This window comes from Rhagoletis pomonella, unplaced genomic scaffold (genome assembly GCF_013731165.1).
Source record: "Rhagoletis pomonella isolate Grant_MI unplaced genomic scaffold, Rhpom_1.0 Rhpom_scaffold_00008, whole genome shotgun sequence".
NCBI classification, from domain to species: domain Eukaryota; kingdom Metazoa; phylum Arthropoda; class Insecta; order Diptera; family Tephritidae; genus Rhagoletis; species Rhagoletis pomonella.
In genome coordinates this window covers 9,477,002-9,549,090 of record NW_023458562.1, presented here as the reverse complement: position 1 = coordinate 9,549,090, position 72,089 = coordinate 9,477,002, and the positions used below count along the sequence as shown (strand labels likewise).

Genomic DNA, 72,089 nt, shown 5'->3' with positions numbered 1-72,089 from the left:
GGAAGTTACAGGAAAAATGATCGCGTGCTCCAAATTCCACCAAAAACCCTGTAAATAAGAGCGATTTTTGGAGAGTTGTGTAGAGAATGAAGTTGCAAGATTTTACCCGAACTTTTTCTTCTGGTAAAATCATGTTAAGTGTCAAGCGATCACTGGTTTTTGCTGTTTGACATTTTTACAGGATTTTACACGAAAAGTATTAGATCAGAGCTAATAAATTCAAGTAGGAAAAGTATTGGATCAGAGCTTTTATATGTATGACATTTGTGTCGGTTTCTCTCTTTGCGCCAGGAAGTAAACTTTATACCTAAGATCCTCTCAGTTGCTTCATTTGAGTGTGGTATTAAAAAAAAAAAATTAATATTTTTTCAAACAGTGAAAACGTACCACTATTTAAGGACTTCATCTTAAATTATTTTTTTCTCAACTACGCAAAAACTTTGAAAGACTAAAGGCTGATTTTCACTCTGGCAAATTCAGTGGCATTTGTCGTCAAATAAGTGAAAACACATTGTCAAATGGGATTAAAAAGCGGTTTATCGATTGATTTGGATCAGGACAGGTCTTTAGTCCTGTAGAGTACATGCGCTGCTAAATCGGCTATCTCTCTGTTTTTGGCCCATAATATCATCGGTAAAGGTACGGATAAAGGAGGTAAAGTTGTGTCAAAATATGTCACCAAATTTTGGCGTCAAAGAATGACATAGTGAAAACCAGTCTTAAGAATTCGCTAAAAAGGGTATCTAACTCGATGTCTTGTATGCAAAACCCATTTACAATGTCAGTGAATTGAGAAAAAAGAATTGTAAGTTGTAAGCAAAAGCCATTCAATTTTCCAAATTCGTTTTTATTAAACTGAAAGTTATTTTCGAGGTTGTTAACACTCGACAAAAAATTTTAGCCCTCTTTATACTTCATCATAACGACCCAGCAATATACCCATAAAACGACTGCTCTTTTTGTTGTATTAATTTACCGCGCATATCAAACATTATCCGAAACTTCATCTGAAACTTTTTACAGTGCAGGTTAAGGAAGTTCCAACGTTATGTAAAACCTTAACAAAATCCCAAAGTATTCTGTTTCTGTAAAATAATATTACACAAACAAAATAAGTACATGACGAAAAATTTCCGAACACCTACATATGTAGGTACCGAGTATCAAGCTTGGAGGAAGAACCCTATTACAAATTTATATCCTCAGAATTGAAAATTCAGTACAAATCAGTACAAATTTTGAAAAATCAGGACATTAGCGTACTGATTTAAGAAATGAAAAAAAATCAGTACGAGAGTTAAAAAATCAGTACTGTACTGATAAAATCAGTACGTCTGGCAACCATAGTAGGTAACCATCAAGTCAAGGTGGAGGAATGGTAGTTGCAGAGATAGTAGTCGAGAGTTCCAGCTTTAATTTAAGCCAGGAAGGTTCTATCACCTTTTGTTTCTTTGCTAGCTTCCAAAACGTTGTAAAAACCGCGATTTCTTGACACCTTGACCTAGTTTTTCTTTTCAAAATCTGGAGCCGATGGATTCGCTTACGGATTCGTAATCAGTACGAAAATGTCTACCAAAACAGCTTTAAATTTACCGTACCAAAATATGTTTCTATTTTTTTTGGGCTGTGTTATCCATTAAAAATGAGGGCAAATTCAGATTTCCTTTTTGTCTACAGAAATTTTTCCTTATGTGGTCCATAATACCCTTCGCTCTCCTATTATTTATAGTTACAATGAATATCAACGTACATGTACAGTGATGGGCAGAGAACGAGCACACAATGGGCTAACTTTTCTCAATATTCATGGCAATCTGGATGTTAATGTTGACTCGGTATTAAAAGAATTTTTGTCTATACCTCAGTGAATTGTATGTAACTTTTCTTTGAGTTGTGCTGATTGATATCCACATTTAAATGCAATATGCTGAATACTTTAAATAAAACAATGATATTCTTGGTTGTTACGAACGACTTTACATAAAACAATCCCCAATATGCTAAATGTCATAGCGTTTTCTTTTCTCGAAATAATTTTGCATTTATTCTGCCCTGCGCCAGGGTTGTCAAGTTTTCATGTCCTTTTCTTAGTATCTTCACATACATTTTGTGCGCTCTTTCTTTAAAATGTTGCGCTCTGATTATGTTGCCATATAAGAAGGTGACATTTTTTTCGAGAAAAGAAAACGCCATCAGTTAAAAATTAAGTGTACAAAATTACACACTAACCTTTGACTCTTCCCTGATGTTCCGGCAATCGTTCAAACCTCCTCCATGACAGCGTTGGCTTTTTCAGATGTTGGTTATTTGCGCCCATACACGTTCCACAGGTTTTGTGAGCTTTGTTGATTGTGCTTAGGTTTCTTTTCAAAGCTTTATGAGATATTTGTTTAGCTTCAACGGATGACCTTGCAAACGTTGTAGCGAAAGGCAAAATGGGAATACGCGCTAGTTGCTTGGTTTGAGCGAAAATTCGTAATTCAAACGGTATCAAATACGTTGCAATCACGATTACAATTGACATAATTACTTGATAAGGGACCATGGTGACTTAGGATAAATTTGATATCTCGTCACATACGAGTTTCGAATCCGGTATATGTAGATATACCTAAAATATATGTATGTATGTTTTGTATGTAAGTACATGCATATGGACATGAATGAAAATCTAAGGTAAGCTACTAGTAAAATTGCCACTTAACATTAACGCTAAGGGTCTATTTCAGATAAAAATTTAAATGGCACTTAAGTTTAATTTTGGATTGTTATTTAAATGCCATTTAACTTTCGTTGGATTTCCGATCACCCGTATTTAAATATGTAAAACAAGTGGCAACACTGCTTCTGGTTCCTTGAAATTGTTGTTGCATTTGTTTGTTTGCTTACATTTTGTGACGAAGAGATGATTGTTGTTTGACACAAGAGCTAATATTGACCATTTTTCAGTGCAGTTAAACATATGATCCGAAAACTAATTTAAGTTAATCGAAAATATCTTCTTAAATAGCTCATCTGACATTAGGCCTAAGACATAAACTGTCAAATGAACAGCTGATATTTGTAAACGAGGAAAGAGAAACATTCAGCTGCCACCGTGATTTAAAAATAGTCTAATTTTATAATCAGGGAATGGACTTTATGGATTTTCAGAGAAGAGATTAATATGTTTTGATAAAAAATTAGCTTACCTTGACTCCAATAATGGGCATTTGATTTACCTTTTTGATGATTTTTACCTTTTTTGCCGTCAATTAAGAGATTTCAGCCTATTTGAAAGTTTAAAAAAAATTTAATATTAAAAATTAAAGCCCATATACAAAATGGATATAAAAAATGGTGTAAGTAATATTTAAATACTTCGGAGAAGATTCGGAAGCGGCTTATAGAAGAGCAGGACCTACTGCCAAACTGGGTTGGAAAAATGAAAAGCCACTTTTGCGGCCTACGAAAGTTTGGAAACATCAAGGGCCTATAGAAATCATTGATATGAGCATAACGGTTTATTGTTTAGGAAACAACAACTACGTCAATTTTTAAGGATCAAGCTGAGCATTAATTAAAATTTATTAAAAAACAAAAATAACCCTGTAGTTCTTGATTTGCCAAAAAGTACAATATACCCTTATGCTCACCCCATTGATTTTTATCGATCCCCATATTTTTTTTAGGTTGTACTTATGCTATCAGCCCATGATTCAATAATACAAGGTTCGATAAACTGACAGTTGTCTCTCTCGCACGGCTCCCTTATGCCTAGGTTATAATGGAAGTAACGGAACGGAGTGAACTTTCACTTAATTATCTATTGTATGGGAAATGAATGCAAATGGTTATAATGCACGTAAACGTAACGTAAAACGGAACAATCTAAAATCAATAGATCCTTACGAATTCGCCGCGATTTGTTACGATTCGCCCCGTCCATTATAACCAAGGCATTAGCAGTGGCGCCGTGTTGCTTCTTTGCAAATTTACTTGGAAAAAGTGAAGCTTTGCTGTGAAATAGAAGTATGAGCTTTTGTGCAATTTGTTTATTTGTATATGCATATGAAGCACATTTAACTGATGAAAACATAAATTGTTTTTAAATTGGTTGTTTACATAATTCTCAAAGTAGTTTTATTTTAATTTTAAGTCCTTTTGCAGTTTTTATATAGCTAAATAGCACATAAATTACGTAATTCATGTAGATATATTCATATTTCGTTCAATATTTCGTTTAAATGCCAGATTTCCTGCAAATACATTAGAACTTACAAAAGGAATTTCACTCCTAATTGCCTGCTTTGCGTACTTTTCTACTCCCATTTTCGCAACAAGGGATTGCATTCTTCCCCTTCTCTGTCTTTCGTAAATGCAATCTTGTAAATTATTTAACCGTGTATTATTGAGTCATGCTATCTGCTTACGTTAAGCGCAAGTTTAGTACATTTATGGATTTTCTTCGAGACAATCGAATGGTAAGGCTGCACGAAAACATCAGGAAGCATTTTGTGGTTTAACGTTACTCAAATCTTTCATTTTATGAAACCAGTTTATCAAAATTTACAGTTTTCTTGCGAATAAAGAAAAAATGTCTCCTTTTGTCTAAAGGCATTATTTTCTCCCTATTTTTTCAAACGTTTAGTGCATTTTCCTGCCTATTTCGCAATTCTTGTTCGCATTTTTTATAGGCTTTCCGTGGTTGTAATAATTGAAATAGTGGATGAATAAAAGATAAATAAATATGATAACATACATTACATTTGAGTGGTCTAAAAACGCATATGAAAAAGTAAAGTCCGAATTTTAATGCTCTCACTCCTAGGATTGTTCTATCAGAAGAAAAGTATACCTCTCTTTTATATATATATATATATTTTTTTTAAATCAAGAAAACATTTAAAGGTCGCTCACAGCGCCCAAAGTCTTCCATGTATTGTCATACATATGTATATGGGGGAAAACCATTTTACGTCGAATTGGTATAATAATAACAACAAATTGGCGATTACGCATGTATGTTAGTGTTTGGCCGAGCTTCTCCTCCGATTTGTGGTGTGCCCCCTGCGTTTTTTATCATTTATTGGGATTTTTAGTGGTCCTATAAAAAATAGGTAATGCAAAAAATGGTTAAATAAATAACTGGGTATTATTATTGAAAGTCTCCTGAAGAAGTTTTCAGATCGAAAAATATTGATTTCTATAATTCTATACCATTTTAAGAAATTTTGTTTCCTTTTTAAAATATATGGAAAACTTTGAGCGCTTTGATCTACATCTAAATATTTTTCAATGGGGGCGAGTTTTATTTTGATCTTCAATCATAATCCCCCTATAGAAAAAGAAATCATATAAATCTCTTCGCCAACATGACAAATTGAAACAATGGATATGTAGATACAATGAATGTATAGTCCTTTTCATAACTTTACGACATTCACATATTGACAATATTTGACCATTTGTCTTATTTTAATTTTATTTTAATTATTTGTTTATAAAAATGTAGTTTATTACTTAACAAAAACCATATAAATCCGAGTTTGGGTATTTGTGCAACACTTGGAAATAATCAACAAACTTTATTGAAAATTTCGAACTTTTAATTGAGATTTTGTAGAAATATTTTGAGAGGGCAGTTCAATTTTACTATAATAAAGAGAAAGTTTAAAGTAACTGGGACTTAAGGTTAATTCTTGGAAATTTCCTTTGTTGATGGTGTCAATCATTTTCTTTCATACCACGGATTTTCGACGATTTTTTTTTTTTAAATGGGCAAATGGAACAACACCTTCAACAAAATAATTCCCAAAATTCAATGGTAATTCCGAGCTACTTTGAACTTGCCTTGTTATACTAAAATTGAATGGGCTACAAAACTGCATACTTAAAATATTTCTAAAAAATTGAACAAAAAACTCGAAATTTTTTCGAGAGTTTGTTGATTTTTATTTAAATTCAGCACCAAGATTGAAACTTGGATTTATAAGGTTTTTGTTAAAAAACAAACCATGTTATTATAAACAAATAATTAAAATTAAAAAATATTAAGATAACTGGTGAAATCTTGTCATTATGTGAGTGTCGTAGAGTTATGATAATCGCTATATGTATGTCGAATCGAACTTTCTGATAATACTTTTGTCTATTTCCGCGGTGAACGTAGAAATTTTCTCTTTCAACTGTGTAACCTGTAATTTTTATCTATAACCGTTCATTTTCATATTTCATATTCATTTTTATTACAAGAGCATATTTTATGAAAACTTTTGTATTCAACGGTTAAAATAAATTAATAAGCCCTGGTTTAATCAGTATTAACCCGATGTACTACATGATTAAACAGATGAAATATAGCAGAACGCCCACTTCTCCTAAAATGCGCACAAATTAGCCGTAAATTGTCTAATGCATTAATATACACACAATATGTATATTAGGGCGGGTCGAAAATTTAATTTTTATCAAATCCCTTGGTTATTGTGAAAATATATTGTATCATGAAGTCAACAACAAGCCTGCAAAATATTAGTGTTTTATTTTAGTTGTAAGAGCCCGCGCATCGACCGCCAAGTGACCCACAGCACCCTAGTTAAATAAGATCAATTCTTGTTAAAAATTCTGGGTTCAGCAAACAGTTTTGTTGCAACGTATTAGATAATGAATTCGTTTACCCAAAATAAAAAGTCAAATTTCATTTCTCGCAGCCCTTTAGCTAATCGTTAATCTCAAAGTTATCTGTTTTCAATAATATAAGAATTGTTCCCTTGATAACTGCACTGGCCTAGAGTCAAAAGATGTAAAGAACAGCATTAATATTGCTGGCGTGCATTTAGATCGCTGGTTCCAAATATTTTAATCTTTTTTTAATATTAGCTATAATTTGCGATTTTTTGCAAATTTAGGGACAATTTCGGTGACTCTAATAGAAAAGCCATTATTTTCCATCATCGTGGAAAAATTTTGTTTATGCAAATAAGTATGAGAAGACTACATACAATATAAAAATTGCAAATATAAGAAAACTACAAAAAATTTTGTTCAAAATTTCTTTTATTTTAAAATAATTTGTTTATAATCTGAACGATTTTAATCAAATTATTATCAAAAATCAATAACATTAAGTATCGCCTTCAATTTGGTGATTATTACGCACCGATCGAGTAGCATTTACCAAAGTTATATCGAAAAATTTAAGTGGATCTCCAGTTTTTTATAAAAAAAATTATCTTCTATTGTATAAATAACTTTTAGATGATAGAACCGGATTACAGAAAAGTGTGCCAGGGAGTGACTTTTTTCGTTCAAGCTAAATGCAAAGCAATATCGTCCAATTGGAGAGTCCTCAAAAGGATTTCCCAGGATATGTTAAAGACTATTGCATTAACCTACAGTAACTTTTTCACATAATGGAATTAACTAAAATATTTATGTATATCTAAAAACTTATTGCACATCCCCTACTTTCATATAACGGCAGATTTAGAAACCGCGAAAAATTTTCAAGACTGCATAAATGGACTTAAAACTCCTCACCCTAATGGTATTATGTTAATGTATGTAAATACTTATATGCTGGAAACTACTATTAACTTATCAAACGATTCCTAATCTTTCAAAATACATGTTTGACCTCATTCACCACGATCTTGAAAACTGACCAAATCTAAATATAAACATTCGAAAACATTACAACGTTTGAAATAAATCTCGTTTCACTTTTTTGAATTTTTCACTTGGTTGCTGAAGTAATGAAGAATTGAAAATTCATAAGGGAAATTAGAGTTTTTGTAAGTTTTATCTTAATATCTTAAAAACTTGTAAACTTATTTAAAAATGATAAATGAACGTGAGGTACTAAATTTAATAACCCTTAATTTGATATATCGTCCTGTTTAGAACAATTAACACATTCCATAGATATTACAAGCCAAAGTTTAATTTTGAAAATTCTTACACTTTAATTCAATTGCGCGGGCTAAAGATAAGTTGTAAATTAATCTTTCGTGGCCAATAACAATTGGCTTAGACCTAAGACATCATAATATTACTATTACAATACGGTTAAATGTCTTTTATTTTCCCCCATACAAAATCGACCCAGCCTAATGTATATTCATTGGACTAAAAAGTAGTAAATAATATTTCTCAGTTCCATCGAATTTGTTTTGATAACTTTTGATTTTAAAATTTTAGCAAAAGTCATTATAAACAATTTATAAAATTGAAAACGAAAAACGTGAGCGCATGCAACACAAAGCATTAGATTTAATTGACAATAGTCAAACTAAATAACATAGACCTAAAATTTCTACAGCGCAAGTACAAATTCGAGATCGATTTTAAGCGATCGATATTTATAGACCCACATACATATGTACATTAGGGCGGGTCGAAAAACTAAATTTTCTCAAATCCATTGGTAATAGTGATAATATATTGTATCATGAAGTCAACAACAAGCCTGCAAAATATTAGTCTTTTATTTTAATTGTAAGAGCCCGCGCATCGACCGCCAAGTGACCCACAGCACACTAGTTGAATAAGACCAATTCTTGTTAAAAATTCTGGGGTCAGCAAAAAGGTTTGGTGCATATTATTAGATAACGAATTCGTTAAGGCAAAGGTAAAGTCAAATATCATTTATCGCAGCCCTTTAGCTAGTCGTTAAACTCCAAGTTATCTGTTTTCACTAAAATTTTAATTGTTCTCTTCATAATTGCACTGGCCTATAGTCAAAAGATGTAAAGAACAGCATTAATATTGCTGGCGAGCATTTAGGTCACTGGTTCTAAATATTCTAATCTTTTTTTAATAAATATTAGCTATAATTTGCGAATTTTTGCAAATTTAGGAACAATTTCGGTAGCTCTAATAGAAAAGCCATTATTTTCCATCATCGCGGAAAAAATTTGTTTATGTAAATGAGTATGGAAACACCGAACAGGCACAACTTCTAGAAACACTAATAAGTTTACTTATGTTTATGCATACAATATAAAAATTGCAAATATAGGGAAATTAGAAAAAATTCTGTTCAACATTTTATTTAATTTTTTTCGAAATAATTTGTTTATAATCTGAACGGTTTTCATCATATTATTATCATAAATCAGTAACCGTAAGTCTCGCCTTCAATTTGGTAATTATTATCTACCGATCGAGTAATATTTACCAAAGTTATATCGAAAAAATTAATTGGATCCCCAGTTGTTTTCTGAAAAAATGTCTCTTCAGTTGTATAAATAACCTTTAAATGAAAGAACCGGATTACAGAAAAGTGTGCAGGGACTGACTTTTTCGTTCAAGCTGAATGCAAAGCAATATCGTCCAATTGGAGAGTCCTCAGAAGGATTTCCCAGGATATGTTAAGGACTACTGCATTTACCTACAGTCCCTTTTTCACATAATGTAATTAATCAAAATATTAATGTATATCTAAACACTTATTGCACTTCCCCTACTTTAACATATTAGGGGTATTCTCTGAGTCTTGCAAAGCCCTTGCACGGTGTACGGATTGCACGGTTTGCAAAGCTGTCCCATACGAAAACCGGTTTTTACCGTGCAATCCGTGCAATCTGTGCACCATGCAAGGGCTTTGCAAGACTCAGAGAATACCCCTAATGGCAAATTTAGAAACCGCGAAAAATGTGCTTCTTCGGTGGCTAATTAAACCATTCCGCACCAATTTTCAAGACTGCATAAATGGACTTAAATGGGTGTTTCTCACCTACTATTAACTTATCAAACGATTCCTAATCTTTGACAATACATGTTTGACTTCATTCACTTCAACATCCGGAAACGTTTGAAATAAATCGCGTCTCACTTTTTTACATTTTTCACTTGGTTGCTGAAGTACTGAAGAATTGAAAACTCATAAGGGAAAATTGTCGGTTTTGTAAGTTTTATCTTAATATCTTTCAAACTTTTAGACTTATTGAAAAATGATAAATGAACGTGAGGTACTAAATTTTTTTTTTTTGTTTTTTTTTTTTTAGATTGGCGCTTACACATATGTTAGTGTTTGGCCGAGCTTCTCCTCCGATTTGTGGGGTGCGCCTTGATGTTGTCGCACAAAGCGAAGGGACCTACAGTTTTACGCCGACTCCGAACGGCGATTGTATTTTTATTAGAAGCTGTTTTTCATGGCAGAAATACACTCGGAGGTTTGCCATTGCCTGCCGAGGGACGACCGCTGTTAAGAAAAAACCTTTTTCTATATTTTTTTCCGATGTTGCTTTGATGTTGAGCTACTAAATTTAATAGCCCTTAATTTGATATATCGTCCTGTTTGTAGCAATTAACGCATTCCATAGATATTACAAGCCAAAGTTTCATTTTCAAAATTCATACACTTTGATTCAATTGCACGGGCTAAAGATAAGTTTTAAATTAATCTTTCGTGGCGAATAACAATTGGCTTAGACCTAAGACATCATAATATTACTATTACAATACGTTAAAATGCCTTTTATTTTCCCCAATAGTCGTGTTTTCTTTGGTTATAGAACACAGTATCACTAACTTTATACTACTAGCACGAGGATATAGAAATTATAGAAACCAAAGAAATTATAGAACTCACTAAATGTGACAAAATTATATTTACGAGATAATATCTATTTAAATAATTCTACATATAAGATAAAGGCTATTTATTTGAAGCTAGTTAAAAGAAACAATGGCAGAATGTCTGTTTGTGTATGAATTCATTTGACACGGCTACCAAACTTTGCGACCAAATTATCAGTGAAGCAAAACAAACAGAACGGATAATAATTGAACCAGATCTCTATTAGGGTCACATCGTTGTTGTTGAATATGCGTGCAAAATTTTTATTTGGATCCCGATTATTGCCCAAGAAAACATAGCTAGAGTTGCGACAGAGTTGCATTGGCTTCAGTATATCAAGTTTATTCAGTGAAATCTCTGGAGAAATTTATTAGAAATGTGTAAACGAGTTTCCATACAAATTTTTACAGTTCATTTATAAGGTTTACACAACTATAAGTTTATACGGTTTACAATGCATTTATAAGGTTTGATGAATATCCTTATTATTTTCTACTTTTTTGTCCATTTATAAAAGCGTGGTATATTAAAAAGTTTTTTTTATCTTTTTTATTTTCTACTTTTTAGTCTTGTATGTATAAAATTTTGCAATAGATATTAAAATAATTCATCGCTATTAATAGACTGGTGAACACACATGCATATATATATGCATGTACATTAGGGTGATCCAAAATGCATGTGAAAAGGTAAAGTCGGAATTTTTATGCTCTCACCCCTAGGATTGTTCTATACTGAAAAAATATACCGCTATTTTTTATTTTGAAATCAAAAAATACTTAGAGGTCGCGAAATTTGGATGAAAGTTGAAGAGATTGAAGGTCTAGGTGTCATGAATATACGTGCAGCATTATACATACCTTTCTTTAAAGTGCTGTATCTTGGAAACCTTTTAACGAAACTTAATGAAAAAAATGTATTAATTCCGTCTTGTTATGTGTTTTAATTGTAAATTTTTTACATTAATGTGCAACGTATAAACAAACAAATAAAAAAGTAAACATTTTTCTTTTTGATTTTCTTTTGATTATAGCATTTTTCACAATTTTTACTTTTACATAAAAACATTATCTATAATGTCATCTTTAAGTACCCAAATGGGCGTAATGGGCTACTTAGGCGTATGGACTCTTAGATCGTCTAACGCTCGAGCAATATGATAAATAGCCATTGAAATTTTATGAAATTGTATAATTTTGAAAGAGGAAAGGTGTGCGAAAAACAAATACAATATGAATAAATCATAATAACTTTACTAAAGATTTGAAATCACGAAAATCGCTTCAAGGAAATGGCAGAATTGAACTTTGTTTGCAAGTTCACATGGGACATTTGCTTGCGACGGGATTGGAGGAAATTTTAAGAGACTAGCAGCTAGAGAAAGTTTTCAGCTCCCGACGTCACAATAAATTCTTACACCCGAGGCACTATACCCATGGGGTAAGAATAATTTCGAGAAAACCGAGGTGCTGTATGCGTCCAAGAGTGACTACAATGAAGATAGATTCGCAAAGACACAATATATTCCAGGAACGCACAAATTTCATGCCTTTATACCCGAAACATCAACAACACTCATTTAAAAAGAATATTCGACCTCAAATGATAGCTTCAAGGTTAGCCCTTTTATTAAAACAAGATAAAGGAAAGGTGTGTAAAAAATAAACCTAGTTAGTTTAAAAAAACACGCTTTTATTACAATAAGAACAAAAAGAAAAAAAATTTATTGATTCAAAGATTCGTTTAAGAAGGATATGAAGTTCCCTAACTTGATGTTATTTAACCTTTTGAACCTTAATATAGGATTAAAGTGATTGGTAGTCCCTTAGTCGAAATGAAGTCCACTGTAAAGTTAGATGCAGTTATTTTTTACAGACATCCCATTGGAAACCTTCTGTTTCTCTAAATTATTCTTACTCCATTGGTAGAGGGCTTCGGGTGTATAAATTTGTTGTAACGTCAGGAGTTGAAGACTTGGTCTAGCTGCTAGTCTCTTAAAATTTCCTCGAATCCCGTCGCAAGCAGATTTCCCATGTGAACTTGCAAAAAAGTTCAATTCTGCCATTTCCTTGAATGGATTTTCGTGATTTCAGACCCTTTAATAAGGTTAATATGATTTAATCATATTGTTTTTGTTTTTTGCACACCTTTCCTATTTTAAAAATATATGTAAGAGCCAAGCAGTTAGCATTGAACGGTCGTCGAGTAAAGACGTGACAGCGCTCCGGCATATCAGTCAATTTAATCATATACATACATACCAATACATTTATGTTCCAATACATCCCACTGGGAAAATAGGTAAGCACCTTACGAGGTAAGCCATGTTTTCTTTCAGTTTTTAGTACCAAAATTGTTATCATGGCCAATGTCATCTACTAGTAAAGCACAAAATGAATACCTCCAACGACACATTACGTTGTCAGTTGCAAAGTAACGTGCAGCCGAAGTTATCTCCAAGCGCCGAACTACTCCGAGCGACTTCTCTGCATTACACGTAACTTACTTTGTAAAGCGGCTCAGAAGTATGTCTGATACCAAATGTACATTCTAAATTCCTAATTACATAAGGCGGCCATGCCTTTGTAAAAGTAAGGGACGTTCGGCAGGGAAATGGCAATGACTGCCAGGTGAAGAGTAAGTTGCTAATAAGGTATTATTACGTGCTCCTAATTCCCACTGGGATTCGTTTCAATTAATAAACATACATACTTACACATTCATAACTCAGGCATCTTGACAGCGTCAGAAGTTGGATTCGATTCCGCGAATTTGATCACGCCACTGGGAACAAATGTAAAGACGTTTGTATGTATGTACCTTTTTACGCAGAATTAAGACCAGTGAAACAAGCGACGGCAGAAGGCGTTACGGTTTGAAAAACCACCACCATTCTCGCAGCTAATAAGAAAAGGAGTACAGCGATAAGCATAGCAACACATACGCGACGGATAAGCGATAGACGCTTACAGCAGCTCAACCAAACGATAGACGTTTGAAAAGGGAAAAGGAGAGGCGATCGAAACATCGAGAAGCAATAGATGCTGCGATTAAAGGGAAGTGACAGAAATTCGAAGAAGTAGTGCGCTGGCAGAATTTGCAACGTATTTTGCTGATTGAATTCGGGAGAAAATTATTAAAAAGAAGTTGTTCAAGCTGTTAAGACGTATTGAGAAGGCATCGCAATCATGGGATTGGAGGAAGGCCAAAATGCAATGCAGCTGGAACAAGGGAGTTCAACATCCAGGAAGGTTAAGTTCTCAGCGCTTAAAGTGGAGCAACTGAATTCGTTGCTACAGAAATGCGGTCTATCAGTGGCAGGGAATAAAAGCCACAAAATTGCGACATTGATGGAAGTGTACGAAGCAGACGAGGTGGATGCAGATGAAGTCGAGGCACGCCAGACGTCGCCATGGCAGCGACAAGTGGGTGATCTGCGAGAAATAGTCAACAACATGGCCAAAACAGTGAGTGCACTAGCAGTTATGACGCAGAGGCATATTGAGTCGACACAAGGACAGGCATCGGCGCAGAATTCAGGACAGGAAAGCAGGCAACAATCAACAGGTGAGCCGGACGCACATACAACAGCAGGAAGACCAGTGCAGGCTACAACAGTACCAGGGGCGACAGCGGCCACTCCAGTAAGGGAGGTTGTTACTCCTGTTCTCGGTCAACCAAGGCGCGATTTGATGACGGATATCCAATCAGTAGTAACGCAGACAGGTACCAGGTATTCGATGAGAGAAATTATTGGAATCCTGCCGGAGTTTGACCCATTGAAGGGGCACCGGGCAACGAGTCAATTTATCGGGAAAATAGAGCAACTGCGAGACATATACTTATGGAGTGAAGAAGAAGTGCTGTTCGCGTCTCAACAGAAGTTAAGAGGTGTGGCAAGAGATTGGGCTGACTCCCAGCCAGCTTTCAGGACCTGGTATCAATTTGTTGAGATGCTGAAAAGTGACTTTCCAAGTGCACCAAGCTCAGCAGAAATACACCGCGAGTTGGGCAAACGTAGGAAAAGACCCAATGAATCGTTGAAGGAGTACTTCTACGTAATGTTAAGTCTGGGCCGCAGCGGAAACATAGATGAAGTATCAATAAATTCATACATAATTAGTGGTCTAAATGATACAAATCTTTCCAGAACTTTACTTGCAATGAATTTGGGAACGTGTCACGAATTGCTGTTATCAATTGAGCGCTTGTCAGGAATGCCGGTGTGGCCAAGAGCAACAGCAGATGAACGCCATGGTGCAACAGAGGCTCAGAGTAGTCAAGAGGGTCGTAAGTCAGTTCGTTGTTACAACTGCAACGAGACTGGGCACATTGCAGCTAAGTGTCCACAACCGCAGCGCAAAACAAAGTGTAGTAAGTGCAGTAAATTTGGGCACGACGCTAAATCATGTGGCGTAGCGAAGCCATCAGTTGCCAAGGTGGCGGAATCGGCGGCTGCAGTGCCTCCACCGGTAACTAAAGACGTGAACGTGTTCGGACGGAACATGTCGGCATTTATTGACACAGGCAGCGACGTTTCAATGGTTAAAGAGTCACTAGTTCCAAACAGCCTACAACGTGAGTCCGCCGTAAAGAAGCTTGAAGGTTTCGGGGGCGGTGTGGTCGAAACATCACAGAAGGTTAATGTCGTCATGCAGCTAGATGGTCATGATGTCCAGGTGAGTCTGATCATAGTGGCAGATGAACTTATGCCATACCAGCTACTCATTGGCCGAGATGTGCTATGTGAAAGCAACACAAAGTTTTTCATCGACTCTGGAGTGCTAAGAGTACAAGAATCCGAGATATCGTTATCAATTGAGAATAGGGTGGACGCCGGTCACTCCAAGCAGTTGAACGCATTGTTGAAACGGTACGATGATTGCTTCGCGGAAGACTTGTCGTCATTGGGTCGTTGTAACATGACCGAGATGGAGATACACGTCACCACCGATAAGCCTGTTTTGGGAAAACGCTATCAACTTCCATTTGCACAACGGCCAGTCTTGTCATCGATCGTGAATAATTTATTGGAACACGACATTATTCGTCCAAGCACGTCGCCACATGCAGCCTCAGTGGTCCTGGTGAAGAAAGCCAACGGTGAGGATAGGATGTGCGTCGACTTCCGTGCGATGAATGCAGTCACTGTGAAGAAACCATTCCCAATGCCGATAGTTGAGGAACAGCTGGCCCGGCTGGGTAAGAACCGCTATTACACCACACTGGATATGACGGCGGGATATTATCAAATCCCAATGAAAGAGGACAGCAAAAAGTACACCGCGTTCTTAACCCCTGATGGACTATTCGAACACAATGTGATGCCGTTCGGATTGGTGAATGCACCCATGGTATTTCAGGAGGTGGTGTTGAAGATTATCCAAAAATTGAAACAGCGTGACAAAATTGTGAGCTATGTCGCCGAAGTCATCATTGCGTCGACAACTGCAGAGGAAGGGATTCAAGTATTGGATGAGTTTTTGGCAAAAATACGAGAAGCAGGCTTGACTCTGCGACCATCGAAATGTGTCTTCTTGGCTGAGACAGTAACTTTTCTTGGCCATGTTGTCAACCAAAACGGTATCCAACCAGGCGAAGGGAAGGTGCGAGGTGTTAAAGAATTCCCACGACCAACTATAGCGACACAGGTGCGTCAGTTCCAGGGGATAACCGGGTTTTTCCGTAGGTTTATTCCGAACTATAGCACAATTACCAAACCCCTTACACAACTACTCAAGAAGGACGAGATTTTTAAGTGGACAACTGCACAAGATGAAGCCTTTTTAGCGTTGAAGAACGCGCTCTCATCTGAACCGGTGCTGGCCATGTTCGATGCAACAAAGCCGCATGAAGTACATACAGACGCGAGTGCTTTGGGTATCTCAGGGATCTTGTTGCAGCGGGATGAGGAAGGTCTAAGGCCAGTTCAGTATTATAGCCGTCAGTGCAGTGCAGCTGAAAGTCGTTATGCGAGTCACGAGTTGGAGGTGCTTGCGATCGTGGAGACTTTAGAGAGGTTCCGAGTGTACTTGTTGGGTACGCATTTCGTTGTCGTTACGGACTGTAACGCAATAGCAACAACAAAGGCAACAACATTACTTCAGCCACGCGTAGCCAGATGGTGGCTTAAGCTACAAGAATTCGAGTTCGAATGCACTCATCGACCAGGTGACAGAATGACTCACGTAGACAGCCTTAGTAGAGCTCCAGTGCAACCTCCGACAACAACAACAACCGCAGCTGAGATGGTGATGAAAGTACGTGAAACGGTAACCACCAGTGAGGATTGGGTTTACGCTATGCAGATTCAAGATCCCAAGCTAAGGCGAATTGCTGATATTTTAAAAGGTAACGCGTCCCCAACCGATGCAGAAGAAAAACAAACACGCATCGACTATCGGCTTCAGCAAGGTCGATTGTATCGCAACGTTAAAGCACAACTTAAACTGATGATTCCACAAGCAGTACGGTGGCGAATAACCAAAGCCTGCCACGATGACGTGGGCCATTTTGCTGTGGAAAAGACAGTCGAGCGCATTGGGAAACGGTTCTGGTTTCCGAGAATTAGGAGGTATGTAAACTCATGCGAAGAGTGTTGTTTATTTAAGGTGAAGGGAGGATCCGAGAGTCAGCTCCATGTTCTCGAAGTGTTGCCGATACCATTTCGAACTGTTAACATCGATCACCTGGGCCCGTTTCCAAAGAGCAAGAGGGGCAACGTTTACATTTTGGTTATCGTCTGTGGCTTCAGCAAATACGTGCTACTGAAAGCGTTACGGAATGCAAAAACTGAACCAGTAAAGAAGACACTGGAAGACATGATGTCTATATTTGGCCAGCCAATCCGCCTTACATCTGACCGTGGGACAGCCTTCACATCCAAGGCTTTCCAGGACTTTATGCAGAAGCACGGAATACAGCATGTTAAGACAGCCGTTAGAACCCCTCGGGCCAATGGTCAGGCCGAGCGCGTCAACAAAACTATTTTGAGCTCTATCAAATGCAGTAATAAAACATCTAGGGATTGGGACTGTACCTTACCAAGTATTCAATGGGCCTTGAATTCACAACGAAACAGCGTCACCAAGTTTACGCCAAATGAGTTGGTGTTCCATTTCAACCCAAGGGACGTGTCAGCTAATCGACTTATCCAAGCGCTGCACGACCAAGTCGACAATAATGAGGATATCGGGAACAAACGAGACGAGGCAGCTGCTAACATATTAGCTGAACGACAAAAGTGGAAGAAGCGATACGATCAGAAGCATTTGCAGCCGCGCCAGTATGAGGTTGGTGATTTGGTATACGTTGATTATACACCAGCAGCAACGGGCGAATCACACAAGCTCGATCCGGCTTACAAGGGTCCTTATATCGTGGCTAAGGCACTCAGCTATGACAGATACCTAATCGAAGATTTACCGGATTTATCAATTACTCAGCGTCGATATAGTAACATTCTCAGTGTCGACCACATCAAACCTTGGTGTGTACTGGAGCCAGACCTGGACGCTAGCGAGAATGACGATAGCGAGTCGACCGGGTCGGTCGAGGAGTCAGGAGTGGCCGAGTTGTAAGAGCCAAGCAGTTAGCATTGAACGGTCGTCGAGTAAAGACGTGACAGCGCTCCGGCATATCAGTCAATTTAATCATATACATACATACCAATACATTTATGTTCCAATACATTCGTTTCAATTAATAAACATACATACTTACACATTCATAACTCAGGCATCTTGACATATAAAATTTCATAAAATTTCAATGTCTATTTATCATATTGCTCAAGTGTTAGCCGACCTAGAGGCCATACGGGTCCCCAACCAAAAGTTTGTATCCGCCACTGGTTATGAGTGGGTGACGGTGACTCAGTAGTCTCAAGTTTTATTATGCAGCTTGTTTTTTTATTTCTTCTAAAACGGTGAGAATCTTGAGATCCCGACGGTGTTGGATATTTGTGACATAATACGGTGAGTTGACAATCGTCCTCAGAGTTTTAGAGTGGAATCTTGGAAGTTTCAATATTAGAGATTGATACTGTTTCTCACAGCTGTATACCCTAAGTCCAATTCGGTTTTATGGTTATTGAGTAGAGTAGTAGTTTGTGAAGAGTACTAAGGGTTAACTTAGCTGAGTGTATTCTAGGCTTAAGATAGTATTCGATTACTACTTATCGATTACTTCGTATGATCTTGATGTTGAACAAGTAAGAAAGTCTAAGTTCGGGCGGAGCCGAACATTAAATACCCGGCGCAAGTATTAAATATATGTTTTCCACCTTTCCGAAAGCTGCCGCTACTGATAAGCCGGGTGTATAAATTTTAAGTAAATTAGCGTCCTTAAATTTCGAAATATTGAAATTTCAAGCATTTCTGAAATTTACCGGTTATATGAAAAACGGCCGTAATTTTAGTCCGATTTCAACAATTTTCAACGGTTTGCTTTTGTGTGGCAAGCACAATAACCGTACCGAGTTTGGTACAAATTGGTAGAACGGTTACCGAGACACATATATGTGATCATAAGTGGGCGGTGCCACGCCCATTTTCCAAAATTTTATCACAAGCATATTTCTTTGTTAAGAATTGTTGCACCCATCAATTTTGAAAAAATTTGCTTTAATATTTACTGATTTATCGAGGATTTCGTATTTTTCTAAATTACCGTTATATGGGATGTGGGCGTGGTTATTGTCCGATTTTAAAAGTTTGCGGCCATTTGGTATTTTGTACCAGGACCAACAACTGTGCCAAGTTTGGAAGAAATTGGTGCAGCGGTTACCAAGATATACGCATGTAACCATAAGTGGGCGTGGCTACGCCCATTTTCCAAAAATCTATAATATTCTTATTTTTCGTCTAAAACTCATTGTAAATATCAATTTTGAGTGAATTATCTTTAGTAGTTACTAAAATATCGCAGTTTTCGTATTTCTGAAAATTACCGTTATATGGGAGGTAGGCGTGGTTATTGTCCGATTTCGCCCATTTTCAATACCATCCGTCCTACGCCCAAAAGAAGTCCACGTACCAAGTTTCGTTAAGATATCTCAATTTTTACTCGAGTTATCGTGTGCACAGACGGACGGACGGACAGACAGTCACCGCTTAATCGATTTCTCGTTTCATTGTGATCATTTATGTATACATTTGTCTATATCTATCTCGATTTGTTTTGCCTGTTACAAACAACCGTTTTGTGAACAAAGTTATAATACCCTTGTGCACAAGTGCGCTCGGGTATAAAAATAAATAAAATAATATTTTTGTATATATAACAAGTAAGAAAGTCTAAGTTCGGGCGGAGCCGAACATTAAATACCCGGCGCAAGTATTAAATATATGTTTTCCACCTTTCCGAAAGCTACCGCTACATGATAAGCCGGGGTGTATACATTTTAAGTAAATTAGTGTCCTTAAATTTCGAAATATTGAAATTTCAAGCATATCTCAAATTTACCGTTATATGAAAAGCGGCCTCAATTTTAGTCCGATTTCAACAATTTTCAACGGTTTGCTTTTATGTGGCAAGCACAATAACCATACCGAGCTTGGTACAAATTGCTAGAACGGTTAGCGAGATACATATATGTGATCACAAGTGGGCGGTGCTACGCCCATTTTCCAAAATTTTGTCATAAACGTATTTCTTGGTAAAGAATTGTTGCAATCATCAATTTTGAATAAATTAGCTTCAATATTTACTGATTTATCGAAGATTTTGTATTTCTCGAAATTACCGTTATATGGGATGTGGGCGTGGTTATTGTCCGATTTTAGAAATTTTCGGCCAGTTGGTATGCTGTACCAGGGTCAATAACTGTGCCAAGTTTGGAAGAAATTGGTGTAGAGGTTACCAAGATATACACATGTAACCATAAGTGGGCGTGGCTACGCCCGTTTTCCAAAAATTTATAATATTCATGTTTTCCGTCTGAAACTCATTGTAAGTATCAATTTTGAGTGAATTGTCTTCAGTAGTTACTAAAATATCGCAGTTTTCGTATTTCTTAAAATTACCGTTATATGGGAGGTAGGCGTGGTTATTATCCGATTTCGCCCATTTTCAATACCATCCGTCCCACGCCCAAAAGAAGTTCACGTACCAAGTTTCGTTAAGATATCTCAATTTTTACTCGAGTTATCGTGTGCACAGACGGACGGACGGACGGACGGACGGACGGACGGACGGACGGACGGACGGACAGACAGTCACCGCTTAATCAATTTCTCTTTTCATTCTGATCATTTATGTATACATTTGTCTATATCTATCTCGATTCGTTTTGCCTGTTACAAACAACCGTTATGTGAACAAAGTTATAATACCCTTGTGCACAAGTGCGCTCGGGTATAAAAATGATGTGAATTATTAAAAAGAACGACGGCCGAAGAGATACCACGTGTTTCATTGGGCAATACATAACCGATTTTTGGCGACGAGATAAAGCGAGTGTAAAATCTGAGTGCGCTAAATAATAATTAGAGAAGGTATCAGTACTTATGTAGATAAGTGAAAAAAATATAAAATAAAGTACACTACGGAACATAACCTCGTTGACTAAACATGGCGCTAATAGGCTCCATTGAACAATTCACTTTCGGAGATGGTTTCGAAGAATATTTGGAGCGGTTGGAGCACGCACGTGAGGAAAGTCTTAAGGACTAACTATAATATGCAGCGCGGATTTTGTACTGCGCGGGTCTGCTTATTCGCCAACGCTTTCGTCGCGACCGGCTCATCTGAGGCTGTGGAGAAAAGGACATTGTTAATTGAAACAGACGTGGTTTGGAATTTCAATGCACTTTTTTTTTATTTAAATTTTAAGGTATGTGTGTGATGAGTGTGTGTGTATGTGTCGTTTTGTCTTCTTAATCTCTACGTTTATGGTTGGCAGGCTCCCGAAACACCCAGACCGTATATGGTCGCCTGGACCAGGAGACCACCCACGGTGGATGGGGGGGTCCTGCTCACCATCATCTGCGCATGCAAATCGAGGCCCAGTGTGAGGCGTATTGGTGACGCGCGAAAGAATTGCGGATCCGTCAAGCGCATGAACTAGAACGGCGCCGCGACCTTAGGGTCCACGTTCGACGGCGGATTCATACGTATGTGGTGGTCCAGCACGACCGCTTGCGTCGTAATCCGGTCGGAGCTGCCGTATGTTCCTCGCATGGCGATCGTGCAACGCTGAAGTCGTCCGGACCCATTGCGTTCCAGCTGGAGATCTCTCACTAGTTCCGAATCAACCAACGAGTTCGGTGCGCAAGGGTCAATCATTGCGCGGACCAAATGAAGGCGGCCCCTTGCTTCAATCCTCACTATTGCGGTCGGCGCCATGGGTATAAGCGCACGAATAATTGGCGTTGGTATTGCGCTTTGCGTTAGGCGCCCTGTTCGGAAGCCGGTAGGTGGAACGTGTTGTAGGGCACGATTACTATTTTTGTTCTCGTCGGAGCGGTTTTTGCGGTATGGTGTTGATTTTTGTAGTCTAGACGATCGCTTAGACGAGCGGAAAGGACGAGTTTCCGCGCCGTCGCGTCGTTGCTGCTTACGCTGCGATCGTGATGACGGGCGAAGAGGACTTGTTTCCGCGCCGTCGTGTTGTCGCCAGTTGTATTGTGGACGCGTTTGCGAGCGGAAAGAACGAGTTTCGAGTGGCATCGATCCTTGCTGCTGCACATGTCGAGGCGGTGGAACGGCGAGAGGCAGTTTGGGCAATATTTATGCAGCAGGACAGCACGCAACCTTGCTTCGACCGCTTTGCCGCGGTAAAGGGGGCATAGTCGGATGCCATGAGCTCCGCCGCATAACCGGCGCAAAACCGTAAATTTATCGGGGCGTTCTTCCGCCTGAGCGCGATTGGCCGAGAAACAAGTCATTCTGTAAATGTTACTCATCGTTATGACCGTAGGTGTAAAAAATTACGTACTATTATTTTTGGGTTGGGTGGCAAGTGGCGAATATATGTATGTCTGTATGTCTCGTGAAAGCACACTTTATATATATACGTGTGATATCCTTATGTACATATATATATACTATTTGCTTATTTATTTAATTTGTTTCGAATTGGCGAGGTACAAAACTGGGCCAAATCAGACTTTCAGTCCCCGCGTACTTGTGCGTTATTAAGTATAGACTAATGGTCTTACTCTTAAAAAATAAATAGACTTACAGAGCTCTACAAAGTGGCGTTTTTACAAAAAAGTTGCAATTTATAAAGCGGTTAAAGCCTTCTTTATCTTCAATGAATTTGAGCGCAAGGTTTCGTGTTTGGGTACAAAAGAGATCTGAGTAAGGCGACCATTGGTATAAGATTCTATTTCATTACATTTGTTACACTTTGCTTTTGCATCGAACAGGCTTTTACCAGAGAACTTAGATAGATAGAGAAGGTGCAAATTTTTGGAACGTAAAATTGTTTGGCTGAAAAATAAATCCATGGAATATCACCACAGCGCGATTAACATTTCAAGAAGAGTTAACAGAGAAAAATGTAAATTTCTGTTATGATAATGTTATATTTGTTGCAAGTGTCTGGCTATGTGTTGCTTGGTTGCAGGTGAATGCAGAAACGTATTTATGTATATTTTTTTTATAAAATTAAATAAATTAATATAGTTAAATTATATTAAATGTACTTTTATATTAGTTAGAATTGCTGATTTGCATTTCTGCATGACCATTTGTTAATTATAATTTATTTAGTAGTTAATGTTGCTAAAAACTTAAAAAGCATCTGTTCAAGTTCGCTTCTTGTACGAGTATTATATTATGTAAATAGTAAAAATGCATGTTAGTTAAAAAAATGATAAAATTGGTTTTTTCACATACTCACTTTAAAGATGGACGCATTAACAAAAAAATGTATAAAGCAATGTGTTTGTTAACTTCAAACTTGTTTTTGACTTTTACTGCAATACTCGTAGATATTATTTGTAAATAATAGTTCTGGAGTCAAATGCAAATCCATTTCCCAGGCATGCGCATATGGATACTTGTAGTACATACAGATGCGATCAACTAATTAGCAACGAAATTCAAAATGATATTGTTTGCAAATTATGTTTATTTATTTATTTTTAATAATTTCCTTTAAAACATAATTCAATCTATAACAGAAACCACAATAATAAAAGTTTAAAAGCTTGCACAAATTGCAAAATAATAAATCAAACGTCAAAAAATTGTTATAAAAATTTCAAAATTTTTAATTAGAATATTTAGAAAATTTTCGGGTATGCAGCTTTGTAGTCCATGCAATCAAGTACACTAAAGTCCAAGTTTCTAGTCGTTAAAAATTACCGTTGATTTCTTAGAATTTTTTTTTGTGGAGGGTGTTCGCATTTTCTTCCATATAACACATGAACCAATTTTTTTTTGTATGAAAAATAAACAGCAACACCCCAACAAAAAAATCTAAAAAATCAACGGTAATTTTTAACAACTTGAAACTTGCACTTTCTTATAATATAATTGAATGGACTACAATACTGCATACCCGAAAATATATTAAATATTAAAAAATTTGGATGACCATTTCTTGAAGGTTGATTCATTTTTTTTGCAATTTGTGCAAGCTTTTAAACTTTTATTATTGTGGTTTCTGTTCCAGATTGAATTATATTTTAAATGAAAATCATTAAAAATAAATAAACATAATTTGTTAATGGCAGCACAATGTATGTATGTATGTACTTACATATGTAAATATGTACCCCATACACATACTCCAAAATCATTTATTGATAACGTTCTTGCACCTGCACATAATATTACATATATGTAAGTACATACTAACTTTCTTCTTATTTGGGGCTGACAAACTTGAACTTAAGAGTCGACTTTATTTCGTCTACTAATATGCCCCAATAGTTTTGCAGTCAAATGAAAATGCATTTCCCACGCATACATATATGTATCTATATGTACTACATGCTCCATTAATTGACAACGTTTTTGCATGCATATATATGTAAGTACATCCATACATACGTGCATATTGCTGTCTAAGTACTACCACAGAATAAACAGTATACAGAAGACGCACCACATACAAATTTATTTTTCTTCGGCGGACGTAATATTACAACCCGGACCAGAGCAGAGAAGTTAACATTACGACCACTATGAATAACATGGCGACCCGGAACAGAGCAGAGGAGTTAACATCACGTCCACTATGAATAACATGAAGTTAACATCTCGCCATAAACACACATCGTGATCAGCGTTGCCGCGAGCTGGAAAAAAATGTATCAGTTGCCAAGCAGAAAAAGTATCAAAAGCAAACAAAACTGTTGTTTATTAAACTATTATTTAAAAAACAAATAATAAATAAAATTTTATAATTAAATCCATAGTTATAAAAAAAATTATATATCTTGCTTTTGTCTGCTTATTTGCATAATGAAAAACAAACTTATAGGGCCCCTAAACCACACAAAATCCTTGCGCAACCCGAGACTTGTACAAGTCAATATTGTGGAATTTACTACAGCATAAAATTGTGCAAACCTTATTTTGAAGAAACGTTGCTCAAGTAAATATGTGCAAGAAATATGAATGTGCGTTGTATATATTGATAGCTTCATCTTTAAAACGTAAAAAAAAACTAAATTCAAAAAAATATATTTTTTTCGATATTTCGTAATGTTTTTGTGTGGTTTAGGGGTCCTATAACAGTTATAAGAGTTACCCAATCAACTTATAAATATCTATATATAAATTGTGAGACTTCAAATAACAATAAAAAAATATAAGCCTTTAGACTAGTAGTACTATTCATAGTTTTCGAAAATTCATTTCTGCCAGCCGAAAGTATCAAAATACGGCATTTGGGAACAAAAAAGGATCAGATATTAAAATTTAGAAAAACAGTATTAAAAAATATACAATTGTACCAAAACGGCAACGCTGATCGTGATGGAAAACGTAGTTAACATCTTGTCGTCATAGCGACGATGGAATTAACATCGTCAGCCGAGTGAAAATACTGCTAAAGTAACAAAGGCAGCGCCGCTTGTGATACCCTTGCTTGCCTCACCGCTCGTGCCATAAATTCAAATTGGTTGGATAGTCGACATGCGTCTTCTGTATAGTGTTTATTCTGTGGTACTACGCACATATATACAAATGTACATATATGTATGTACATATATGTACAACTCACGGCAGCATACATACAGACATACATAATTACGCGCATATTCAAATACAACAATAACTATTTCATTCATAAACGCATGCGCATATTTCTCAAGGCCAAGTAAATTCATTCATAAAAACAACCGCAGCACATCTCCCCGCAAATTCGTCACCAACAAGCGCAACTTTGTCAATCCGACACAAAAATTCTAAAATCTTAAAATGAAGAAATCTCGGCCAGCCAAGTGAAAAGTAAAATAAGTTATCTCGAATCTTGGCAATTTTTGGTAATTTTTGACAAAACACTCTATTTCTCTGTTCCATACCAATATTTCAATCATTAACTAATATTTTAAAGTGTCATTTTAATAAACATTAAATAAAAGGGTACGTTTTCTGCAGGAAAATAATAATAATATCCCAACGGTTTTTACCCTCCATTCCCGCCCATCCGCACGAGGGGCGCAGTCCGCATGACGTACGGAACCAATATTTTAAATTTGTTGTGCCGAGTCACGATAGGCAGGAGTTTGATAAGTGTCGAGATCTAAAACTGTTCAGCTACAGAACTAAATTCATCAGCTGATTTTATGTATTTATGTCAATAATTCACTTATTGAGAGAGGAGAGTATCGCTTTCTTAATGCTGAAAAGCGGATCTGATATATCAAACGTGCTGGAATGAGAGTTAAAATCCTGGCATAAGCAACGGAGTGGGTCGTGCAATTCAAAATTGGTTTTACAAGCTTTCAGAAATATGGGACAAAAGTGTCTTGATACGCGTGACGGAACATTAAAGCTTACATCAGCCAGAAGAGACGGACTTGAAATTGAGCCTGTCAGTAATTTAACCATAAAAATTATACCAAGCATTTCCCTGCGACTGGCAAGTGTAGGAAGGTTAATAAGTTTTAAGCGACTCGTATAAGGTGGAAGACTATATTGAGAATCCCATCGGAAATTTCTTAAAGCAAAAAGTAGGAATTGTTTTTGAATTGATTCTATCTTGTCTGAGTAAATTTGATACCTTGGATTCCAAACCACCGAGCCGTATTCCAGAATCGGCCTAACTAATGTTGTAAACAGGGTTTTAGTGATATACGGGTCAGTAAATTCTTTTGACCATCGCTTCACAAATGCAAGTACACCTTTAGCCTTGTTGACTGTCACATTAATGTGAAGATTAAAATTAAGCTTAGGATCCATTGTGATACCAAGGTCCACAAAATTGTATACCTGTTCCAGGTTATGGTTACCTATTATATAAGAAACTGGCAGAACAGCTCTTCGCGAGAAGCACATTACTTTACATTTCTTAAGATTTAGAGGCATAAGATTTACTTTACACCAGTAAGCCATGCTGTTTAAGTCTGATTGTAGCAGAGACCTTTCTTCAATTGAAACGTACGATTTATAAAGTTTTACATCATCTGCATACATTAAAATTTTGGAGAATTTTATATCTGTAGAAATATCGTTTATAAAAAGCAAGAACAGAATCGGGCCTAGGTGGCTACCCTGAGGGACTCCTGAAGTAACATCAATGACGTCAGAGATAGTATTTTTAAACAATACCCTTTGTGATCTATCATAGAGGTACGAAGAGATCCAACGTAGAAAATTAGGTGGAAGACCAAGAAGATCAAGTTTATAGATGAGCAACGAGTGGCACACTTTGTCAAATGCTTTACTGAAATCAGTATATATAACATCAACAGTTTTGCTCTCACTAAATGCTTTTGAGATATAGGATGTTAATTCAAGTAAATTTGTAGAAGTTGATTTGCCCTTGCAAAATCCATGTTGACTGTATGAAATGCTTGAAGTGATAGAATGCGTCAACCGATTTGTTATAATTGCTTCAAATAATTTAGGAATTGCAGAAAGCTTAGCTATGCCCCGGTAGTTCTCCACTGAAGACCTGCTACCGCTTTTATGTAAGGGGGTTATGAACGATTCCTTCCATACAGTTGGAAAAACGCCCTCTTTAAGAGACAAATTAAATAAGGCTGTTAACGGCTCATAGAGATAATCAGCACAATTTCTAAGAAAACAAGTGGGGATCTGGTCAGGACCATAACTAAAAGATTGCTTTAAGGACTTCAGGTAAACTAAAACATCATCGGGAGATATTATAGGGTTATGTATTGAGTTAATTGGACTTAGTTTAAAAAGATAGTCAAAGTATGCTTGGGAGTTAGTGGAATAATTGGATTTAAAAAACTGAGCGAACATGTTAGAAATTGTTTGATTATCACCAGAGACGGTATTTTGATACTTCATGGCAGAAGGAAACCCACGTACATTTCGCTTGGAGTTTACGAAATCATAAAATGATTTGGGGTTATATATTATACGTCGTTTGACTTTACACAAGTAATCCTTATAACATTTTTGTTTAATTCAAAGAACTTGTGACGCAAAAGTGAGTATTTTACATAGTATGAGTGTAAGCCGTTTTTTTGTGTAATCTAAAATAACGTGACTTTCTGTTTTTCAAGTTTCTCAGTTCTTTAGTGAACCATAACTGTGTTTGTTCTACAGGAACACACATGCGTTTAGGCACATACTTTTCAAATAATCTATGTACAGTAAAATTAAAATGTGCAACGCTTTGCTCAACTTTTTCTTTGTATATAGGCCACGACAATTTAGACAATTCTTTATTCAGTTTTTTAAAGTTGGCTTGCGAAAAATCAAAGCGAGTATTTGGCTCGTATGTTTGGACATCGCAATTTTGACCATCGTTTATAATTTCGTAAGATATCTCAATAGCAGGGTGGTAGACATCTTCGGGCAAAACTAGTGGGTCACATTTATTTACAGCCGACTTAGATGCATCATCAACATAAACAAGATCTAATACTTTGCCAAACTTATTGCGAAGTACATTAACTTGATTCAGGCAGAGTTCAGCCATCTCCTCTAAAAATACGTTGTTGCACGCGCTAGACGAGAAAGGTACAATATCATTGTCAATGATGTTCCATGATACATTTGGTAAATTAAAGTCACCCAACACAATCAATGAATCAGAGGGTTTAATCATTGAATTAATTGATTTCAGTAAAGATACATGTTGTGAATACACTGATAAGTCAGATCGGGGAGGAATATAGCATAGAACTGAGTAAGTAAACCCCCTTCCAACCTGAACACGAATGCATTTGAATTCTGCAGATTCGATGTGTGGAAGACTAACTTCTTCAGATGGTATTGAAGAGTCTACGGCAAAGAGTACGCCACCGCCGACTCTGTCCTCCCGATCTTTTCTGTAGATATGATAATTATTTGAAAGAATCTCTGAATTAAAAGTGTGAGGTTTGAGCCAAGTTTCAGTCAAAGAAATTATATTATAATTGCATTCAAGGCCATTAAGATATAAATTCGTTAATTTAGTATTTATGCCTCTTACGTTTTGATAATAAATACTTAAAGCAGATTTAGTAATCAGTTTTTTGGTTCTGTATTCTGACGGGGAATATTTGCTAAATTATTATTTTTGTTGGGCCTATACTCAAATTCACGAACGAAAGCTCCGGAGGGTCAAAAAGAACTACTAAGCAGCATGTCAAAATTTTCTAAATTTACGTCTATTTTAAATGAAGAAATATTTCTTTCATATTTAAAATTAAATTTTCTGATACTTAAGTTGACAGTTTTAACTTTGGACGAGATGTAAAACTTTATATCGTCCTCGGAAATATCCCTCGAAAATCTAGATACAAATATAGACTTCTTTGGGGGAACCACAACCAGTCTCCTAGTATCAGACTCGATTACCGGCGGACGGGGTTGAGTAACTGAGTTACTAGTTGAGGGTAGAGTAAGCGTTGGAAGATTGGATGGCGGTGCCACAACTTCAACGGGGGACGGGGAAGATACTGCAGGGTCGTTATTATTGGAAGCAGACTTTGATATATGTTCTTTTGAGGAAGATAACTCCGTTGTCTGTGGACATGGAGAAGAAAGGTTAATTAAGTCATTCGGAAGAGTGTTCTGACGCGGAACGGTCCTTTCATTAGGCGGACTATGAAGACGCTTACGTTTTGACACACGAATGTCCTTCATAGATTGTACGGTATCTAAACATTTAAAAGATTTAAATACATTTTCGTAATGTTTAAATTTTTCGGTCAGTACCGACAACTCTCTCCCTACCTCAGAAAACCCATTTCTGGTTTGCCTAAACAACTTAAAGAGATCAACTTCGGTTGACCTGCACTTTAAGCAAGACCAGCGAAGACCTTTGCCATCATTAATAGCGTCCAGAATTCTTCCTGTCAAACCAGCACATTTTAGATGGCAAATACCATCACAGAGCCAGCACGATAAGTAGCGTTCAGATTCGCTTTTGATTTGGCAGTTATCAAGATCACACTTCATATTGAAAGATTTATAACACTTATGTTAATAAAAAGACAAGCAAAATAAGTTTAACACAACACACACAACAATTCAGGAGCTGATGTATTTAGCTTAAAAATATATGTAGCGAACAGTTTGAGTATCACTGTAATGTGACACTTAATAAACGCAGCGCAAACAGCTGTGACAAGAAATACTAAACGAAGTAAACAAAAAGAGCAAAAAGAAATGTGCAAAAATAGAAACGATCTCAGTTAACTACAAAGGAATAACAACAACAATGATAACAACAAATGACTCGGCAAGATTAGATGTAAGCTAGTGAAATTTAATTAAATTAATAAAAACCACAAAAATCACAAAACTTTCACTTAGCTTACATTAAGTTTTTTTTAATAAAATCAAAACTTCTAAAATCACAAACATATGTGGTTTTATCGGAAGTTCACAAATGTAACGTGGCAACTTAGCTCGTTTTCACATTTTTCGGTCCGAAATTGTAAAATTTTTGTCCATGACGCGCCACGATTTTTGTACAGGTGGGTCAATGTGCCTTGAACACCATTTACATATATACAAAAAAATTATTTTATTTATTTTTTAATATTAAAAATTTCTATACTTCAAAGCGTTTATAAAAGTATATTTACATATATGCACTGACGATTTTTAATATTTTTCATCCGTAAGCAAATCTTCAGTACCATAAAAGATTCAAACACATCAAAGTACAAGCAATGCAATGCAAGCTAGTGCTACTCCACTGTACATGTGTATATGAATGTATGCATGTATGCGTGTAAAAAATGTCAATTCCAGTTGGTTTTTAACCCATTTTAGCGGACATAGTTTTTTTGGTTTCAGCTGGTTCCAACTGTTAATGAAGCACAATTTTTATGGTTAGTCTTGATAAAAGTTACATATATCGTCGAGAACATGGTTACATGCAGAATTTTAAATTAATTAATATTCTTCTCCATATAAAATGTACGAGTATGGCTTTATTAAATGTAAACTTATGCGAAAACCTAAATATTTCGTCAACCAAGGGTTAATTTTGGTGGCGTCGTGGCAATTCGCAGAAATTTAATAATTTGTCTGTTGTTGGATGACGGCGAGGGGAAGACGAAAGCAGAACAATCGTACATATTTATGCACATATTTACATTTATAAATGCACACATATTTATGCGTTTGTCTTCTTGGACGAATGAAAAATTTCATATACATATGTAGTGATTTAGAGATTGCTGTTTCAGTAATGTGCCGTGGCGTGTACGCTAGAGGCGATGCAACCTTTTGGCGTCTCGCCGTTTGTCTTGGTTCAAATGGTTTTAATTGTCATAATGGAATATGGCATTTTAAATTTTACTATTAGCTTTGTTTAAAATAATATATGTAAATGGATATGTAGGTACAAACGCATGCATAATTTCACATAATCGCTCAAATTTGCCAAAAGTTACTGAAAGCTTTATTGTAAATATTTTCACTAAAATATTAGTTATTGGAATTAAAATTTTATGCGAATCCAATTTTTATTCCCATTTTTAGAAAGCGCAAGTATGTATATGTTCGGGCCACAAAAATTATTTCATAATTAGTTAATTTTAAACACAAATATGTATGTATGTACACTGGCAAAGTGAGTGCATCCTGTTTTTTGTTTAATATTTGCAATGTTTTTAAGTTAAACTTTTATGTTATTTTCGACGGGAATTGCGGTTTTGCATATAGCAAGTGCAATTTGTAAAAAATAGCGATAATTTTTTTTTATTTGTTTGCAAACGGTCATGCGCATTTTATTCTACAAGAAATTCACTTTTATTTGGTAAAAAGTGCAAAAAGCCGTCAGCAATAAATAATCATTAAAAATCAACCGGATTTTTTAGCCCCTTATAACTTGATCTTGTTCCACTAGAATTAAAAAACCGATCTATCTGCGTACTCAAAATTTTTCTAAAAACTCAGATTAAACAGGTCAAAATTTAGACGAGAATTCGTTGAATTTTTCTATGTTCTGTGTAAAGTTTGAAAGTTTGACTTGTATAGTTTTGATTAAAGCATGAACCACATTTTTATAAAAAGATAATAAAAAAAATTAATTGAAAAACATTGCAAATATTAAGCAAAAAACACCATGCACTCACTTTTGATTGCCAGTATATGTATGCATGTACATATGTGTGTAAACTTTATGCCAAACTATCATTATTTTAAATTGTATTTGCATCTTCATAAAAGGAGAACAAGATAAAAAATTTAACAAAAATTACAAATTAATGAAAATTATGTGAAGATTTACCAAATTTTCGTTTATTTGCTCGCAAAGAACATCACATTTCATGTTGCTCAACATTGTATTATGTTATCAACATTAAATTCAACAGAATTTTTACATTCCGACTTGGACTTTTCTAACGCTGTTAATTTTTCGTCCGCGAACAGTTTCCACTTTCAGTTTGCACCTTCTCTATCTATCTAAGTTCTCTGGTAGTATGTCGGTCAGCATTCGGAACTCACTGCAATAGCAGTAAATCTACTACACTTTTTAGCGAAATTGATTTTTCTACTGCGGTTTTCAACTCTTGAATTTTTTACCACAACTTGAATTATTACAATATATTTTGAGTCAGTAAAGATGTTTCTGCAACAAAGCATATAGTTATAAAATATAGATACATACGTAGAATATATTTTATGGTTGGTATAAAAATGTAAAAATCTAGAATCCACGGCAGTTAAAATTCGTTTTACTGCGTTATATTTTTAAATTCACTGCAGTTTACGAATTAAGTCCGAACAGTGATATCGGTTCGAAGTACAGAAGCGTTTCGTAATTCAATTTCACTCGCTGGTTGTACTAAAACAAATACACTTTTAACTACTAAAAGATGCATTGTCATAAGCACATACCAATGCACTAACTTTTTATAAATATTTCACATACTTTTTATGTAAAATTCAAAAGGGAATAAGACATTTTGTAATAAAAATTGAAATTAAACTTATGTATTCTGCTGCATATGAGCTACCCTGTTTTTTGGCCGAGTATCACCTACAATGGCATCCAAACCTTTTTTTGGGTGGCAGGCTAGTTGTAGGGTTGCGAGAATGGCTAAATCTCTCCAAATGTAGAGTAATACGTTTTTCGACAACTTCATGCAATGAAGTTGAACTGCTAATTACGAATATTAGTAGATCAAGTCATCAACGAAAATGATCTTTTTCTTAAGAGCACTTAATATTGGCATTGCCAAACATCATAAAGGCAATTAACACTTTTCGATGTAATAAAAATTTAACTTTGCCAATGCATTCCTGCATAATGGAAGGTATGGCACTTGTGCGATCCACCCTTCATTTTTGTGGGTCGCAAGCCGACATTAGGCCATAGTTACACGTGTTAGTTTGTGAAATACAAATAATTGAACATGATGCCATGTTCCCACTTACCAAATCTTATTTATCTAATAAAGGAAGTAACTTATGTCAAGTATTAGACAATTTCCACCCCAATTACTCGCCACCCAACAATATTTAAATAGATGGTTCACGATAGCAACGGATCGTAAAAAAAATTTACCCATTTATGTGCACATCAGACTCGCCGACCCGAATTTCTTCGAGTCATCTCCAATTCGAATCGTGCTCGGCGCGGACGTGTACGCCGATATTATTATGCCCGGTAGTCTGCCGACGTCCTTTGGACCCTTGTTGGCCCAAAGTACAATATTTGGTTGGGTACTCTCGGGCGCCTACCGCGCCTAATTAAAAAAAAAAAAATATATAAATAACTCTTCAATAACATCTTTTTTTCTTAATCTTGCTTATAATGAATTTTTGTATACGTTTATTTTAGTTTTTATTTCTAAATAAAAGTGCATTGAATTATGACCACGTCTGTACCTTTATTTCTCTCTCTCTCATCTCCCAGCAGTAGGAAGAAGAACGGACATTAACGCACTGGTCACCGGAGATATTTTGTTTTGCAGTTTTGAGCAAACAATAAAAATGACTGAAATTGTAAACGGACTCAGATGAGCCTGGTAGCTGCATCGTAACAAATCATTTTCCAGATGTTGCTTATCGCAAGGGGGCCGGTATGTTTAGGCCTTCAGCCTAAATATTACTATTTACGCACCCCCCTAATGCCAGCATATGTACGTGCATAAGTGTCTGTGTAAACATATAATATATATTATATGTTAATGTGCATACACAGATACATGCATGCGAACATGGGGTAGTATGCACGGTTAATTTTAATATCCCGCCGGATAATGAACTCTCGTCAAGTTTCCCCTTAACTCAGTTATTGTCCGGCGGTCCGATTAAAGGTCCCGTAAAGTTTTTCTTTCACTTCGGTTCAGAAGATCAACCCGAGCAGACCAGCTACCAAGCCACTCCCGTCCAAAGGTATTCAAATATTGTATTATTCGACATTTATATATATATATATCTATACTGAAATAAATCGACTCTATTGAATTCACCATTAACATCCAAATATCTTGGTTCTCTTTATTTCTTTTTATCATACTTGCACCGGAGCGTAAGTCCCAATCGCCCCCGTGTAATCAACCATTGTCCGAGTAAACATTTTTTGGACATCCTCGTCTAGCAACAAATCTTGCGAAAGCGGCTAGAAAGGACGCGGTGTTAAGGTCGCTGGTAGCTTCAAGGTGAATGGCTTTCGTCGAGAAGCAGACGAAAAGACACACGTAGCCTTTTGACATGCGACATCCTCTGCCCCGGTAAGACTTGATGTAGAACGGGCCGGCGAAATCCACCCCCGTGTTTGTGTATGCACGGGAAAAGGTTTTGCGTTCTTTGGGAAGGATTCCCATAAGTTGAGTTTGCGACTGTTTCTTGTGGATCGTGCAGACCTTGCAGTTATGTATGACGGACCGCATCAAGTTTTTCACCCTGGGAATCCAATAATGCGATCGGATGAGTCGCAGCATCAGCTGGTTTTCTCCGTGCACGGAAATTTAATGGATAAACTGGACAAAGAGACGGGACAACCTACAACCATACGGAAGAATTATAGGATGACGTTCATTGTAGGACAGATCGCAAGATGCGCTCAGACGACCACCAGCCCTCAGAATCTCATCTTTGTCGATGAACGGGTTAAGAGGCAGGATTTAACTTTTTCCGTCGATGTATTTTCCAGATTTTAACTTATATATTCTTCGCTGTAATATTGTTTTTGACAAATTGTTATTAAGCGTTGGGTCGTTGTTTTAATTTCGTTGGACGAAATTGAACGGGACTCCGCTTTAAAGGAAGATTTGGTTTTGGGATTGATTCTTTGATAGAATCTCATAATATAAGATATAACTCTTAAAACCCATGACAAATCAGAAAACCGATCGAGAATGTCGTGAGAGTCGTTTACTTTTGTTGTTGCATGAACATGTACCCTTTTTCCTTCAATGGTTGTGTCATAGTCCGATTCTTGTGCTGGCCATCTCGAATAGTCTTCTTGTAACCAAGAAGGACCCTGCCACCACCAGGAGTTGTTGACTAGATCACTCGCCGAGAGTCCTCTGCTGGCTAGATCCGCTGGGTTTGAGGCGAATCCACGTGGCGCCAATTTTTGTTTCCTACCTTATCTACTAGCTTTGTTATCCTGTGGGCAACAAATGTTGACCACGAACACGGAGGTTTTCGAATCCAAGCTAAAACTATCGTTGAATCCGTCCACAAATTCACCTTCAAATGAGCAAGGCTAAGGTTTTCAACGTCAGTTTCAATTGTTTCGGCCAGTAACACTGCACCACACAACTCCAATCGGGGCAAAGATATTGTTTTGACCGGCGCTACCCTTGTTTTTGCCATAAGTAGGTTGACGAAAACTTTATCCTCAGTCTGAACCCTTAGAAAAACTGTCGCCGCGTATGCCTTTTCCGAAGCATCGCTAAAACCATGTATTTCCACATTATCGGTTTGCGTGAAATATACCCATCTTGGTATGCGGATGTTGTTTAATTCCGCATAATCATGCGCAAATGCTTGCCAACGATCCCAGGTATTTGGAGATACGGTTTCGTCCCAACCTGTTCCTTCTAACGAAATATTCTGCATAATGATCTTGGCGACGATTATAACCGGTGCAAGCCAACCCAGTGGATCGAACAGTTTGGCGATGGCTGAAAGTATTGCCCTCTTTGTAATAATGCTACTATTTTCAATTGATTTCGCTATAAAGTAGAAGTAATCGGAATGGGCTTTCCATCTAATGCCCAAAGCCTTTACTGCACTGGTATCTTCAAACTCTAAGAAATCTTCACTAAGTAAATGACCTTTTGGTATTCCTTAAAGTATTTTGCTAGAGTTTGAAGTCCATTTTCGTAATGGAAACCCGGCTGCATTTAGCACCTGTGATATCTCTTCTCGAGCTCTTATCGCAGCTTTGACGCTATGTCCCCCGGCGAGTACGTCGTCAACATACATACATTTCCGCAAAATGTCAGATGCGATTGGATGAGAGCTCTCCACATCATCAGCAAGCTGGTGTAATATCCTTATCGCAAGGTAAGGAGCACAGTGTATGCCAAAAGTCACGGTTTTTAATTCGTACAAACTGATCGGATCTTTTGGGCAACTACGAAAAACTATTCGCTGATATTTTGTTTGATTTTGATTTATCCAAATTTGTCGATACATCTTTTCTATATCGCTGTTGAATACGTATTTGTACAGTCTCCAACGTAGTATAAGAATAGGTAAATCGGCCTGAAGTACTGGGTCTGGAAGAAGGACATCATTCAAACTCATGCCATTAGCGGTTGGGCATGATGCGTTGAATACAACCCTGACCTTTGTAGTGGTGCTTTCTTCCTTTAAAACGGCGTGGTGCGGTAAAAAATAGCAGTCCGTTGAGTCTGGTGAAATGATTTTATTACTTTTTGACATATGATGCGTTGAATACAACCCTGACCTTTGTAGTGGTGCTTTCTTCCTTTAAAACGGCGTGGTGCGGTAAAAAATAGCAGTCCGTTGAGTCTGGTGAAATGTTTTTATTAATTTTTGACATATGTGCTAGTGTCTCGTATTCAGATACTACCCGGTTGTACTCTGTTTGTAGAACAGGCTTTTTCGCTAGTCGCGTCTCGTTCCGGTAGAACTGAGAGCATTCACTTTTCAGCGTAGGTCCTAAGCACACATTTTTCGGAAAATCCCGTTTAAAAGGTAGAGACACAATGTATTTTCCATCTGTATTTCGTGTCGTAGTTGCTTTGAAGAGCTCTTCGCAGTATTTATCATCTTCGTTGATGCCTTTTTTCTTTGGGACATCCTCCAGCTCCCAAAATGCAGCTAGCTGCTTGTCCAACGTGACTTCGTTAAAATACGATACGATATTGTTGGTTGGACTGACTGAATCCGCGCGACCAGTCAGTATCCAACCGAACACGGTCTCTTGCGCGAGAAGCGTATTTAATACGTTCTTCCTCATTCCGCTTAATATTATTTGCGGGTAAATATCTCCTCCTAAGACAAGGTCAACTGGCTCATTGACGAAGAATCTTTTGTCCGCCAAGACCAAGTCTGGGAACGATTGCCGCGTCATTGCGCTGATCTGACAAGTCGGAAGATCCCCGGTTAATTGCTGTAAAACCAGCACGATTGCTTCTATATTAATTAACGGATCTGTGGGTGACCGAAGTTGAATAGCACACGCTTCTTTTACCTGCGCAGATACGGAGTTATTGATGCCCGAAACTTGGGCATGCAAGCGTTTTGATGGCAGGTTGACTCTCCGTTTGAGTCTCTCAGTAATGAACGAGCACTGAGAACCAGAATCTATAAGCGCTCTAGCGGAAAAATGTATACCATTATAGTGTATGTTTACGCGTGCTGTTCCTAACAAACAGCAGATAAACAATTCAAGCAACTGCGAATGCTCTTCACGTAATCTACTCGCTCCGTCGGCTTTAGACGCAAAAATCTGTCGCACTTTGATAGCTTGTGTGCATTGCTGTTGCACATTTTACATGTTGCTTTTGCTACACTGGCTTGAAAGGCGCCAAGCTTTTTTGCAGGCGTCTCTGTAGAAGTTCGAGAGCTTGGTGGTTTAGGTTTCGAAGCTATATCTCCCCTAAGACCTGTGACGGTTTCCAGTGTTTGAAACCGATTGGATAGGAATTTATCCATATCTACCCATTTGGAAATCTCAGTTTTATTTTCTATGGTTTGCTCCCATAGTGCCAGTGTCGTTTCTGGCAATTTTCTCGAACACAAATATGTGAATATTGCATCCCAATTAGAAACATCAATCTGATGACACTGAAGCGACGAGATGCAATTATTTATGTCGCGTTGCAGTTTCTTGATAGAGCTACCGCATTCACTCTCAACTGCGTTTAAATTAAACAATACCTTTAACTGAACGTTGACGAGGATACGTTTATTTTCGTACCTGTCACAAAGATTTTTCCAGGCTGCACCGAAGCCATCGTTGGTAAATGGAGATCTCTGCACTATTTCCTTGGCCTCCCTTTGAGGCTTTTGCCGGAGGTGATACAGCTTCTCACGTGGGGTAAGGCGCTTATTGAGAATATATATAGCCGTAAACATGTCCCTAAACGATGGCCACGAAAGATAATCTCCTTTAAAAACGTCTGTGTCGCAAGGGGGGAGATGAATATTAAGCTCGCGACCTGACTTGTATTCGCTTTCCTTTTCAGTCTTTGCGAGTTGCTCTGAAAGATCAGTCATTGCTGCTTGGCACCGCAAAAAACTGAAGTAGGTGCTTTTATACTTATTTTTAACCGATGGTAGGTCTTTGGTTTCGAGCTCTTTTGATGCGCAAAGTTCCTCATAAGACCCCTTTACCTTTTCCCACAGAGCCTTTAATTCCTCCTTTTGGAAAGCTAAGGAGTGCTTTGTGTGCTCTGATGGCTGCAAAGAGTTGTAGTCAGATTCAAATTCTGCTACTGAATCTGCGAAAAAGCGCAGCACTATCACCAAAAAAACTGTAAAAAATCACCGCTATTTTACAGACACTTGAAACTTGCACTTTATTGTACCCCTTTGTTGACATTTTTTTAACTCTGTATAAAGTTTTAAAATCGGATGTAATGAATATTAAATAAACAAAATTAAAAGTGTAAATACTAAAGATTAAAAAGTTGAGCTATTCAAATGACGAGGAGTGTATGTGGCGTACGTTTGGGAGAGTGAGCCTTTTTACTCCAGAATGCGTGTGCAGTGGCTCTCATTGCTATACGTGTATTAGTAAGATTTGTTGCCCCCTTCCCGTTTGCCCATGATTTTCCCCTGATCTAGCCCGCGAAATGGGCTCGCTTGCCCATACGGGCAAAAAAGCCCATACGGGCAAAAGTGCCCATGTCTGGGCTAGAGTAAACTAGTGGTGTGGGCAAATTCTTTGCACTTTCCATACACAACGCAAGCGGTTTGATCAAACTTCAATATGGCGGCCAGAAAATCAAAAAATTTTGATTTTTATTAAAACTTCCTTCAGCGACTCGTTAAACCCCATACACAACACAAATGGCTTGCAGCAAAGGGATATTTCGCTTGGTTTGTCAAGCCGCTTGTGTGGTGTATTTCGCTCTTAAGCGTAGTTCCCTAGTACGTTTTGTCAACGAAAAATTTAATCAGAAAATTTTCAGAAAATAGCCGAAAACGTACCCTTTTCACCACTATTTTCGGTACTTTTGTAGACCTAATCCGCGTTTCATCCACTTTTCTTCCCGTTTTCGGATTAAGTTTTGGATTTTTTGCTGTGGGCTGTTCTCGTAACAAGCGTAGCAGCTTCGCACTCGTGTATATGTTACTTATTCTTAGGAACTTCACAATCACACTGTGAAAGAGCGAATCAACACGATTTTAGAGGCAGTCGAGAGCGAACTTATAAAAAGTTTGCAAACTTGGGTCGGTATTCCCTAGCGACTAGGAAGATGCCGCCACTAGATTTAAAACCCGTATTGGATGACGCTGCGAAGATAACAGAGGCCTGCGAAATTAAAATACATCTTTGGTCTTTTCTAGCACGTCGAAATTTTTTTATTGGTGTATATTTTAGAATTTCTAGCAATTTGCATGAAAACCCCATAAATAAACAAAATAAATCAGAAAAACGTATGTAACTTCAAAATTAGCGCTAAATGGAAAATGATTTTTTATTTTCTGTCAATTTCCATATAAAATTAAAAAAATAAATCATTTTTCACTTAAATTAAGTATTAATTATTAATTGAAATTGGCTGTAAAAATTATATTCTTAGCGTTAACGCGCATGACCAGTGTTAACTTGGAAGGTTTAGAAAAACCATTGTCGAATATTTTCCCAACATTGACTCTGAGGATGTCTTCAGCTGGATAACAAACCTGGTGACAAATTAAGCTTTTGAAAAGCTTCTGGACACCAGTGAAGACAGCACTTTGAATATTAAATACTACGAAGGGAGCCAAGAGTGTTCTGGATGCAAGTGTATGCAGAAAACTCTGCTGCTGGCAAGATTGCATTAAAAATACTAGTGACTTTTACTTTTACATTTATGTATGTGTGAGGCAGCATTTTCAATAAATGCTTACACAAAAAAACAATTTTTAAGCGAAAAGCAAAACCGACTTCAATCCCCATATAAAAGTTTAAGATTATCGTTAATCTCTTCATGATCCAATAATCGGATTTAAACCAAATTAGAATGGGACGACCTGTGAGGAAACACCTTTCCTTTGAAAAAAAAAGAATTATATAGAATTATTATTATTATTATAGTAAAGTTATGCGGTAATATACTTAAAAAAAATTTTAAAAAAATATTTTGACGAATTGATAACCTTCTCCATTTTGTGAAGTCGGTTAAAAAGAAATACACCAGCAAGCTTTCAGCGTAGAATGATTTCAGGGAAAATTGTCAAAGCTCCCAATAAACTCAAAGAAAATAATGAAATCATCAAAACAATTTCAGTCCTCATATTAAAGCTGAAGGAGCATAAAGGTTGCATTGTGTTTTCTTGTTTTTTGGAAGAGTGGTGGTGCCGCGAAATTTTTTTAGCACAACAAGGGTGCCGCTTGAAAAAAGTTTGGGAGCCCCTGTTCTATGGCACAATCGTTCGAGTTGGTGGATAAAGAGCAGAAAAATATGCAACCGGCTACCCAGGGGATTAACAGACTAAAATATCAAAGGCGTAACACCCAAGCAATTTATCAAAAATGCCCAAAGTGTACTACTCGACGCGCCGTTAATTCGTGTCTAGCAAAGGATTGGACATGCATTCACTGCGGCAAACAAGGTCATTCGGCGAAGGCATGCTACCAACGGGCACAAATACACGAGCTAGGATCCTTACACTGGATGTCCAACTCAGATGAGCCACTGCTACGGGGAAGCCTGGTGAACGACACGTAGTTGACGATGGAAATCGACAGCGGTGCTGTAGTGTCGGTGATATCTATTTTTGATTATAAATTATTTTTGGGGGGATGGTGCGGATGAAACTGGCAGCCAGGGGTCTGCTCTGATGGCCAACGATTGTTAAAGATGTAGAAAAGTTTGTTTCTCGATGCGAACCGTGTCAATCAGTTCAAAATAGAATTAAAGACTGTCCAAATTTTCCGTGGTTGCCAACCTCGTATCCTTTACAACGAATCCATGTCGATCTACTTCAGTTTAAAAGCAATGATTTTCTCATTGCGGTGGATGATTTTTCGAAGTGGATAGATGTTCAATACCGCTGCCATTAACATAATGGAAAAACTTAAAATACTTTTTTCAAATTTTGGGTTTTGTACAATTTTAGTGAGCTATAATGGTCCACAGTTTCGGAGCGAAGAAGTTATTCTGTTTTTAAAAACTAATGGTATTAGACAACTTTTCAGTCCAGCTTATCATCCTCCGAGTAATGGTTTAGCCGAAAGAGGCGTTCAAACGGTTAAAAAGAGTTTGTCAGCGAGCCTTACATCGAACAAAGAGAAAAAGTTATCTATTGTGGCACGTATAACTAAGTCCGTGTCCCATGCAGTGCAACGAAAATGCAACGCTGTATCGACTTAGTACGGAGTAGCACATAACCCTGGCTTCTGATAGCATAAATTGCTTATGCTCTTTCTCTCTCCTATTTCCTCTTTACATGGAAACATCGTGCGCTATAATTACACTATGCGACAGTCAAAATCGGGATGGGATGAAACCAAAAATTAAATATTACAATTCCTTTAATCTGTTCATATAACGTTTTTCTATATAATCAACAGTTTTGCCGGTAAAAATAAATGCATGAAGAAAAAAAATATTTTTTGCCTAAAATATTAAATTTTTTTAAAACTGTTGATTATATAGAAAAACGTTATATGAACAGATTAAAGGAATTGTAATTTTTAATTTTTTTAAATATGTTTTAGCAAAATCGGACGAGTGGTTCTTGAGTTATGTCAAAAAAAGACCACCAAAGGTGACAATTTCCCCTATATGATAGTTATATATATATCTCGATTCCTAGACGTGACCCAGCGAAACGCCGGGACACGTATAACTTCTTTTTTACCGATATAACTTTCCCCGGTAGTTTGAACGCTTCCCGATCACTGACCCCTACCATTTGTCTCACAGTGTTATTATTCTTTTAAATAAAGTTTAAATTTAATTCTTAGTAATAAAAATAGTTATGTTTGATTTAACATAATCACTAAAAATTGGTTACCCCGACGACTTTTAAAGCAGAATGCCTAACCCAGAAGGATCAAAGGATTCCGTGATGCAAGCCGCTGTGCAGCAACCTGATGCAGATCCACGTGCAAACGAAGGCGTTACCGAAATCGCAAAGGTGACCGTGAAAATTCCACCAGTTTGGCACGCAAAACCCGAGCTGTGGATTGCGCAAGTGGAGTCGCAAATTATTGCCGCTGGAATTTCGAGCGACAGGTCTAAGTACCACACCGTAGTAGCCGCCAGCGAGAGCAGCGTCCTCGCACAAATTAGCGACATTATACTTAATCCGCCAGTTGTGGACTTGTATAAAACCCTAAAGATGCGCTTGTTAGAGCAGTTTGCCGATTCTGAGCAAAAAAGAAAAAAAAACTCTGCAGGATTTAGAGCTTGGAGACATGCGCCTGCGTCACACCTGCTGCGCGAAATGCGCCACCTGGCTGGTAGCGAAATGAACGACGGTAATCTATTTGGCTTAACAGATTGCCGCAAAATATTCGCTCTATCATATCGATTAGCACCGAGCCTTTAGACAAAGTCGGATTACTTGCAGTTAAAATAGTTTAGGTTAGCGACGGTCCGTATGTGTTTCTGCACATGGCGATCAAACTTCTCTGGCGCAACAGATATGTGCTTTTATGAAAGAGGTTGCAGAGCTAAATTCGGAATTAGAGCAACGAGGTAGAGAGAGGCGACGATCCGATTCACGAAGACGCGCGCGCACACCAAGCAGTGGCGCGGACATTTGCTGGTACCATAGGAGATTCGCAGAAAAAGCAACAACGTGCCGAAAGCCATGCTCTAAAGCTTTAAACTAAGAGCCCTGTCACCAAAGACGATACGTGAGGCCTGGTGCGACCAATCGTCGACTCCTCAGCGAGGGTCTAAACAGCAACCTACAATTTTTAGTGGATACTGGCGCAGAAGTTAGCGTCTTTCCACCTACGCCAGCACAACGACGACAGCCAGATGCAGATTTACAGCTGTACGCTACAAACAACTCAGCTATAAAAACGTACGGCGAGAAATCTATTTGCCTCAACATCGGTCTTCGCCGAAAATTCCAGTGGATCTTTGTTATTGCGGACGTTTCGCAGCCTATCCTAGGGGCCGGTTTCCGGGCACACTTCAAGGTACTGGTCGACCTGCATCAACGCAAGCTGGTGGATAGTTTGACAAATGCTTCGCAATGCTGCGCTATTAAAAAAGTCAACGGCGACGTAGGTAAATTGTCATTTATTAATCGTGATATGCCTTTTCAGGATTTGCTGTGGGAATTCAAAAACATAACACAGCCAAACCATGGTCGCAAAAATGTCGCCCATGGTGTCACGCCCCACATCATCACGAGGGGTCCTCCCATTTTTTCGAAGCCGAGGCGCTTGGCCCCAGACAATCTGAAAGCCGCCAAAGCTGAAATTCAATCGCTTCTCGACACAGGAATTTGTCGCCCCTCGCGAAGTATGTGGGCGTCCCCTCTTCACATGGTGCGGAAAAAGAATGGCGAGTGGAGACCCTGTGGGCATTTTAGGCGGTTAAACAGCGTAACCGAACCCGACCGATATCCGATCCTTCATCTCCACGATTTTACGCACGGGCATACCATCAACTTCCAGTGGAACCCGCTGATGTACCGAAAACTGCTATTTATAATGACTCCGTTCGGAATGTTCGAGTTCGTTTACATGTACTTCGGCTTACGTAACGCCGGCCAAACGTATCAACGTTTTATGGACCATATTCTTCATTTCCATGGACCATATATTCATTTCGATTTTTCGTGCCCTTATCTAGACGATATTTTAGTTTCCTCGGGAGATGCGGACGAGCATAGACGATACTTGCGCGCGGTTTTCCAAAAATTCGGCGAATTTGGCATTGTCATAAACCCCTCTAAATGCGTCTTCGGAAAGCGGGAAGTGACATTCCTTGGATACGTGGTCACTCCGGACGGTCTAAAACCACTACCAAACAAGGTGAAGGTCATTAAAGAAATGAAAGCACCAGAACGAGTGTGCGACCTTACGACGTTTTTTGGGTATGCTGAATTTTTTTCCGTCGGTTTCTACCCAAAGCAGCGGAGAGCCAAAGCGTTTTGACTAGCCTCATTAAAGGGAATAAAAACGCGACACCTCAAGAATAGAATGGAATCCGAAAGGCAACGAAGCTTTTCAGCGTTGCAAAGCAGAGCTAACAGCAGCCACCCTTTTGGTATTTCCTAAGCCTGGCGCACCCTTAGCACTCGCGGTCGATGCTTCCGGAACGACACTCGGAGTCGTGCTACAGCAACTTGACGGCAACCAATGGCAACCTCTCAGTTTCTATTCGGAACGACTCAATGGCGCACAGCAGCGCTACAGCACGTACGACCGCGAGCTTTTAGGTGCGTATAAAGCGGTAAAGCACTTCCAACATATGGTCGAGAGACAAAAATTTTCCATATAAAAATTTTCCAAAAAAAATGGAAAAAGCTTCGCTTAGGCAAATAAGGTATCTTAATTTTTTGAGCCAATTCACTACCGACATTCGCTACCTTCCCGGCAAGGACAATGGCATTGCTGACGCACTGTCGCTCGTCAAAGCGATTCACGTTCCGCAAATGATTACCTACGCGAGTTTGGCTGAAAGTCACATTACAGACGACGAGCTTCAGCGGGTAAAAAGCGAAAATTCCGTTCGCTGTTTCCCTCAGTGTGCATGTACACGTGAGATGCGAATGCAATTAAAACTCTTTGAAGATAATATTGAAGTAATTCTTAAAATTAGTATACGTGCATATGTATGTATTAATGCTGATGCGTTTCAATTGATGCTAGTCTGTAGCAAACTCGCACCTCAAAGGGTTAATTTGTTTGTTTACTGTTTTTTGACATTATAACTAGCTCCACGAGAGTTCGAGCTAGTTGTCACTTCTAACTTATTGAATATCCCTGCAAAAATCGCGACTACTCCATGCATGCGTGTAAAGAGTACTTCCTAAGGACCAAAGAGTACTCCAAAATTAACCACAATTCATATAAAAAATATGGTCCAATTAACATTGCGATGTCCTAGGGCAGGACCATATACTCCATCCCTGCATTACATCAGAGTAGCACAAAACTACTCCAACATATTAACAATGGCATTGTTGTTATATTTTTTCGTTTGTACACGCTTTTGTTCTTCACTTCTCAAATGCTTTTTCGAAATTAATCAGCCTCATTGCGAGAGTCGTGCCGAATGCAAGTCGTTTTTCGAGAGTCGAATCGTATCGAAAATTTAGCGTCATTGCCTAAAATTTCCACTCGACTAGTGTATTAAAACAGAAGAACTTGGCAGCACTGCATAGTTTTCGACAATTTTCGTCGCTTACTTATTTCAGCACGACAGTAGACAATGCTAATGTTGTCGAGTCGTACAATTCAGCCTAATTTACGACTTACGCAATGAGGCTGATTAAAAACCAAGACAAAAATTAAAAATTACATGTTGCCTCTGACGGTATTCGAACCCGAACATGCTGGGAGCTAAGAACTAACAGCGAGCATCTCTACACGTTCAGCTACAGCCAGACATGTAAATGTGCTTTCAAATGCTCAACTTCAATCACGTTTCGTTAAAACACGAGCAGTGATCGGATAACAAACAATAAGCTGGCGCAGAGACACGAGTTGGTCCACTACAGCATGACAGAGGAACACTTTTGTAAGTACTCCAATTTACCACAAATAGACTACATGGTCCAACGATTTTTGCAGGGTATGCCTTGGGTAAAACCATTGAGAGGCAATGTGACGTTTTTCCAGCAATATAATTTAAAAATTAAAAACTCAAACTCACACACACATGCTCATTTTCAATCCCAAACAACAAAAAATGTGTACAATTTAATTTTTTTGTTTTAAATTTTATATGATTTTAAAATGCCCGCAAACGTCAGAAACGTCATTGTAATGTTTTTATCCTGGTTTGTAGCATGATAAAAACATAGTAAGGTAAAACCGATCTCTCAATTCGTCGCCAATGATTTTTTTTTGAAGTTTGCCAACATTTTAAATCATATAAAATTGAGAGTAGAAAAAAGGAATTGTTCAAAGTTTTTTTTGTTTGCGAAATTTTAAAATTAAAATGCTTGCAAACGTCAAGAATATGAAAAATTCCTCTCAGCGGTTCTACCTTCCTATTTTTTTATCACGTACCTGGTTTATACCTACACAAGAACCATATATTTCTTTACAGCATTTATACCCCTGTCTTAATAGCGCACTCGATAAAGTCTTATTCAAAAGTAAACAAAATCTGCTATTTTTAAACGACATTTTTTTTTTAATAAATAATTTGCGCGGTTGACCGAAATGGAAACAAACAATAATTGTAATTTATTATAACAATAATTCGAATTTAAAACGGGCTGTATAAACAAAACCAGCCTATTGTCACTTCACTTCAAATGAGTGATGCGTTCATACTTGTTTTCTTACTGATGTGAGAAACAAAAAACCGATTTGAAAACAAATTGAAGCCAACACACTTTTCAATTTCAACGCATTTTGAAATTTAGTTTATGCATCCGTTTTGAATCACAGCGAACTGGGTCAAAGCGCCTTATGTGTCGGTATAAACAAGGTAATGGTTTGTAGCAAGGTACATTAAACAGGTAGTATCAGTAGAGCAGCTGATTTGATTTATTTTCAAATTATTTGGTCTCGAAAATGTCAAATATTTTTAATTTTTTCTCACAAAAATTATGAATTGTTAAAATCCATTTGCATGTGAAACCTTTTTCCATACAAAACAAGCGATTGAATAGCAGCTTTTGGAACGTTCGCCCAACTCAGCAGCACGACCGCTGATTACTGGGCCTTGCAAAGGATGGATCAATGCTTCGAGAAGCAAACAAATTTACTAGGAAAGAAAGTTGCATCAATTTTTATTTTTTCCAATTTCAATTTTTTATTTTTTATAATTTTTTGTATTTCACATGACACGCTTTGATTTAGAAGAAAAAATTCAGAACAGTTTTTGACACTTTCGATACCAGAAGCAACAACAAAATACACGCAAATGTTGTTTTTGCTCTACTGATACTACCTGTTTAATGTGCCTTGGTTTGTAGTACATTTTAATTTTTTTTTAGAAGCCTTTGAATTTTACAGAGTAGAATTTTGGAAATTGAAAAGTTTATACAATAATTTTGTACGTAGAAATAGAAAACTTCCCAGTGCACATTAGATCAAATGATTACTTTTTCTGTGCGAAATTAGTAGCAGCTAATATATTGCATTATTTTAATGTAGAAAGATGGCAAACGTTAAGAAAAGTGTAAAGGCAGCAAAAAAATGTGAAAACATGACTTGGCTTTTGTAAAACAGACTTCTGCTTTTTTTGTATGTTCAAATGATGAGTATATGTGTTGGTAGTACTCAAAAACATTATCCAATTAGCTTGGTTTCGACACAAGTTATTTTCTTATCATACTTCATTTTTACTCTAGGTTTCAGTATTCCCAAATTCTCCACCGATATTATTTATATTCAGAATACAAATGCTGCTTTGTGACACATTTACCAAAAATCGCTGGTAACTTCCTGAAAAGAATAATAATGTTTTTGAAACTAATTTGTGAAAATAATGTTCAAAGCTCTATTCACTTTGGGTAAAAAATTTCCAAATTTCAAAACGTAAATTCTCTCAAGGATTTGCCTTTTTGCGAAGGCTGCTCATCAATGGTCTTTGCGAATCGGCGCAAGTGTATTTGTAACATAGCCACGGCTACGCTACAGGAAATGAGATGTAATCCAAATTGAGCCTGCTATCACATACTTCCATTTTCACTATTTATCACCATTAAAATGGATTATTTATCACAAAAAAATTAGGAGATATTTTTGGAGAAGTGCTTTTCTTTTTTCGAACATCCAATCAGCCAAACTTCAAACAGCTCCATCATGTGCTCCATCATTTATTACAGCTCCGCCTGCTCTCGTCATTAGGCTTTTAAATTGAATTACTATAGCAATATTAGGAATGTCTAAAGCTTTCTCATTATATACCCACGCCTCTAAAAGGTTTAGAAAATTAGACGATTATGCTATTCTGTCTAATTGAAGATCCTGTACTTGCAGCTTGCAACTCAATTTTGGATACTGTTGCTCTCCGACCATTATAAACTTTTCTATATTTTTATTAAATTTTTTTTCAAAACGAGATGTAGCCCTTGAATCGATGTTACTCATGATAATGCGACGTACAGCAGCTGTTGAGCGTATACGTTCTCACCAAAAAACCACGTTATCGCACACGCAGAGGCCAGAGGAAAGTGGTCACGCTTTACCTTTACGGTTTTATCAGGCTATGGAGCATGTCCTGCGATCTATTGGTACCTCAAGTGGAGAAACATTGTGCTTTTGATGCCGCTGCTTTTCTTATGATTTGCTCGCCAGTTTTGAGAGAATCAGAGAATGCAGCCATAAACGAGCACACAACACAAACTTTTATCAGCTTATTGGCCATTCTGCAAAAAATCGTTGGACATTGTGGTCTCTTTATGCTATATTGCAGTACACACTTACAAAATGTTCCTCTGTTATACGGTAGTTGCCCAACTCGTGTCTCTAATGCAGAGCTGGAGTATTTGGTCCTACCCTAGGACATCACAATGTTAATTGGACCACAATTTTGGATACTCCTTGAACCTTAGGGATACTCTTTACATGAGTGCATGGAGGACCTAGTCGCGTTTTTTGCATTGTAGCTTAAGACACATACAAACATAGCGAAGAAAACAAAAACAAAATCACTTCGATTTGACTTCAACCCGTCGCACAGAGGGGTATTTGGCCGATTTAGGCAACCAAAAGTCGAATTTTCCAAACGCACTTTTTTCTTCTTTAACTGAATATAGGGTGAAGAGAATATAATTCTTGACTATATTCTGTTATTTTCTTATCCCTCTTTGCTTTAATTCGCTCGCACCGCGCTGTCAAAATGCCGTGTTGATAATTGTTTATTTGGTTTTTAGATGTGTTTAATACAAGTCGAAGTTGTAAAAATCTGCTTTAAATCGTGTGTTCATTTTTTAAATGATATTAAATTAGATAATTGTAAAGCAGAGAGTTACCATATAATCCAAATAGTTTAATACAAATATAATATGAACTGGTACCGGCAGAGCTATAAGGAAAAATATCGTATTTTTGCAAATTTTAATGGATTAGAGAAATGAACTACAGTCATAAAGTTATGTAACACCACTCAACGGCGCTGAGATTTTTGCTTGGGTGTTATGCTTGACAGTTCGTAGTTTGGAAACAAACAAAACAACTGCTGAAAAGGTGCATTTGCTGTGCACTGACCATTGGAAATATTTACTACTGCCGAAAAATAAACCGAAAATACTGCTGCAGTACTGTACCTGTTTTCTTTACATGTACAGGGTGTTCTGTAAAAGTGTTCAATGAGTAAAGGGGGGTGATAGGAAAGTCAAGACGCCCGACAACGTTAAGAGGGGATGCTGGGACGGTGGGGGAGGAGGGGTCCAATATAAAAATTTGGAGAGTAGTTGTCAGTACATTTAGAAAAAAATTCTCTACTTAAGGGTAAGTTCTAGTAAAAATTTGAAAATAAGTTTTTAAGGCAGTAAAATCGTACGATTTTTGTCTCAAACTACATATGTATATGTATGTATCTCATTAATTTAAACAATCAATTCTTGTAAATATGTATGTATATTAGAGTGGTCCAAAATAATAAAGTCGGAATTTTAATGCCGCCACCCCCTAGGATTGTTCTGAACCGAAAATAAATATAACCCTATTTTTTCATTTTGAAATCAAAAAATATTTAGGGAGTGCTCACAGCGCTCAAAGTTTTCCATGTATTTTATATGGGAAAAAAACAAAATTTCGTAAAAATGGTATAAAACTCTTGAAAATCAATATTTTTCAATCGTAAAACCGTGGTTCTTTTCAGGAGACTTCAAATATTGATATCCAATTGTATATTTAACCATTTCTCATAATTAAAGATTTTTTATTATTCCGCCCATTGCATTTTCTAGGACCTATAAAATATAGTTACCATGAAAAAATTGTTAAAGGAACAATTGGGTATTATTACCGGGAATCTCCTGAAGATAAGCAAACTTTTCCGATCGAAAAATATTGATTTTCAAGAATTCTACACTATTTCTACGAAAAGTGGGTTTTTCCCCATATAAAGTACATTGAAAACTTTGAGCGCTTTGAGCACACCCTATTTGTTCTTTTTTCAAAATAAAAAAATAGGGGTATATTTTTTTTTTGGTATAGAACAATCCTTTAAAAATGCGACCTTATTTTTTTTACATACATTTTTGGACCACTTTAATGTATATATTAGGGATGCTGCGAATGTGGAATTTTAGACATCCCTCTTTCTTAAAGGGTCGTAAATCAAACCTGCGCCACTAAATAGCTACTCGCTCGAGGCGACAAACTTGAAAAACTTGAAACTTGACAAAATTGTAAATTCTTTTCGATTGACGCTGCATCAGTTGAGAGGACTTTTATTCTTTTTTCCTTCTTTATTGTGGTGCAATAATTCCTTTTTGAGAATTGCACCGGTTTGCTTTTCCTCCTGACTTGCATCTTCACAATCAAGCATCATGGCAAGAACATTGTTTAGACACCGTTGTTTTCCCAATTTGGAGAACCAATTCTTTTGGTTGTTTCAGAATTTGGAGAACCTGTTATGTCATCAGAGTTTTTCGATTTTAGTTTTTTTAATTCATTTGAAAAATGTGCGCTTGTAGCGAGGTTCTAAATAGGTGGTTATGACAAATAAATTATTATTTTCTAGAAATGAAAATTTCGAAGAAAATTCTGTTTTAAAAGTCGTGGGCCAGTCGAATTAGTTTAAAATCTTGTTATTTTGTTGTTTTTGAATTGTTGGAATCACGGAGGATGAAGGTCTCAAATCTGCTTAGTTCACGGGTGACTTCTTGGAAAGGTTCACCTGTAATGAATAGCTTGTAATTAGTGTTTTTATTACCTGAGCTCGACTTTTCTTAGTTGCAGGCAGTCACAATTAATTACTCAACGCTGTCGGTACCATAAGCCATCAAATCCGTTTTGTTGTTCCATTACATGCACTCAATGTGCTTTGATATTTTGAGGCGAATGAACGAAAATGTTCAACATATCGTTAATATAGTATGGACAGGACGTATTTCACATTGTCGCTGAAATGCAACAACTAACTAAATTTGTTTATTGCATAAAACGATGTGGGGACTTATGATTCGATGAAATGCATCATAATCAATCAAAAAGTGAATTTTGGATTTTTATTTAGTTAAGGCTTTTTGTAATTGAGCCACGATGCGAGTTGGTTTCAAGCTGAAAGACTAATAAAAGGAAACACGGAACTTAATCATAATAAGTTTCATGAGAAAAACAATAATTAACCTTATCTAAGAAAAAGTAAAAAAGAACTAGCGCATCGCTAGTTTTTGAAACAGACCTTCGAAAAATAATATTCGATAGTTACATAATTCATACCTAATTAAAGGTTATCTGCAAATATGCACTGAAGGATCTTACTCTTTGACTTTAAATTACAAAAGAAGGGGACATAGGGGAACCGTTTTAGCATGGCATCTCCACAGGCAAAAAGTGTCGGCTACAATTTGTCATTTTGTTTGCCAGATATATGTTTTATCAGTGCACTTGCACAATATTCGCATTCGCAAAAGCTCCGCATTGATTATTGCGAATGCGAAAGCGAATGCGAATGTTAAAATTAATGCGGAAGCTCCGCGGTTGCGAATACGAATGCGAATATTCGCAACAACCCTGGTATATATATCCAAAGGTTTATAGGAAACGACTCTAACGATTTTGATGGAATTCTGTATTCAAATAATGTTTTTAATTTTAAGGGTATCTGGAGATATTTGTACAAAGTTGCCACGTATTCGAAATTATTTATAATTATTAATTCTAAGAAAGTACAAAAGATTCACTAAAAAATGAAAATTAAGAGACATTTCCAACAAAAAAACAAACTACAATATACTGTAGTTAGTACGATGAGTGTATTAAATTTCTGAATACTAATTATTTCACAAAAACTCAACATAATGGTTTCTCCGGATAGTGTTTTTTTAATCATATGTTATTTTGATTTAATTCAGTTTTTTAATCCTACTAAATGTAATTGAATGAATTTCAAAGTTACCTACTTCCCTTGAATTAAAGTTGAATTTAATTTTTAAACAGATGGTAATCCTCCCACATGTTGTTTAGAAATAAAGCCTTTTCGAAAACATCCCAATTGATACCCATATTGTAGTATTAATTTAGCTTAATTGCATTCGATTTTTTAGCAGGTGGCAACCCTTTTTATACCCGAGCGCACTTGTGCACAAGGGTATATTAATTTTGTTCACATAACGGGTGTTTGTAACAGCCAAAACGAATCGAGATAGATATAGACAAATGTATACATATATGCTCAGAATGAATAGAGAAATCGATTAAACCATGTCTGTCTGTCCTTCCGTCTGTCCGTCTGTCCGTCCGTCCGTGTACACGAAACGTCGAGATATCTCAACGAAATTTGGTATGTAGGTTTCTGTTAATCCAAGGTAGGTTGGTATTGAAAATGGGCGAAATCGGACAGTAACCACGCCCACTTCCCATATAACGGTAATTTCCAGAAATACGAAAACTGCGATATTTTAGTAACTACTGAAGATAATTCACTCAAAATTGATGTTTACAATAATTTTCAGACGAAAAATAAGAATATTTTAAATTTTTGGAAAATGGGCGTAGCCACGCCCACTTATGGTTACATGTGTATATCTTGGTAACCGCTGCACCAATTTCTTCCAAACTTGGCACAGTTGTTGGCCTTGGTACACCATACCAAATGCCCGCAATTTTTTTAAATCGGACAATAACTACGCCCACATCCCATATAACGGTAATTTAGAGAAATACAAAATCTTCGATAAATCAGTAAATATTAAAGCTAATTTATTCAAAATTGATGCTTGCAACAACTCTTTATCAAGATATACGTTCATGGTAAAATTTTGGAAAATGGGCATGGCACCGCCCACTTATGATCACATATATGTATATCGGTAACCGTTCTATCAATTTGTACCAAACTCGGTATTTTTATTGTGCTTGCCAAATAAAAGCAAAACGTTGAAAATGATTGAAATCGGACTAAAATTACGGCCGCTTTTTATATAACGGCAAATTTCAGATATGCTTGAAACTTCAATAACTCGAAATTTAAGGACGCTAATTTACTCAAAATTGATACACCCCGGCTTACCATCTACCGGTAGCTTTCGGAAAGGTGAAAAAACATATATTTAATACTTGCGCCGGGTATTTAATGTTGGGGTCCGCCCGGACTTAGACTTTCTTACTTGTTTATTCTAACCTAGATAAAAACCTTCTCCGCGGCGATATGAATACGTCGGTATCAATGTTTCCACAATCGGATCTCGATACCATAGAGTATATCGATGTCAAACTTCAAGCAACTTCATTCTCGTTGTTTTCGTCGAATACTAGGACATCCTCCTACTCTATTTACTTGATTTTAAACACTTACAGTTTTAAACATTGTAACACGTCGTTTCTAAACACCTTGAGTTAAAATTTTCATAAAAATAATTTTGGCCGCCTAAATAGGTCAAATACTCCTATGTGCCCCGCTTGAATTCTATGCGCTGACATATTTACGCACGTAGACTCTACTTCGGCACATAAACACATAAACGCGCATTGTCTAGCTTAATATACGTACATATGTATTGACCCTTTTTAAGCGCCAATACCCTTTGGCCCGGGTTTTTGAAAATTTAGATTTTCTGACCCTTTTCCAAAATTATGTGCGACTTTTGCTTCTTTTCAGAGATTTTTTTGGGAAATGTTAACAGGGCCATGCTATTAAAAAAATTTTCCTCCTGTAATTACGAAAAAATGCATCACTTAAAACTTTTAAAGGAAATGCAACTTTTTTCCTTGTGGCAACTAGATTTATGTGTATGTTTGCAACCCTGTTTTGTGCAAAGCTTTCCCCGCTATTTTCCTTTTAAATTCAACAGATTTATTCTTTTACTAGTAAAGAAAAGCAAAAATTATATGGTGCCCCTTTTTTCGTCAATGACCCCTTTTTTGCCACTTTATGAAAATTTTCAACGGCAACACTGCGTATGGCTGCATTGTGGGGCCGCCGGCAAAGCGAGAATAAAAGCGAAGAAAACAAAAACAAAATCACTTCATTTCGACTTCGAGACTTCAAGCTAAGTTAGTCTAGACTTAACTTAATTTAATTTACCGTAAGAAATCACCAATGATTACTCAACACGTCAACTTAAGCCAAGAGCGGAAATAATTTGTTTTCGCAATTTCTTTTCCGGCTGTTTAACAGTTCGCCGCCTAAAATGCCACATCCAAAAAATTCATGCAAACAAAAATGTTTGCTCTCATTTATTTTTAAGAAATACAAAAACGAGAGTCTGGCAAGCCTGTTTCTCTCACCACTCTCAATTTCACTCTCGCCGCTAAAGAAGTTTTCACTTCAAAAAAATGTTTCTGTCAAATAACATGTCGGCAAAATTTACGTTTCTCTGCTGGCTGGGTAGATATTTCCTACTGGGTTATTTTTGTATAAATGTGCAATCGGAATATACAATAGGGCTATTCGCGATCCGGTGTAAATGGCCTAGCATCATTGCAATGCAAATTTGTATTGCAAATTATTTGCAATACACAAACAAAATACACGCATTTGCATTTGTCATGGCTTGACAAATTTGCAATACCTAAAATCCATAGCATAAAAATGCTATGCATTGCATTCATAAACAAAACCAAAGCTGATGCACAAAAATTGTTTTGCAAAAGCTTTACCATGACAGTTTAATAAAGGCCGCTCACAATCCATGGCATATTTCTGCAATTGCATAAATTTGTCAGCTCTTATGCACCAAATCGCGAATAGCCCTAATGTTCCCGTACAAAAATATACAAACGTTCATAAATACATTCGTATGTATGCATATTGTACATATCGTCACTAGACACGAATAAAAGCGCGAGCTCAAAAGTTGACCGCGAGAAAAAACGCATAAAAAAACTTCAACGAAGAAAGACTATTAACATAGTTAACGGCGAAGAAAGACCCGTAAACTTATTTATTACTTATGGCTGACTTCCAAAACGTCAATTGCTTTGCATACGTACAAAGTATAGTGTTCCACAACGCCGAACTACAATTGGTTGACAATGTCTACCTTTCCAAAACGCATTTGAAAAGTTATCAAAACGCATCGCTAGAGCAGTCAGCGCATCAGAAACAAATGATGATTCTTCGGTGTTATTGGTTACCATTGGTGGTTTAAAAATGAAAAATTCAGAAAAATTGTTCATTGCTATACTGCATATTTAAAATCTGCAATGTATATGGTTGCAATGTATCGCAACTCTGCATATACAAACAGTTGGAATACCGCAGTATAACAGTTTCCAAACATTGTATTGATACGTTTTGGAAATCAGCCTATGCAAATTCCCCAAAGAGTTTTTCTGGAATGATGCTGAAGTGACTATCCTTGGCCATTTGTAAATCTGTGTTTACGCGTCTTTCTTCGCCGAAGTTTACCTTAAGCGTCTTTTTTCGTAAGAATTTTTTTACGCGACTTTTTTCGCCATCAGAACACTAGCGCGCCTTTATTCGTATGTAGTGACAGTATGTATGTAGTATATTGATTTTTTCGTAAATTTTGGGCAAACATCACTTTTTCGAAAATAACCATTTCACAGTTAAAGAGGCCGCGAGATGAATTTCAACCGAGTGTAAACATTTTGTTGTGTGCATTCATTTGAACTGAATCCTTCAGCAACCGCTTCGGTGCCTTTGGGCCACTCTGCGCACAACACGAGTATGTTTACTAACGGACATGAAACTGTTTTAATGTCGTACTTCGTAAGAGCACATTAACAACATAGTATGTACATACTTACGTACTTTGTATGTTTGTCTGCCCAATAAAAAAAAACTCGCGAGTGTATACTCCTACCGACACATCGATAAGCATTCAAAATAGCCACATAAATATGTATGTATGTGTTCGTATCGCACAGTTGATTACCGAGTCGGAATGATATGAGCAAATTGCGTGCAGGACGCGTTTTGAATGTTCGTTAGGCATCTCCTTTCGTTCCACCTTGTGCAATGCCTCGTGCTATGTCATACCGGCCCACGGTAATTGTTGAATCGAACACCACTCTAACAGCGACCAGAACACCTGTCCTCCGCGGTGGCCGACTTGTTTCTGAGCCGCTGTTTGTAGCAAAACTTTTACATTGCTTGTCGTAGTGAATTTCACCTGAGGATGGCTGCACTCCGATCGGTGACATTGGCCGGCAATAAGTTTAGGGTGGTTTGTGGTAAGTACCTGAGTGCGAGGTAAAAAGCTCTATTCGCTAACTTTTATTCCATTTTCTTACCATTCACCAGAGTTGCCGAATTGACGATTTCGTCGTCATTTTGACGTTTTTTGAGCTCAATGACGTTTTGACGATTTTTTCCTCGTAATGACGATTTTTTTTATTTTAGTTATTCCACTAAATGTCATATGTATGTATGTAAAAAATTTGTTACAGGAAAACGTAACCCTATATACAACCATGCACTTACATACTTTTGTTCTACAACCATGCTTTTAGTTATATTAAATTTGTTCTAGAATTGTAACCAAATCCTTAATTTGCACTGCCGAAACTGATTTGAAAGAGACAGAAAAGTAGGAGAGGGAATTTGTTCAGTCAAAGTTATCTATCAGTTATTAAATGCTAATGTTACACTAATGGCCGTTTTCTCAAGTAAAGGCTTGTATGCAGCTCTCAAGAAAACGGTCAAGAAAATATTTCCATTATTTCGAGAGTGTGTCCAAGGAATTTTGACATCTGATACTTCACCAACCGATTGCCTCACTCCTTCCTCAAGAAATAATGGAACGGGCATATATTTCTGTTACAAACATGGGTTTCCTTGTGCTCTTTTTTCACAAAAAACTTTAGAAAAGCGTACGTGCTACACTTTCTAGCAAATTTCTTAAGAACTGCGTACCGCCTCAAGAAAATTTTACACGCAAAAATTTCTTAGCCATTTCTTGTACGTCATTTTATATGCAGCTTTTGCTTTTCTTGAGAGCTGCATACTGGCCTTAACCTGTAACTTTAAAGCTCACTTTATATTTAAAGGTTGCATTAAAATTTATAATTGTGCCTAAAGTAAAGCATTTTATTATCGGTTTTGATTCATTTTACAACCAAGAAACCTACATATGTCAAAAACCGATAATAAAAATGCTTGGCTTTTAACATAGCTTTATTTTTAATCCAACCTTCAAATATAAAGTGAGCTTTAAAGTTAAAGGTTACTTCAAAAAACGGCCCTAAGGGTCTTCACATCCATTTTGGTAGTTTTGGTGAATTGCTGGTTGACACTCGGTAATTTTATCAACTGTGAACGTCCTTTTCAGTTTAATTTTGTTAGTCTGGTAAAGTATTTTTATCAAAAGCGGAATCGTAGATTTTTTTCCTAAAAAAAAAAAAATAATTGTAACGGAAAATGTAAGGAATTTTACTTACTCATATGCGTTATGCCTTTCGTCAGCGGGCGGATTTAAAATTTAATAAATATCGAACAGCCGATTGCAGTTTACCAACTATTAGAAAAATGATCAAGCTTCCTTTTTACTATAATTCGGTAACCGGTACACCGATAAAAAAATAATTTTACACAAACAAAATAAATTGGCAAAAATTACCGCACACCGAGTACCAAGCTCGGTGTGAAGACCCCTATTTTAAAACTGGATTAAAATCTTCAAAATCTTCAAAAACCTAAACCCAGTGCAGTTCATGTAATTAAAGGCAGTTGTGTTTTAGATTATAGTTTTAAATTGTCTTTAACAATTGCAAATCCACTTTTATTAATCCATATCCAATGTGGGTTCCATTTGGTTTTGTAATGTGTAAAACCTAAACAAGTGTTTTTTTTTTAATTTCAGACCCTTTTACTCAATTTGTTCAAATAAATTTAAGTTAAAGGTATGCAATTTTAAGAAAACGCGATTGCTTAGTTTTTATGCATATGACTCATTGTATGTAATTCCTTTGTATTTTTATTTTGTTAAAAAAAAAAATACAATAAACAAAAGCTAAACGATTTTTTGGCCGAAATGGCGATTTTTTTAGGGTAAAGGGATGATTTTCCAGCGAAAGCTTTCGGCAACGCTGCCATTCACTTGCTTTCATTGTGTTTTTTTTTCTTCAACTTAAATATTTGATGCTGGGCATATTCTTCGTACACTGAAAAAAAGGGTGGCTGAAAGCGCGGGCTACTGTAGCCAACCCCACAATGGCTTTTATTCTGCCGAGGGCATTCAGCTGTTGCAAGTGAAAGTGAAAGTCTCCATTTTCGAGACCCACTGATTTAATCTGTAAACGAGTAGATATGCTTGTATACACATCCATACGTACGATTGGTATAAATATGTACATACATACATACAGTCAAGGTCAAATGTAAGTGTACACCTTGTTCTACTATAATATTCACAATTATTTTCATGAGCAAGTTTTTTCATTAATTATTTATGAAAATATATGTAGTTCATTGTATAAAAATAACCATCTAAGTCAAAGTGTCACACTTTATATGAAGTTCACAAAAATTTAAACAATTACCATCAAAATTTCAAAAGTTTTATTCAGAATTTCTAGAAAATGTTCGAGTATATAGTTTTGTAGCCCGTTTAATTTTAGTGCAAGTGCAAGTTTCAAATCCCTAGAAATTACAGCTGATTTTTTAGAATTTTTGTTGTGGAGTGTGTTGTGCGTTTTCTTCCATATAAAAATAGATTTTGATCATGCGTTATATCAGAGGTTCCCAACCTTTTTTTCTCGTAGACCCCTTTAAAAAATTTACTGGTTTCGATGGACCCCCTGTTGATACATTCCCAAAGCTTGTAAAAAAATTAAATTTGAAAATGAGATCTAACAATGTAAATCTGCATCGCGGGTGAATTCAAAAACTAAACTCAGAGTGGCCAAAATAAAAGTAAAATATTTTCTTGTGTTCTGTTTATAAAAATAATGTGATTACACACTTGTAGGCTTTAAAAAATAGAGCTCGTAAATACATAAAATACTCTCTCGCTCGGAAGAGTTATACTTTTTAAGAGCACTGCGAGAGCTAGCGTTATTTACATTATCTTCACCATAAGCTCATCAAATGTTCGGCTCACTCATGACTTTGTACGTGGAGTATATGAAAAATAGTTTATTTGTAATAATGACATCATTTTCATTTTTATCGCTCCGAGTTTTTAAGTGAGGCGAAAAATATTTATCTCATTTTTAAAACGCAAAACTTAAAGCATCAAAACGGCTAAACCTTTTACGCCAAACTTTTAATTCAGAAACACAACAGAGAAAAGAACGAGTTCAAAAAATCTATGACAAATAACCAAGCAAGCAAGAAGCACAAAAAGTGTTCACCGACTCATCTTCTTCAAGGCAAGAGGGAAAATGGACTTGACATTTACGCCTATCACAGTCAGGTGTTTGAGCCCCGTGAAGTGACCAGTCAGCAGTCCAGTCAGTTGTCTGCAGTGTCGTCTGCTCAGTGATAGCAACAAATTAGACAGACCTTGTGAAGCCAAGATGAGTTTTGTCTGAGCCAACTCTGGCCAAATGATCAGATGTCTGATAACCAGGTACTCCGGAGTGACCTGGCACCCAGAGTAAAACAACCTCGTTATGTTCACCATCATATTTTAGTTATTTTACGAGACTTGCATTGCCGAACTAGTTTGGAAGTACTTAAATAGAGTGCCGGTCAAAGCCTTAAGTGCAGCTGTGTGGTCACTGCAGTCACGTAAACTCCTTCCCCTCCACCTATGTTCCACCACGTAGTCCATGGCTTTGAGTATTGCAATCACCTCAGCCTGGAAGACCGAAGCATATTCCCCTACACAAAAGTGAAGCTTATCTCCATTAACCTCGAAAAAGACCCCAGATCATGACCTTTTTAGTCTTTAGGTGGCCTTTTAGGCTTCCCCACGTATGAAAACACAAAGTGACGGTAAGTGCAGCAGTGCGTTAAGAGCACTATACACCACTCAAAAAAATTTAAGTTAAATAAAGAGGCTATCAAGCAACCATTTTGGTTCTTTACATCGAAACCAGATAAATCTTCGTGGACCCCTATATTTTTTTCGCGTCACCGTGGACCCCCGTCGAGTCTTCCGTGAACCCCTGGGGGTCAACCTGAACCACTTTGGGAATCCCTGCGTTATATGGAAGAAAATGCGCAATATCCTCCACCAAAAAAAAAAAATTCTAAAAACTCAACGGTAATTTTTAGCAACTTGAATTTTGCATTTTGTTTCACTAAAAGTGAACGGGCTACCAAACTGCATACTCGAACGTTTTCTAGAAATTTTTAAAAAAACGTTGGAAATTTTGATGAAATTTTTTTGAACTTTTGTGAACTTTATATCATCGTACAGTTTCCTAAGTAAAAACACTATCAGCTGATTGCCGAAAAATGCTTACAGCTGAGATCACCTTTTTTTGGCATTTTCTCTTATATTTTTCAATTTCTTTCATTTCTATTACAATTTCTTCCATTTCTATTACAAATTATTCAAAATACTCTAACGCATTGAACCAAAAACACCAATACACTAACCAAAAACACACTTACAGCCTGCCAAATATACACCTACCTGCCAGGAAAAACGGTAATAAGAAGAGTTACTTTACTTATGGAACTGTACGATGCTTTATATAAAGTGTGAAACTTTGATTTATGGGTCATTCCACTGAAAAGAGGAAAACGATATAAATTTAAATATGCCTTAATTATCTCTGTTTCAGTAGTAACCCCCTTTTAAATGACTACATTTCATTAATTTGTTGGAATATATTAAAAAAAAACACCTTATACCATTATATACTTTATACCAGTCACAAGGAAATGTCCCACCAGTCACATCTTTAAATATTTTTTAACATTTCTCTGAAGATTATATAAACCCATGGTGAAATAATAATAAGGTGTTGTCACTTAGGGGGTGGTTGTTGTAATTTTGGCATACCAGCGTTACAGTAATGCCTACTCTATTTATTTAAATTTCATTTCTGGAACAAAAAATGGAGCAGACAATTTTGTGAAAAAAGTATGCGCAGGTATCATTGTTTCTTTGTTTCGCTTTTACTTTGACCTTTCGTTTCAAATTCATTGGAAAATTTGAGCGATAATTTCCAATAATTTTGATTTTGTAAGTAAATTTTTGGTAAAATATGTATATGCTATACATATCCAACATATTATTGGAGCAGTACCTCGGATGGCTAAGATAATGCACTTTGGTCTAACAATTTAAACGCATAATTATTTTATAATATAACTGATAGAATTCAGAATTGTAATTTTAAAATGGTAACGAAAATAAAGGTCGTAATAAAATTCCCTTCAAAGTTTAGATATTTAAAAACTAGATATAGAGAAATACTGGATATAGAGAAATAGTTGCCACTTTTCACTTGGCTGGCCGAGATTTCTTCATTTTAAGATTTTAGAATTTTTGTGTCGGATTGAAAAAGTTGCGCTTGAAGGAGATGAATTTGCGGGGTGATGTGCTGCGGTTATTTTTATGAATGAATTTACTTGGCCTTGAGAAATACGCGCATGCGGTTAGGAAAGAAATAGTTATTGTTGTATTTGAGTATGCGTGTAATTATGTGCATATGTATGTATGCTGCCGTGAGTTGTAAATATGTACATTTGTGGGTACGTGCGTAGTATTTTGGCAGTAATATGCACATACATACATATATATGTATGCATGTAAAAACGTCATCAGTTAATGGAGTACGTATGTACATACGTATGCATGTGGAAATGCATTTTCATTTGACTCCAAAACTATTGGGACATATTCGTAGACCAAATAAAGCCGACTCTAAGTTAAAGTTTCTCAGTCCCAAATAAATCGGTAAAAAAGTAAAATTAGATTTTTTCAACCCAAATGCCGACGGCAAATCACCAACGAATTTGCCAATTGCATACTACATATTTGCATAACTTTCACATTTTAGATTCACAAAATTGTATCTCTCGCATACATATGCATGTACACAATGTGTACATATTACATATTTCGACCTATGCATGCATTTATTTTAAATAATTAACCAATATAAAGAACAATAATAGCGTTGTAAAAACGTTAAAAGCCATCGGCATTTCATACCTAACAAGAAAAATATGCATTTGCTTTGATGAGACAATTTCTGTTAAATTTATTTTGCCTCTGGCTGGGCTCTGTTAAAATTCGATTGTCTCTGGCTTGCCGCTCTTAAAATGCTCTTCGCCAGTTTTGTTGGTATTTGACAGTTTCCACGCTGATCCGTTCTTGGTCCTTCTCTATAAATATACGTTCTCTGCTATTGTGAGGTTCACCCTATGCTGGCGAAAATACAAAACATAAAAAGCTCACAATTGTCAGAAAATTTGTGATGACGACATATGAACCTCACAAAGCAAAAACAGCTGTTTTTTGAGCATTTTTTTATTAAATTCTTGCGTTTGTTTCAATTAATGTGAAAATAATGGAGGAGCTATTACTTGTGTGTGCGGCAGTTATGGAGGGACAAGAGGAAGCGATAAAGAGAAGGAGGCTTCTGAAGAGCATGCGCTACAAAAGTGATCCGTTTTCCATGGAGGATGTTATATTTTTGCAAATGTTCCGGTTTCCAAAATCCCTATGTCGAGCGTTGATACAAGAATTGGAACCGAATGATGTTCAGAAGTCCGATATGCCCTTTACTCTTCGCTTCCTTGCTTGCTTGTATTTCTACTCGCATGGGTCTTATCAAAAATGTGTTGGGAATAGCTATTCCATTTCAATGAGCCAGGCATCGGTTTCCTGCGCTCTGCACTTCATATCGAAGATAATCGTGGATGTTAAGGCGGGTGAAGTGCGTTTTCCATCAACTCTACAAGAGGTGGCAGAAGTGAAAAGAGGGTAGGGGTCAAGTCCCAGAACTATTTCGTAATAAATGTTCATGTTTAAAAATTGTTATAGGTTCTATACAAATTTGGAATAAAGGGTACAATCGGAGCAGTCGATGGCACACACATTGGGATTATATCACCAACGACCACAGACGCCAGAACTCCCGTTTCTCTCTTTATGAATAGGAAGGGGTTTTATAGCATAAATGTTGAGGCAGTAAGTAAAAGTTAATTTTTATAAAATGATCGTTAAATGTTACAATCCAAAACCATTTTAACAATATCAAAGGTCTGGGACCATCGACTCGTGTTTACTGTAGTCAATGCGAGATATCCAGGCTCTTGTCACGATTCTGGCATCTGGACCACATCCCCAACACGAATGCATTTGATGAGAAATTACAGCACACAAAGTGATTCGTGGCTGTTAGGCGATCAGGGGTATCCTTTGGAGCCTTGGCTTTTAACACCTGTGGCAGAGTCCTCACACTGTAGGGAAATTAAGTACAACAAGATGCACGCTAAAGCACGCAATACCATCGAAAGAGCTTTCGGTGTTTTGAAGTCGCGATTTCGATGCCTGTCGAAACACCGCATATTGAATTATAGCCCCGAAAGAGCTGCGACTATTATATACGCTTGTACGATTCTCCACAATATTCTTTTGAAGAATGGCGTGGCTGCCGACCTTGGATTCGAAGAAGTTGTAGAACTGGAAGATTCCGAAGTTGTGATCGAAGGTGTAGAAAATTCAAATGCAAGCGAGGGTGCAAGAGTAAGGGAACGGTACATAATGTCTCTAAGAACCACAACTCTTTAAATATACAGTGGTCGAAAAAATGATAGTCGCACCACATATTGACAAGTTTTTATATAAAAAATAAAGTTCCTTCTTTAGCAAAACCGTTGTAAGTCCAAGTTTCAAACTCTGTCCAATATTCCAAACACATGTGAATAAACTTTCGTTAATTCGATTTCTTAGAAAAAATGTGTGTATGCAGTTTGAAACTTGGTTACAATGGTTTTTTATAAAAAAATTACTAATATTAAACAACAAAAAAATGTTTTGTGAAAACTTGTCGACCATATAAATTGGATAAGTTTAGAAATTTGGTTCTACTTTGAATAAAATTTAATTTTTTGCTTGAAACTATGTATTTAAAAGAAATAATAGCAGACGACATTTGGCCATTGACAGTCTATCATTTACAAACAGTCTCACTCAAATATACATACACTGGTATCCCGATAACTAAAACCGTTTTGTCTTTACAAGTATTGATCATCCATTTTTATTTATTAGATTTAATTTATTTTGTTAGGTAAACCTAATGCATGTCACAATGAAAATCAAGTAACTCAACTTTGAACAAGATTTATAATAATTCGTGAAAGGTCAAAAAATGGTCATCAAAATTTTTAACTTTTTAATCGGAATTTCTATAAAAAATTATGGTGTGCAGTTTAATAGCTCATTCAATTTAAGTAATATTGTGTAAGTTTGAATTAGCTCAAAAATTTCGTTGATTTTTGAGAATTATTTCGCTGACGATGTTGCTCATTTTCGAACATACATATCGTCACCTGAAATGCAAAAAGACGTAATAACTTCGTAACTGAAATGGAAAAAGTCGTGACTAATATCTTTTATTTTTTTCATAAAACGATGTGGGAGTTGTAATTCGATTAAATCCATCATACCAATCAAAATTAAATCAATTAAAAGATAAATATTTTTCAGTTATCGGTCCACCAGTGTATAACTAGTGCTTTTTTATATGCATATTGCAGCTTTAGATTAAAAAAAATACAGAAATTACGAGTTTTAACTATTTTTATAACATAAAGATTCTAATGAAGAATGTGCTAAAATTAAAAAGAATTCATATGGATTTTACCTTTTTGTACTCTCAAAATTATCAAGTATCTAAAGATTTTAAGCGCCCTACAATTTGTCTAGCTTTTCAGTCAACTTGTTCAATGCTTGACTGATCGTATTAAGCGCTTGCGTAATTTGCGTAAGTGCGTAAGCTTCCAAATTGGTCATCACAGTATTCAAAACTTTTGCTACGGTCAATTTCCGTTGAACAGTTGGCGACGAAACAGCAGAAGATACCACAACATTGGGCACGACACCATGCGAAGAAATAGTTGCTGAGCGATTTACAGAAGTGGGGGTACCTGGAGCCACATCAGAATATACAGAAGCAGAAGTGGGAGAAGCAGAATGTGCAACCTCAAGACAAGTAGTTGCTGGTAATACAAAACAAGACGTAGTAGCAGAAGGAGACTCATGTAAAGGAGATTGAAGAGTAATGGGAGCGGAATTAGCCGATGGAATGGTCTCATCGACAACGATGGTCACCGATGATTCAACCTTAATAAAATTTTAAACAAATCGTTAAAACATAGTATACTTATTTTTGCATATACATATATCGTATGGAATAGTAGCTTATTTCGAAAGGCTGGCTTTAGCAAATTGCAGCACTAGTGCCGAGCCGTTGAAGAACTTTTGGCAAATAAACGTGCAAGAAATAGTTCCGATACTAGCAAGTCAATATTCTAATTAAGTCTCATGAAAATATTCCTTGTCGTTTAAAGAATAAAGGGAATACCGTATTATACTAAATCCAGCTTCCCGACATAAGCTACTATTCCATACGAACACAGATATGAATGTGTACTTTAAATAGGGAAGAGTTTAGAATTTCGAAGAACGGTTAAATTATTTCCTTAATGTTTTTAAATGCGCTAACCGAATTTAAAAATTATTATATGCGTGTGTACTAATAGATGGAACTTTAATTCAAAACAATGCCAACTTCCGTTCCGCACACCCATAGAAAAATCACTGAGCAATTCCCCGAATTGCGAAATATAATTACAAACAATTCCTATTGAAATATAAATTTTTTAAATACGGCATGACCCAATGTGCAAGACACACCGGAGATTCCATCCACCGCTGCTGCCCCAAAGGTATCGATTGCCTGCTGTTCAAATTCGGATATGTCAGGAATAAGAGGTCCTCCGCCAGTCACATGCGGTTGTGCTTTCAGCCTGCGTGCGCGACTGCGCAACTGGTGTTTCCAATGCATAAGCGACTAAACAGAAAATATATACATATGTAAAAATAGGAATACAAAAAACTAACACACCTACTTCCTTCCACTTTGCCACAGTTCGAGTGGGCCCTCGCATTGAATTTGGGGTGTCTGCCACTTCTGACCATAAATTTTGTATTAACTGGGGGTTACTTGGTTGGAACTTCCCTCGTTGAAGCTCCGGGTGGTCCTTGCAGAAACTTATAAAATACTGCAGCTGCTCCTGCGAGTTTCTTTCGAACTTGGATCGATATTATACAGCAAACTTTACATTTTATAAAAGTACTTACTTTTCTTGTTGTTCAGCCTGCATCTTTCGCGCTGTTTTTCATTTGTAATATGGCCGTTTGACAGCAAAACACTTTTCACCTCAAGTGGTGAATTTTAAAGAGCTGTGTTCTTGTGAGGTTTGGCTGTGAATAACCTCACAAAATAGAACTGACAAAAAAGTCACAATTGTTTTCCTCACAATTTATTTGTGAGGTTTGACAGAATAGGGCTGTTAAACGAGCGAGGCTGTTGTGTGTTGTCGAGTAATTGTCTGCATAGTTGCCAACTTAGTGCTTTAAGCACTAGATTTAGTGCTTTTTGAAAATTAAAATGCCAAAAAAAATTGTTTAGTGCCTAGTGCCTTTTTTAGTGCTCTTCTTCTGAACTCAAATTTCTCATAGATAATTAAAATAAAATAAATGAAATAATTTGAAATATTTAAAGCTGTAGCAGCGCTGAATTTAAAAGAATCTACCTTCATATTTTCGTTTGTTGCGATTAGATTTTTCATTCTCTAAATATACCGGTTTTAATCTGTAGTACCTACTTCGGTATTACTTCGTTAGCATGAGAAAAAGTTTTAACCCTTTCCCTGCATTTATACAATATGTTGTACGTTTAATTTTTTGTAAAATTGGAAACGTGCTACTAAAAATTGTATTAATATTTTTGAAAACAAATTAAACTTTATAAAGTTTTGGAATGTCCGGAATAGTTTACGTAAACTTTAAAATCGAAAACGTTTCAAAAATATTATTGGAATTTAATTTAAAAATAGACCATTACCACGCAAGTTGTGGTAATTTACTGTACAAAAAATACGTGAAAGTCAAGTAAAATCGCTAATAAAAGCACATGGTATTGAAATATAAAAAGCTTTTCATCATATAAAAATGCTAAAATTAAACTATCATGATTTAAAATATTAAAAAAAATTTACAATATATTGTGCATTTACACTGAAAGGTTGTAAGTAGTAGTATTGTACATACGCCCGCAAAGGTTGTAGTTGAACAGGAAATTAGGGTGGTTTTTTCCGTGATTTTTGAAGAGCTAGTGCGCTGTTGTTGCAGTAAAGGGTAGGTTTTTGATTTCTTGATCTACAGAAGGCAGAAAACCCGGGAAGGTTTATTAAAATGGGTCATTCGTATTTTATATTATAATTGTATCTGAAATTTTTCAAAATGTCCTTATATAGTTCCCTTCTCATGGAGAAAATTTGAAATTTTTTTATGCAAATATTAACTTAAGATACTTAAAAAATATAAGATATTAATTCCAATATATCTGCAGTAAAATCAATTATTTTGTACATTCATAAGTTAGTTTTCAATGAAATAAAAGTTTTATTCCGTCAAACTTAGTGAAATATTTATTGAGTTTTCTTGAGTGCTTTTACTCCTTCAATAGATTATGTACGAAATTATGTTAATAATTGTATGGAATGAATTATTTTTTAGAGTTATACAGGGTGTCCCAGAAGTAACCTGCCAAACTTGAGGAGAAGGTTGGTGGGGGGTGAGCTCCCTGATAACCACACATTTTTCAGGTAAAAGTGTCATCGTTTTTGAAATATTTAAATTTTTTTGAATAAAAAAAATCGTTCCGTTTCATGTATTTTCTTTAACTGCATCTAGGGTTCGAACGATACTATCGATATTGAGTAAGTATCGATACTGAGGGTATAAAAATGAGTACTTTAATACTCGATAACTTATTTGGTGCTTTTACTCGATACTTTGCAAAGTACTCGTAGTATCGAATACTTTTTGAAAAACACACTTTTTAAATTTTTTCTTCCATTGGCAACCCAATTTTCTTTGCTTATATGGATTACTATCACTCAATTTTGTCCATCACTTAAAATAAACTGATACTGCGTGTCTGTTGCTTAACATAAACGAAATAAGTTGAAGTTTAATGGCCTTATTCATAAAAAATAAAGTAGGTTTAAAGAGCTTAATAAAATGCCATTTTCATATATTTTTCAGTTTATAAACCTTTTTTATTTTTATGAATAAGGTCATAAAACTTTACGCAAGTTCACGAAAATGCAGAATTTTTAGAAACTTTTTGGGTATGCAGTTTTGTAACCTATTCAAATTTACGTCTAGCCTACTACCGTTGTCTTTTAATTCAAACTTGCACATTAGCTCTGATCCAGTACTCCATGAAGTTACAGGATTTTACACGTACTTGCAGGAAGTTGCAGGAAAAATGTTCCCGTACTCCAAAATCCTGTAAATGAGAGCGACTTTTGAAGAGTTGTGTAGAGAATGAAGTTGCAAGATTTTACCCGAACTTTTTTTCTGGTAAAATCATGAAAAGTGTCAAGCAATCACTGGTTGACGTTTTTACAGGAAAAAAATTTTTTTTGTTCCCGTACTTTTTGTTGTTACTCACTTTTTACTCTCACTTCAGAGAGTAATTTTGCTGTTTGACAGTTTTACAGGATTTTTCACGAAAAGTATTGGATCAGAGCTAATATTATACTAAAATTGAATAGGCTACAAAAATGCATACCCAAAAAGGTTACACAAATTTCTTAACAAAATTTGAAATTCGTGAAAGTATATATATATATATATATGTATGTATGTACATTTAACGTTAAAATTACATCTAACGTGAAAGTAAGTTCTGCAATGAAATAAAAATCATATATTTTAAATTTCTACTGTTTTAATTGCAGGAAATAACTAGATATACGATTGAAAAATTAAATAATTTTAGTATCCCAAAAAACGTTTTTTTAATGAGTCCTATACTGAGTAGTATCGATACTTTTTCCCTGATATTTTTAGAGTATCGATACCATGAGCTCGATGCCAGAATGAGTACTCAGTATCGATGCCAAAGTCTGACATTTCGAACCCTAACTGCATCTACAAACAAGGCTATACTTAGTAAATTTTTTATGTAAAATACTTCCAGATAGTTGCTTCTCCATATTCAAATGCAATGTAGTAAAAATATATTAAGGAACCATTATAAAATTACGACTATTTTGGGATTTTTAACTTTTTGATATTTTGTTCCCCAACTTTGACTATCTCTCGTGAAAAAAGTACTGAGCTATAACTTTACATTACATAAAAGAATTGCTCATTTAATAAATATTTCAGAAATGTGCCACTCTTACTATTTCGAATAGAAAAAAAGTTATAGCCGCTTTTGTGGGTAAAGAACTGAGACACGCTAGAATGTATGTATTCGGACTAGAGCCAATAACAAGGGCTATATCTATTAATATTTTTTGTGAAGGATGGGTTCACGTGAAATAAAACATACATGAGTTGTTTGCAGAAAAATTTATTCATTTATTGATAAAATATGCTCAAATTGGTGACCTTCTACTCTAAGACAAGCTCGGCACCTTTTAAGAAAATACACTTATATACATCTTAAACTCAATTGGGCTATCTCAGCAGCAACTCCATTTATTTGTTCCGGCAAGTGCTCTTCGTTTTGAATTATTTTTAAATAAATTTTGTCCTTGAAACAGCCCCAGTAGAAAAATCTAATGGGTTCAAGTCTGACGATCGAGCAGGCTACGTGATTGGCCGTATCGTCCAATCCATCGGCGAGGATAAGTTTCGTCTAAATGATACTTCACGCCCGTAGTGTGCAGGGGATCCTTCATTTTGCTGCCATAGTCTTCGCCGCAGGTTGAAGGGTACATCTTCTAAAAGGGTTTGAAGCCGTTCCTGAAGGAAGTTTAAATAACTGTGGGAGTTGAGCGTTGGCGGCAGTTCCACAGGTCCCAATATCTGACAATTAAAAATACGGCACCATAAATTTATTTTGTACTGATACTGCGAACGATCTTATCTCATTTCGTGAGGATTATCTATCTGCCAACTGTGAAGGTTATGTAAATTAAAATAACCATCACGTTTGCATGATGATTCATCGCTCCAAATTATTTTATTAAAAAAGTTAGGGTCTGAATTAGAGACGGGCATGGGACTAAATATTTAATCCCGATCCCGCCCATCCCGAAATTCAATTTTTAAGTCCCGAACTTGCCCATCCCGACGTTTTTCAGAATTGTACCGCGGGTCCCATGGGTCCCGATATATATCTCTAAAGCAGGCTACAAACGGACAACAAATTGAAACGACGGTTGAGATTTCAACGTATGTGGCGTGGTTCACAAACTGATCGAAGGTTGATAAAAATGTTCATGTCTTTCGAATTAATTTCAAATAATAATGAAAGATCTGGCATCTTCCGATTTTGTTTTGCTTTGCTGTTCGTTTTCGTCTCAATGAAACATTAGGAGTGCATATTTCAAACATAGTTTTCAATTATGATTTTATAAATTTGCGGGGGTTACGGTTTTATCGGGAGTGTCGGGAAAGGATTTGGGTCCCGTCCCGCCCGCCATATTTTTATTCAAATCAGTACCGAGGGTCTCGCGGGTCCCGCTATCCCGCGCCAATCTCTAGTCTGAATCATGCATTCGTAACATTTCACTGCAAAATCTAACCCTCGACAGGTAATCTCTCTCTTGTAGGGCCTGAACACGTTCAATGTGATAGGGATGGTATTTTGAAACTTTGTGATCTGTAGTTTTTTGTGGGGATACCAAAACTACAGGTAGTCGATGGACCCAGCTCCACTTCCTCTAACACAACTTTAATATCTACCGTTGCAGGACGTCCTGTTTCGCCGCCACGCTTTCCAGGTATGCGACTTTAAAAAAGTTAAAAACGATAGTTGAAAGAAGAATGGCTTCAAACAAGAAAGGTGTAAAAATTACTTACCTTCAGATATTTCTCTACGGGTGCGGGGGAATACTTCACCACCCGGATGCCGACGATTTGGGTATCGCTCTGCATAGAGTCT

At 36.5% G+C, this 72,089-nt stretch overlaps 3 protein-coding genes across 6 annotated transcripts in view; 1 reads left to right on the top strand and 2 right to left on the bottom strand.

Moving 5' to 3' along the window:
- The window catches only part of LOC118744145 (beta-galactoside alpha-2,6-sialyltransferase 2), a gene marked incomplete at its 3' end in the record, with an annotated part of 83,917 nt that extends 81,306 nt beyond the window's left edge, over positions 1-2,611 (bottom strand). For all 3 annotated transcript variants that reach the window (XM_036476923.1, XM_036476924.1, XM_036476925.1), the window contains 1 exon segment: positions 2,230-2,611. In XM_036476923.1, the coding sequence (XP_036332816.1) occupies positions 2,230-2,545 (316 nt within the window).
- An 18,607-nt stretch (positions 2,612-21,218) lies between these two features.
- LOC118744148 lies at positions 21,219-57,380 on the bottom strand. Of its 2 annotated transcripts, none has more exons than XM_036476928.1 (2): positions 56,918-57,380; positions 21,219-22,453 (listed from the first exon to the last, which is right to left on the bottom strand). In XM_036476928.1, the coding sequence occupies exon 2, from the start codon at positions 22,232-22,234 to the stop codon at positions 21,629-21,631; it is 606 nt and encodes a 201-aa protein (XP_036332821.1). In that variant the 5' UTR covers positions 22,235-22,453; positions 56,918-57,380; the 3' UTR covers positions 21,219-21,628. The 2 variants fall into 2 exon arrangements, with proteins under 2 accessions (XP_036332821.1, XP_036332820.1); XM_036476927.1 differs by lacking the exon at positions 56,918-57,380 and adding an exon at positions 33,675-34,145.
- A 6,156-nt stretch (positions 57,381-63,536) lies between these two features.
- Positions 63,537-64,704, top strand: LOC118745062 (putative nuclease HARBI1). The gene is made up of 4 exons (XM_036478598.1): positions 63,537-63,860; positions 63,932-64,078; positions 64,151-64,636; positions 64,690-64,704. The coding sequence occupies exons 1-4, from the start codon at positions 63,537-63,539 to the stop codon at positions 64,702-64,704; spliced, it is 972 nt and encodes a 323-aa protein (XP_036334491.1).
- The last annotated feature ends 7,385 nt before the right edge of the window (positions 64,705-72,089 follow it).

Excerpts from the sequence above, each read along its gene's own strand:
- LOC118744148 (XM_036476928.1), bottom strand. The coding sequence starts at position 22,234 with ATGCCACTCGAAACTCGTTCTTTCCGCTCGCAAACGCGTCCACAATAC.
- LOC118745062 (XM_036478598.1), top strand. The coding sequence starts at position 63,537 with ATGCGCTACAAAAGTGATCCGTTTTCCATGGAGGATGTTATATTTTTG. Across the intron at positions 63,861-63,931 it reads CTCTACAAGAGGTGGCAGAA|GTTCTATACAAATTTGGAAT; the intron begins GTGAAAAGAGGG and ends AAATTGTTATAG. Across the intron at positions 64,079-64,150 it reads ATAGCATAAATGTTGAGGCA|GTCTGGGACCATCGACTCGT; the intron begins GTAAGTAAAAGT and ends ACAATATCAAAG.